The sequence below is a fragment of the Azolla caroliniana genome, unplaced genomic scaffold (assembly GCF_043228905.1).
Source record: "Azolla caroliniana isolate FFs.n. ecotype wild unplaced genomic scaffold, voAzoCaro1.0.p SCAF_20, whole genome shotgun sequence".
NCBI lineage: Eukaryota > Viridiplantae > Streptophyta > Polypodiopsida > Salviniales > Salviniaceae > Azolla > Azolla caroliniana.
In genome coordinates, this window is record NW_028230455.1 from 3074233 (window position 1) to 3146321 (window position 72089).

Below are 72089 nucleotides of genomic sequence, written 5' to 3' on the forward strand. Positions count from 1 at the left end.
TGATGAACTTCCTGCTGTTCTTCTAATGGGAGGGGGAGAAGGGATGGGTCCAGTTGAATCCACTGCACGGGCTCTTGGAGAGTCATTATATGATAAGCAATCAAGAAAGCCAATTGGGCAACTGGTAGTTATTTGTGGCAAGAACAAAAAGCTAATTAAAAAGCTTCAATCCATTCAATGGTCTATGCCAGTTCATGTAAGTGATGACACTCTCTTTCAGTTTTTCCTCATATTTCAATTGTGCTTTTTATTGGATAGCATTATTTGATTATCATTGCGGCTTTTGAACACTATATTTTTTGTAATGTAAGACTTTATTTGGTTTGTTATTTCCTGGATAATTCTCCCAAATAGTAGGTAATTCTTTTATATAGTGCTAACCTATAAAAAAAATTCTACTTGCATGAGCTTCAGGATACCAACAAGATGCTTTCATATTTGAATCATGAGGCTTAGTTCAGTTTGTTCTTTTAATAGGCTCATAAATATAGAGTGGGTTTTCTTGAACTATGTGAAATTTCTTTATGCGATCTGAGTTGTTAAACTGTACAGACGCATTTGAAAGCATGTTTAATAGAAATAGATTGACAGACTGGTTGTGGTTCTCAAGTTATCAGATTCGATCTTTGTAAATGTTCATGTATGCTGTGAAAGGACTTTATCTTACTTAGTAGTAAACAATTCCTCATGATTGAGTCTCCGGACCACAAGCTGAGAAGTGGCAGAAATTTCAACACTGTTGTTGGCATATGTATGAAACTCTATCATTCACCCCCTATCCTATCCTCATCAACTCTATGTTAGCTCTCTAGTTAGTGACCATCATCATATACCACAAATAAAGCAGGAGTCCTCTTATAAGCAAGAGTCTTGAGATGGACTAAGGATCATTGTGGGGAACTTAATGAAGCCCGAAACAGGTTGATAAGGTAATATGGATGTTGTCTGGAGGATTGTAAAAATCAGTCTAGCTATAAATCTATTTGCCCATATTTGTTACATGTCCAAAAGAGAGTAATGTGGATCTAAAATGAATGGTTAAAGAAACATATGGTATAAAGTAGAGGCAGACAACTGGCAAGTGTACACTTGTTCACCCTGAATAACGGCCATTCTAATAATGTTCCTAATCTAGGTTCCATCTTCTACAACATGGACATAACTTATAACACCCAATAATAAAAAAATGTGAATCATCTGGATAAAGTGAGGCAAGACTGTATAGGACACATGACGCGGTCTTACAATTTATATACCTTGTCTTCGGATGCTGAATTTAGCCTGGGGGAGATGCTGGACAGTGTCAATTGTTGAGAGGTTTGTCTGACTCACATGTTCCTTGATGGTCTTTGTTGCTAGGGTATCCCTCAGTTATTTGTTTTGTATGATGACACTTAAGGGGCATGATCTTGACTCTTTATTGAGGTGCAGCATGCTACACGTTTGCAATCGTGTGTGTCGAAGATATTTATCCGTCATCAGATATAGTATGTGGAAAAAGGACAATGGGCATCTCACTAAGGCTTATCATAACAAGCAATGTAATATGGACTTTTTGTTGTCTTATGTTTTTATGATTTCATTGTTCTTTCCATTAGGTGATGGGTTGTATTATTGACTCTTTTTTGAGTTTGAAGGCTTTTCCCAAATTGAATGAAAAGAAATATAGGTAGTCTCCTTGACTTTATTTCTGTATTTTGTAGATAAGGGGGTTCCAAACCAACATGGAAGAATGGATGGGAGCATGTGATTGTATCATCACCAAGGTAAGAACCTTGACAGGCTTCACCCACAGGACAATACTGTATCACATTTTGAATATTTCAATACTTATCTATAAGGTTTTGTGCTTTGCTAATCATTAAATTTGTTTTTCTATTAGATTTTGATTTTTGGTAATACTTACTTAATTCTTATCTGTAATAGGATTTTGGGCATTGTTAGCACTTAACCCATACATTGAGAAATGTTTTTGGGCATGTGCTTACTGATAAGAAAGATTTTGAGCATTGGTCATAATACTTTGTTCACTGATAAGAAAGACTTTGGGCATTGTTAATAGTTGGTTCTTACCAATAATAATATTTTGTGCATTTGTTTGATTCTTAACCACATGATTTTGGGAATTTGTCAATACTTAATTCTTGACTGAAAGATTTTGGCCATTTGTTAACATTAAATTCTTATCCACATGATTTTGGGCATTCTTCTCTCCAAATTTTGTAGGCAGGGCCAGGTACTATTGCCGAAGCAATGATTCGGGGGCTGCCTCTTCTTCTCAATAACTATATTGCAGGACAGGTACCCTTTCTTTTGCTTTCCTCGAAAATTCTATCTGATGTAGTATTTTTTTTAAAGGAAGATTTTCAAAATGCCACACATTTTTATGCATTTTTCTTTTGCCAAAATGCTACATTTATTGTGCTTTGCCGAACATGCCACACTTGTTTGCTTTCAGATCTTTTGATTGAACAGATCAGCATCACGTTGTCTGGATTAGGCCTTTGATGGTGTTGACTTTTCTGGATTTGTTAATTAAGGAAAAACAAATGTGTTGCATTTTGGCAAAAATTACAGATAGAAATGTGTGGCATTTCAGCAAAAAAATACAGGTATGGAAATAGGTGTTGTGAACTTGAATCTGAAGGAATAACATTGGAAACAGGAAGTGGGTAATGTTCCATATGTGGTGAACAATGGAGCCGGGAAGTTTTGTAAAGACCCAAATAAGATAGCTCAAATTGTGGCGGAGTGGTTTGGTCCAAAGGCAGGGGAGCTCCAAGAGATGGCACAAAATGCTCTAAAGTTAGCGAAACCTGATGCCGTGTTTAAGATAGTCCACGACTTGAATGAGCTAGTAAGGCAAAAAGAAAAAGTTATCGAACCTTCTTTAGCCTTCTCATCAACATCACTGTCACCATCATCATCATGATGAACAAATCATAGGCACAAAGAAATGAATCATAAAATCCTTGTGAAACCCATCACAAAATCATCATAAAATCTATAATAAAACCGCCATTAACCCAGCATAAACTCCATAAAGTCATCATAAACCCCATCATAAACCCTTTCATAATCTAAATTATAAACCAAACCCCGTCACAACCCATCCTAAAACTTATCGTTAATTGGTCTTTCTCTTTGTTAAAAGTAGAGGCAGATTTTTTTCATATATTTGGAGAGGATCTTTCATTTTTTACATTCTTTCTCCAAAATTTTGTTTTTTGTAAAGTAGTAGGATGATTATTAACTCATTTTTGCATTCATTTTTTCCTTTTTTCTATGTTTCTTTGTCTCTTTAGAAATGAGAGGCCTCTCAATTTTTAACTAGACTTTAACTTTATGAAAGCAAGTTTCTCTCATTGCAGTTTTATCTTAACTCAAAATCAAAATTTAACCTCCAAAATCTCTAATAATATTTCCGTAACTGAGTGTATTATATGTGACTGTCTCTCCCATTTTTCCTTTCATAATCTGCAAAAATATGTAAAATACCCGTAAAGGTTTTGGATATTTACTTGACCACATTTGAGTTTACAAAACCAACCAGAACATGTACATTCAATAAAATGATGAGGATACCCTTGAAGCTTTTGAATCTTACTTGTTCACCCTTTGATATCACAAAACTTAAGTATTATAGATGGGTATTCTGGTACTCAATTCAAGGGTATAGGGGGAATTCCAAGGTTAAGGATTGGGGGTGTTCTTGGGTGTTCTTATTACTGCCTGTATCTTATATATAAATACCGAGGAATAAGATATATTCAATTTGGTATTCAGTGGGTACCCACCATTGCACATGCCTTCAAATTTGTTCATATTCACAATGGATCCAACATTCATAATAACATAATTTGTAATGAAAATGGTAGAGAACGTAGTGAACATCCTGATTGTATTGATTCGCTAGATTTCCCAACATTTGGTTAAATGGCTGCCAAGAGTACATAATCACTTGTCTTAATTGTTTTAGACTCATGATGTAGCCTAGACAATTGAATGATATATCAGACACATTCTTCTTAAAAAATGCATGTGTTTACCAATTCAAATCCTTTGCATATGATCTTTACTAGTTTATATTCTATATGCAAAAACAATTGTGCAACATTAACATGAATGTATATATATATATGCATATTTTGGAGGAGCACAATTATACTTTCAGCTAGCATTTTCAAACATATAGAAGAATATAGAGAAGAGTGAAGTTGTTGGGGAAATTCCAAACATAAGAAGTATATATTCCAGAAATCATTAAAAGGTGTATGCAAGAATGGAATGCAGAAATGAAGACCAATATTGAAAGATTCAATAAGCCCTACGGAGCCTGATCATAGTATGAACCATATGTACCATATATGCATTCGCATTCGTGAATGTTTCAGTCATTCGAGTATGGTAAACACCCTCGAAGAATGGTAAATACCATGCTTTTGTATTAACTATTTATTATGAGGTAATAAACCTAAAAAAAGGAAAAAAACAAAAATAAACCTGAGAAAAAGGGGGGGGGACAAAAAAAAACACAAGAATGTTTGAATAACATTCGCATTCGTTTTCCAATGTAGGAAAATGAATGTTATGCTAGACGAACACGAATTTTACGTACTATGAGCCTAATCTCACTCAAATATGAAACATTGTGTTTTGTGTGGGTAGATTGATTAATCTACTTTAGATTGACACTACATATTGAAGATCTCATAGAATGTCCTTGAAGATCGAGGAGAATAGATGCATGATGAAGTCTTATGGAAAATCAATTTGACAACTTCTCACTCATGGTAGATATCCTTCAAGAAGATAAGGATCCAAGTTTAAGGGAGGAGGCAATGAAGGTTTTGAGATGGAGAAAGTCTATAGATCTTGAGCTTGGAAGTAATTTGAATAACAAGCCTTGGGACTTAGTTAATACCCTACATAAAATTATTTATTGAGCAACCAACATGGATGAACCACTCCAACAAGCATAGTGGATGACGTTAGTGGATGTCACTTGAGGGTGACACACATTGTATATGCCCTAGACATGGTTGGTAAGGAAAAGCTAGAGGGAGTATCTTGTTGAGATTTTGTGTGCAAAAACATTATCATTTTATATATTCGTAGGGTGTATTGAAAGGATACAATTTGTTAAGTAATAGAGGAGCAAACACCAAATGACCAAGAACATGGAAGGTGAGCATATGCATCTAGGAAAGGAATTCAAAATGCATAGTAAGTGATGACTCATGGGACTACAATATCGTAAATTTTTTTTTTTAAACATTTTTGGAATTGTAGATGATATCCATGGGATGATGGGTTAAGACTAAGTGATGTAGCTCAAGGTATTGATGTTATATTTTTGGTTGAAACTTGGGAGCATGAAGTTGCAAAATGTGTATCTAAGATAAAAGGTTACCTTTTCAAAAATCAATATGGCCTCGCTTCAAAGGGAATATTGGGCTTCTAATGTGTTTACCATGAAAGTTTAGATAATTATATAAATTATGTAAATATAGTCATTATAAAAGATAGTTTTGGATAGATCTCAATTTAAGGAAAGCAAAGCTCTATATAGCCCCATGTTGCATTCCTCATAAAGAGTCAAAATACTATAGTATATTTGGGCTAGAATGTTATAATCCTCTCACAAATTTATGCACGATGTACTCTTTTTTTAGAAGATTGGTAAAGTGTAATGGGAGATTTTAATGCTAGAGTCAAAGACATCAGAAGACAATGTAATACATAGATATGTGTGTATTATGAGACTTAAAGGATTGTATCATGTCATATTAGGAGGAATCTTTTTTTACCAAAATGGGAGGATGTTTATACATATGCTTGATTACTACATAAACTTTATTATCTTAAATGGCATAAATGTTTTCCCTTTGAAATTTGTACTCGCATGTTTACTGACCTCATATGGAGGAAGTGTGGTAGATTACATGTTAATGAAGGCGTGTGATCTATCCATGGTGAATGCATTTAAATTTACCATCTATCTCTTAACTTAGACCATAAATCATTATGCATGGACCTTATATCCTCACATTAAATCAACAAATATAATGGAGCGAATGAGGAAATGAGATACATAATTCAACCTTGTCACAAAAACACTAAGATTTATGCAAAAGAAGTTGAGAACAATTTGTCAAATCTCTCTCTATACAACGATGTCAAAGATATTTGGTAACATTTGAAAGATGTCACCTTTAAGGTAATATAATCTTAGTGTTTTTGTAACAAGGTTGAATTATGTGGAGGACATGATAAAATATCTAGTTTCAAATGTAATTCATGGTTTGAGGAGAAATGCAAGATGTATCTCAAACTATTCACGTTTGCAAAGGGAGAAAGTGAAAGGACCTCGAAATGGCACCAATATAGAAAGGTACCAAGGAGAAAGAAAAGACAATACTTCCAAATCCATTAAAGGAAAATGAAGATCTTGTTTAAGCTCAAGTCAAAACTATGAATGAATGAGCTTGAGGGTAAGAAGGAAGGTATCAAAGGTGAATTTACAAATGATGAGTTGCTAGAATTTGTACAAAGGCTATATGTGAATGAGGGAGTGGCTCTTATGGTTGAGAACATTGAAACACCTCATTATACATGCATTAATATTAAGGAGGTTAATAAGGTGAGTAAATGATGGTTAATGGCAACGTATTGATGTAACTCCCATTACAAGGGAGCTTTAAAAATATACAAGACAATATAATCCTCATTAGATAATGACTATAATAGATTAGATCATGCTAATATATTAATGCAATGGTGGAACTTGGAAATTTCATAAGAGTATTGAGTTCTTTTTGCTTGATTATGTGAAAAAGTTAGATGCCAACTAAAAACCAACAATGGATTCTCAAAATGCTTTTTTAAGTAACATGGAGGTTACGCAAGGACATCCACTATCATTTACAGTCTTTGGTTTATGCATCAATAATATGGAAGAAATGGCGAGCGCCGAGTAGTGTTGCAAGTGAAGACAGAGAAGATGCTTCTAATTAATTTGTGCGACAATAAAGATATTGTTTTTATATTTCATTTGTCAATGATGGTATAAACTCATTGATACATCATACCTATATGTAAGGGAGAATATGTAAAATTTGTGCAAAGTTTTAAGTTTTATTGGTATTGATGTACCCACCACAAATAAATAGAGTGTATGCTTTGAGTCTAGGCATCAAGTTGGTTCGAAAAGTCATTATATGTTACAAAATCAATGCAACCAAAGTGATACTCGTGAATGGGAAATAAAACTAATGTTATATGATTCCATTGTAAGTGGGAGAGATGCTAAAAGGACAAATTTTGAATATTAACATTGCAAACATCAACCTTGAATGTTGGGTTCAATATATGGCAAGAATGTTGACCAACAACATTACAAACATGAGAATTAACTCTCATAAAGCCCTCACACACGCATTCACACAAGCTAGGTGTTGAAGTTGTATTATGGCATAAAAATGTGTCAAATATGAAGGCACGGGTTTTTCACAACAATTAAGCCTAAGAAAATGTATGTGAACATGTGATTTTGTCCTTTTCATACGAAGATCTTGAAGTCAAACTCAAGAAAAGCCACAATCCAAAGAGATATAGTACCTACTAAGCATGTTTTATTGACCAAATATAATAACACTTGTGCTCTTAGCTCTATATAGAAACAAAAAAGACATGCCATAGGTAGAATCCACATTTCTTGATTTCATATATCATTCACGATTATTTTTTTATTACAAAAGAATAATTACATTTTGTTAGGTTGAGTAGCAACTAACAAATTTGATAAGGAAATCTAGCTTAGTGTTGCTTGATTGGATGAAAACTGCGCTAATTGCAAAAGAGGAAGCATATGTGCCCTAATTCCTAGGATAATTGGTTTCCCAACTATCCTACTTGTAACCCATTAAAATTAGCTTTAGAATGGATTTATAAAATAGAGATAATAATACAAGACAAATCAAAGTCGAGATAGAACATAGGCAAATGAAGAGGCATTAACAATTAATACTACACCAACATAACAACTCTTAACCACGTTATTAACAACAATGCAAGAGAAGCATAACTCTACTTAGTTTGCTGCTTATTGAGTTGCTAATAGATCTAAGTGGTGGGAACAAAAGAATTTGAGAGTGCTTTTCTATTCATCCCCTTCTTTTATATGGTAGTTGGAGAGGAATGGCTATCAAGAATACGTTGTTTGCTTTTATCTCATTAAAGCTCGCCAAGTATATCAAGTATTTGCTTAAATCTCTACTAATTACAAGACCACCTTATTTCACTAAATCTAGTAATGATATTGTAATTTGTTCATTGCCCCCTTCAATAATTATAGGTGATAGGCTTCTTTGCTCATCAATAGTTAGGATTTAGATACCATCACAAACACGTTGATACCTATATAAAGGGTGTCAAAGTGGTAGACGTGATTCATGACGAAGAATGTTGATTCCTAACATTTTGCGGAGATTGTGAGCTTAACAAGTAATCCATATGTTTTTCCATAAATGGTGCAATATGCTTAAGTTGTTTTGCATGATAAGCACAATTAGGATCCTTGAAGTGAGTGGAGGATGAGTTCTTGTGATGTGTTTGAATGTATTATTTAAAACAAGTCTTACCCAAGAACAAAACAAATCATGATGGGAAGACATGGTATGAATTTAACATGACCCCTTCTTACGTTACCCATTAAGTAAAGGTTGAAATTTTGGTAGTAATCAACGAACTTGATATTTCATGTAATAATAAACATCATATATTTTGGCATTTGGTGTTGGCCAGTTAGGACAACCCATGTATGAAAAAGCCAAGGATGGTTACGAGTCGGGTTGAAGATAGGTGGGGCCGGACAAGGAGCTAGAAAAGAAACGTTTGTAACATAATTAGTGGAAGTAGTAGCGATTCACGTCTAGACATCACCGCCCATGCTCCCTATAAAAAGGACATGGAAAGATGTAAAAATGAATTGGTTGTATTAGTGTATTAAGTTCACGTCTCATAAGAGGATATCTGTGTTACTTATACTTTTAATCTGTGTTGAGCATTTGTAGTCTGTTTTCTGTGTGTTGCACAACACCATTCGGTTGTAGCCGACTTGACTCCCAATCTCCACAGTCACCACTGTTGAGAAGCAAGCTCAACATGGTATGCGATGCTTATTGGGAAATAAGCTATAGTAGCTATTTAGCTACTAGTGAACAAAAAGGTAAAACAGCTATTTAGCTAGTGACAGCTAATTAGCTAGTGAACAGCTATTTAGCGACTGACAGCTAATTAGCTACTGGCAGCTAATTAGCTGCATGTGTGATAACTTATGACTTAGGTAAAAGTAAGTGAGAGTGAATAGGAAGTAAGTAGTAAGGAAAAAACAGAGAATAGTGAGTAGAGAACTCTGAGAGAGTGAGAGACCAGAAGACTGACGAGAGCAAGTTGAGCTCTACATGTAATAGAAGAAAACCATTTTGCTACTACAGAGGTAAGTCCCCTTTCCTTTCTCTGTCTGTTTAGAGCACGCTAACGATCCAGCACACTACGATCCGCCGCGCATACAAAAGAAGAGCCCGAGTGCCTTCTTCACGTTTTCTTAACATGGTATCAGAGCAGAGTAGCTCGTAAGGAAGAGTATAACAGTGCCTTAATCTGAGAAAGTTATTTCTCTGGTTGCTGATCAGAAATCAGAAAGTTACTTGTTGAAGTAACTAAAGCAAAACCCTGGTTTTTTGGAAGAAAAAAAAATGGCTGCAGAGAATGTAGGCCAAATGGTCACAGAGAAATTAGATAAAAACAATTTCCCGGCGTGGAAATTCAGAATGACAAACTTTCTGATGGGGAAAGGATACGGGGATTACATTGAAGGAGACCTAGAAGAGGCTCCAAAGATCCCAGAAGAGAATGCAACAGCTGCACATATTAAGGCATTTAAAGATTGGAATCAAGGGGCAAGGAAAGTAATGCATTGGCTATCACTCAACATCTCAGATTCAATGCTTGGGCATATACAAGATGCTATGCTCCCAAAAGAAGCTTGGGACAACTTGGTAAAACTGTTTGCTGTGAACACAAAGGCTAGAAAGCTCCATTTAAAGACTGAGCTAAATACCTTGGAGAAAGGTAAGATGTCAATAAATGAATATGCCCTAAAAATCAAGAGTATATGTGAATCACTTGCTTCTATCAATGTGAAGATAGAAGATGATGACAAAGTGGAAATATGCTTAAGAGGCTTAGGACCTCAATACAAGAGTTTTAAAACTTCTATGCTCACAAGGGATAGTATCCCAAGTTTTTCAGATCTGGTCTCAATGCTTGTGGTAGAGGAAAGGAATCAGATGGATGATGCAAATAAAGGAAACTCAGAGAACGAGGGGCAAGCCCTCTATAATAATGCAGGAAGAGGCCATGGAAGATTTGGCTCAGGAAGAACCAATAATAATGGCTTTCAAGGAAGAGGACAACAAGCTCATAGAGGAGGAAACAACAACAGAGGCAGGGGGAGCAACCGAGGTAGAGGTAAGCAAACTTATGTAAATGATGATGGCTGCTGGTATTGTGGTAAACCAGGCCATACACAGGCTGAATGTTACAAGAAACAAAATGATGAGAAAAGAGGAAAAGGACAACAGAGTAACTATGCCTCTACTAGTGAAGATTGTGAAAAGGAAGGTGGTTTTGTAGTGCAACATGAGATAGCAGCAGTGGCTGAAAGCTCACAGAAATGTAATGAAGAGTTTACGTGGTATGTAGACTCGGGGGCATCTAACCATATGACTGGACATGCAAATTGGTTTGAGAGTTTAAGAGAACCAGAGGTTCCTGGTTATGTACAAACAGGTGATGACACAACTCACCAAATAAAACATGTTGGAGATATCCCATTGTGGGAAGAAAGAGGAAAAACCAAGTATATGTTGAATGTGATGCATGTTCCAAACTTTGCTAAGAATCTGATTTCTGTTGGACAGATTGTAGAGCAAGGTATGCAAGTGAAGTTTAAGCAAAGTGGATGCTATATAGAAAAGAATGGGAAGCTCATTGCAAAAGGGAAGAGACAAGGAAGAATGTTTATCTTGGATGTAGAAATGCCCAAACAGATTTCAGCCATGTTTGCAAATGGAACAAGTGTAATCTCAGATGTGGAAATGTGGCATAAAAGGATTGGCCATATAAGTATGCAAACATTAAAGAATATGTTGAGAAAAGATGCAGTGGCTGGACTGCCAAACTTGAAAAAGTGTGAAATGGGAAAAGTATGTGAAGCATGTCAATATGGTAAGCAAAACAGGTTGCCATTCCCTCATGAGAGACATGTAAGCAAAAATCTGTTGGATTTGGTACATACAGATGTATGGGGACCAACAAAGAATGCATCTATTGGTGGATGCAGATTTTATGTTACATTTATTGATGATTGTTCACGGAAGACATGGGTGTACTTCATGAAGGAGAAAAGTGAAGTATTTGACTGCTTTCGTAAGTTTAAATGCATGGTAGAAAAGCAGGCTGGTACAAGGATAAAATGTTTGAGATCTGATGGAGGAGGAGAGTATTTCTCCAATGAATTTTCTGATTTTTTGTGTAATCAGGGAATAAGAAGACAGTTCACATGCCGATATACTCCACAGCAAAATGGAGTTGCTGAGAGGAAAAACAGAACTTTGGTGAACATAGCAAGGGCAATGATGACTGAGAAGAACATGCCATTATACTATTGGGCAGAAGCTGTAAATACAGCAAATTACATTTTAAATAGATGTATTACATCAGGAGTACATGAGGCAACTCCTGAAGAGCGTTTTTATGGCAGGAAGCCTAGCTTACAACACTTGAAAGTATTTGGATGCCTTGCATATGTACATGTGCCTGCAGAAGTGATGGAAATAATCGAACTTTCCAACTTCACCTCTCGGCCACAACCAAGGAAAAACACACGAATCGTTGTTGCAGAAAATGGGGAATGTAGTGAACACACGATTTAACGTGGAAAACCCTGTACGGGAAAAACCACGGGAGTACAAGACTCCAAACCAAAACTATGCACAGAGAAGTATACAATGGCGAGCTGCAAGGCGACGACCTTGAGCTCGATGTCCTCGCCACAGGCGGCGGAAATACACAGAGGCGTCGACCTCTTCCTCTCTCACGCTCTATCTCTCTCTCACGGCTGCTCTCTCTTCACTCCTCTTGAGTGGAAAAACAGAAAAATGAGTAGCAACAGACAAACAGTTTGCCCTAAGTCATATTTATACATATATGACTTTGGGGCTATTTACAACTATAGCCTCAGGGGCCCATAGCAAACATATTCACGGATATGTCCTTGCATCCGGATCGCTCTCCGGGTACATTCGTCATCCGGCTCCGAAGCCGGGGTCTTCATCATCCGGTACCGAAACCGAAACCGGGCTCGTCGGCATTCATCTCCGACATCCGACCATTCCATCCGAAGGGACCGTAATCCCAACAAACTCCCCCTTCACTTCGGCATGGGATGTCTTTCCAATCCGATCCTCTTCCGGCATGCTTCCAGCTTGTCGGGTGTGAGCACCTTGGTCAGCATATCCGACCCGTTCTCGTCCGTGTGGATCTTTGTCAGCACGAACTCCTTGTCTTCTATCCTTTCCCGGATCCAGTGATATCTTCGCTGGATGTGCTTCGTCCGGGAGTGATAGGCCGCGTTCTTCGCAAGGTGGATTGCACTCTGACTGTCGCAGTAGAGTCGGTACTCCTCCTGCCGGATACCGAGCTCTCTAATGAAGTCCTTCATCCATATTATTTCCTTGCCGGCTTCAACAGCTGCCATGTACTCCGCCTCCGTGGTTGACAACGCAACCGTCTTCTGCAGCCTCGACTGCCACGAAACGGCTCCCCCTGCATACGTCATCACATACCCTGATGTGGACCGGCTGGTATCTGCGTCAGCCGACATATCCGAATCGGTGAAGCCGTCGAGTTCGGGCTTACCGGATCCGAATCGGAGGCACACGTTTGCCGTGCCCTTCAGGTATCGGAGTATCCACTTGGCCGCGTTCCAATGCTCTTTGCCGGGATTGCTCATGTACCGGCTCACCACTCCGACTGCATATCCGATGTCCGGTCGGGTACACACCATTGCGTACATCAAGCTCCCGACGGCAGAGGCATATGGTACTTTCATCATGTCCTCCTTCTCAGCCTTTGTCTTGGGACTTTGCTTGCTGGACAGCTTGCAGTTTGCCGGGAGGGTCGATCCGACCGGTCTTGCTTCCGACATGTTGAACCGGTGAAGCACCTTCGTCACGTACTTCTCCTGTGACAGCCACAACTGCTTCTTCTTCCGGTCCCGGATGATGTGCATCCCTAGTATTTGCCTCGCCGGACCCAGGTCCTTCATTGAGAAGGTTCGGTGAAGAGCCTTCTTCAGCATCCGTATCTTGACCTGGTCCCGTCCGACGATCAACATGTCGTCCACGTACAGGAGGAGTCTCCTCCTTCGAACTTCTTCACAAACACGCAGTGGTCGGACTGCGTTTTGAGGTACTCTTCGTCGGTCATGAAGGAGTCGAACTTCCGGTACCATTGCCGGGGAGCCTGCTTCAGTCCGTAAAGGCTCTTCTTCAACCGGCATACCAGGTGCTCCTTCCCTTTCTTCTCGAATCCTTCCGGTTGCTGCATGTAGATCTCTTCATTGAGGTCACCGTGAAGGAATGCCGTCTTCACGTCCATCTGTTCTACCTCGAGGTCCATGCTTGCCGCTATGCTCAGCACCGTCCGGATGGAGGTCATCTTCACTACCGGGGCAAATATCTCGTCGAAGTCAACGCCCTTCTTTTGCTGAAACCCCTTCACCACGATCCTGGCTTTGTATCTCAGGGGTTTTCCGGCATCTCCCGGTTTCAGCTTGAACACCCACTTGTTTCGAAGTGCCCGCTTTCCTTTCGGCAACTCCACAAGTTCATATGTGTGGTTCTCATGCAGGGAATCCATCTCGTCCTGCATGGCACTCAACCACCTGCGGCTCTGGGTGTCATGTTTTGCTTCTTCAAAGCTCTCCGGCTCCCCCTCGTCGGTTAGCAGCACGTGCTCTGGTTCCGGAAATCTCCGGGGGGCCCTTCTCTCTCTTAGAGGATATCTCCGTTCCGGAGCTTCGGTAACCGGTTCTTCTGATTCTTCTTCATCCGAATCCATTTCGGGGTCGGGGCCGGTTCCGGTATCATTTTCATCTTCTTCGGCCGGTTCTGTTTCTTCACCGTCTTCGGCCGGATCCTCGAGTGCTAACCGGTCCCTTGCCGGTCGGGACTGCTCCTCGTAGAGTTGATCCTCACCTGTCGACTTGGAGCTCTTCATCTTCTTCTCCGACTCCCAGTCGGCGAGTGTCTTGTCCTCCATGAAGATGATGTCTCAACTCCTGAATATCTTCTTGTCGACCGGGTCCCATACTCGGTAGCCGAACTCGTCGTCGCCGTAACCGAGGAATATGCATGGCCGGGTCTTTGGATCTAGCTTTCCTCTCCGGTCCTTTGCCACATGCACGTATGCGAGACACCCGAACACCTTCAGATGCCGGTAGGACACTTCCTTACCGGTCCACACTTTCTGCGGCGTGTCTCCGTCCAAAGGTACTGAGGGTGATCTGTTTATCACGTATGTCGCCGTCGACATTGCCTCAGCCCAAAACCCCTTGTGTAATTTCGCATGCGCCAGCATACTCCGGACCCTCTCCATTATGGTCCGGTTCATCCTCTCGGCCAGCCCGTTTAGTTCCGGCGTCTTCGGCACAGTAAACTCGAGCCGGATTCCCTTCGAGCGACAGTACTCCTGGAACTGCCCCCGGTATTCCCCTCCGTTATCCGCTCGTATCGCTTTCAGCTTCTTGCCGGATTCCCTTTCCACTCTCGCGTGGAGTTCTTTGAAGACGCACAACACTTGGTCCTTTGTCTTCAGCGGTGCCGTCCACAGCTTCCGGCTGTGATCATCAATGAATGTTACGAAGTACTGGGCTCCGCCATGTGACTTCGTTTCTACCTGACACACATCAGTGTGCACCAACTCCAATGGTGCGCTACGTCTCGTCGGTGGCCTTGAGTGGAAGGAGGTTCGGTTCTGCTTACCGGCCAGGCAATCGGTGCACTTCTCCAGGTGCACATGCTTCACTGGAATAAGGTTGTCTTCTGCAAGCCTCTTCATCCCCTTCTCACTCATGTGGCACAGTCTTTTGTGCCACAGCTCACCGGCAGTGTCGGCTGCCACATTCAGCTCTTCCGGACATAACCAGGCATTCATCAGGTACAGCGTGTTGTCTTTCCGGGCCCGAGCCACTATCAGGCTCCCCTTGCTGAACTTCATTACGCCGTTCCGGATGCTACCTGTGTAGCCTTCATTGTCTAGCCTCCCGGCCGAAATCAGGTTCAATCGAACTTCCGGAACGTGTCGGACATCCTTCAGCAGCATTTTGCATCCGGTCGGGGTTGTCAACCACACGTCTCCTATGCCGGCAATCCGGCACGTACCTTCATTTCCCATTCGAACACAGCCATGCTCACCGGCTGTGTAGGATGAGAAGTATCTTCTCTCCGGGGTCAGGTGGAACGATGCTCCGGAATCGACCACCCAGGTCGTCTCATCGCCGACAATGTTTAGTTCACCTTCTTCGGTGATGAGCATGATTTCTTCCTCACTTGCCGCGAGTGTCGTTGTTCCTTTCCGGTCCTGCCCTCGCCGATCCGAACCTCTCCGGTCCGTGGCTCCCCGGTATGCACCGTTTCTCTCCGGTGACTTCTTCGAATCGGTGTCGTCGGCTCCGTTGTCTTTTCGGTAATGCCGACAATTCTTTCGGAAGTGCCCCGGCTTCCCACAGTGGAAGCATGTGGGCCTTCCTCTTGACTGCGACCGGGTCCCCGACTTCTCCCGTCTTTGCGGACTCTGGTTCCATTGTCTTCCCCGATCCGATTCGGTAAGCAGCGCCTTCGAGTCGGAGGCCGGTTCTTTATCTCTCCGACGCGCTTCTTCGTTCAAAATACTTGTCTTTACCGTTTGTAAGGACAAGTTATCTTCGGTGCAGGAGGTGCTGAGAGTCACCACCAAGTTCTCCCAGCTTTCCGGCAATGTACACATCAGGATGATGGCTTGCATTGCATCCTCCAACGGGAACTTGATCGCCGCAAGCTGATTCACGAATCCCATGAACGTGCTTACGTGTTCCACCATACTCTCGCCGTCCCGGTACTTGAGATTCACTATCTTCCTCATCAGGGAGGTCCGGTTCAACGCATTCTTCCTCTCATAGAGGCCTGACAGCTTCCGCCACATCTCATATGCGTTGGTGTCGTTCGCCACATGTTGTAGAACGCTCACGTCGACGTATTGCCGAATGGTTGCAACAGCTTTCCGGTTCAGAAGCCTCCATTCCGACTCAAGTACCCCCTTCGGTATTTCCGACCTGTCAATCGGTTCGTACAGGTCCCGAACAATCAGAAGATCCTCCATCTTGATCTTCCAGTCGGCGTAATTCTGCGCATTCAGCACCATCATCCCCGGCTGCCCGCTGCCGCCGCCTTCCATTTTCTGCAGCAGCCCGCTCTGATACCAAATTGATGGAAATACAGAAAAATGAGTAGCAACAGACAAACAGTTTGCCCTAAGTCATATTTATACATATATGACTTTGGGGCTATTTACAACTATAGCCTCAGGGGCCCATAGCAAACATATTCACGGATATGTCCCTGCATCCGGATCGCTCTCCGGGTACATTCGTCATCCGGCTCCGAAGCCGGGGTCTTCATCATCCGGTACCGAAACCGAAACCGGGCTCGTCGGCATTCATCTCCGACATCCGACCATTCCATCCGAAGGGACCGTAAAGAAGTAAGTTGGATCCAAAAGCAGAAAAATGTATCTTTGTTGGATATTCAGAAGAACAAAAAGGGTACAGATGTTATAACCCTGTGACTAAAAAGATTGTGACAAGTCGAGATGTGATATTTGATGAGTTGGCTAGTTGGTACAGCCCAAAACAGAATCTAGAGACTGATGAAGACTGTCAAAATGAAGACAAAGATAGATCAGAAAATGTAGAAGACTGTCACAGAGATGGAGACAAGGTTGGACAGCAAAGTCCAACATCAACAGAATGTTCTAGACCATCAAAAAGCTCAGATGGTAAATCTAATTCAAATTCATGGAGTGGAAAAACTGGACAGAAAAAATCTGATGACAAAAAAGGAAAACAGAAAATGCCAGAGTATGAAATCTCGGATGACCTATCAAAAAACATGGAAGATGAAGATTCAGATATGTCTTTGGATGATTTCCTTGGAATACAGGAAATGAAAATCCCTGGTATGGAAAAGGCAATAAAGAATGCAAATCAGAAACTGAGAAGATCAGATAGAGAGAAAAAGACTGTGGAAAGATTTGGGTATGATACATACATGGCTATGCATTATGCATACATGTCTAAGGTGGTACAGATCCCTGACCCAAACAGCTTCGAAGAAGCAAAATCTGAGAAGAAATGGATGGATGCAATGCAAGAAGAGATTGATGCATTGGCTGAGAACAAAACGTGGGATTTAGTGAAGTTACCAAAAGAGAAAAATGTGGTAGGCTGCAAATGGGTCTACAAGACAAAGCATGACTCCAATGGGAATGTAAGTAGACATAAAGCAAGATTGGTTGCAAAAGGATATGCTCAGATGCAAGGGATTGATTATGATGAGACTTTTGCACCGGTTGCAAAGATGGCAACCTTGAGAACACTACTTGCTGTAGGAGCAGCCAGAAAATGGATTTTGCATCACATGGATGTAAAAAATGCTTTTTTACATGGTAACTTGGAAGAAGAAGTGTATATGAGTCAACCACCAGGTTTTGAAGATAAGAAACAACCTGATTATGTATGTAAGCTGAAAAAAGCTCTCTATGGACTGAAACAGGCACCAAGAGCATGGCACAGAGAACTTTCAGATTCTCTGAAAAATCTTGGTTTCAAAATGTCAAAAGCTGATCCTTCTTTGTATGTAAAAAGTGAAAATGATTGCATTGTTATTATTCTGATTTATGTAGATGATTTGATTATTGGAGGAGATTCCGTGGATGAAATAAGGAAGTTGAAAAAAAATCTGGAAATGCAGTTTCATATGAAAGATTTGGGAGATCTGAGATATTTTCTTGGTATTGAAATCATCAGATCTGAAAGTGGTATATGTATGTTGCAAAAACAGTATGCAACAACTATGTTGAAAAAGTATGGTATGCTTGGATGCAAACCTATTGCTGTACCACTTGATAAAAACTGCAAGTTGAGGGCTGATTTGGGAGCCAAGATAGAAGATGTAAACATGTACAGGTCTATGGTGGGCAGCCTTATTTATTTGACCATAACAAGACCTGATTTGAGTTATGCAGTTGGATTAGTCAGCCAGTTTATGCAACAGCCAACAAAGCCACATTTGGACTGCATCAGAAGGATTCTGAGGTATGTAAAAGCTACTCAGAACTATGGATTGTTTTACAGGGCTGATTTGGACATAAATCTGGAAGGATATACAGATGCTGATTGGGCTGGAAGCCAAACAGATAGAAGATCCACAATTGGATATATCTTTACATTGGGAAGTGCAGGTATTTCATGGAGTAGCAAGAAACAGGCTACTGTTGCATTGTCTAGTACTGAAGCTGAGTACAGAGGAGCTGCCATAGCCACTTGTGAAGAGGTATGGATTAGAAGATTGCTTGCTGATCTGGGAGTATATATAGATGGTGCTGTCACAATCTGGTGTGACAATATGAGCAGCATTCAGCTTGCAAAGAACCCAGTGTTCCATGCAAGAACAAAGCACATTGAGGTGCATTATCACTTTGTTAGAGAAAAAGTGATGGAAGGTGAAGTTGATCTGGTGTATGTGAATACAAATCAGCAGGTTGCTGATATCCTTACGAAGGGATTGAGTGTGGAAAAACATACACAGTTTCGGAACATGATGGGAGTTGTAGACATTGATATGATGGCTGAAAAGCATCATGAAAAAGAAGTTGTAGATAACCCCAAGAAAGGATAAGTTGAGCTTGAGGGGGAGTGTTGAGAAGCAAGCTCAACATGGTATGCGATGCTTATTGGGAAATAAGCTATAGTAGCGATTTAGCTACTAGTGAACAAAAAGGTAAAACAGCTATTTAGCTAGTGACAGCTAATTAGCTAGTGAACAGCTATTTAGCGACTGACAGCTAATTAGCTACTGGCAGCTAATTAGCTGCATGTGTGATAACTTATGACTTAGGTAAAAGTAAGTGAGAGTGAATAGGAAGTAAGTAGTAAGGAAAAAACAGAGAATAGTGAGTAGAGAACTCTGAGAGAGTGAGAGACCAGAAGACTGACGAGAGCAAGTTGAGCTCTACATGTAATAGAAGAAAACCATTTTGCTACTACAGAGGTAAGTCCCCTTTCCTTTCTCTGTCTGTTTAGAGCACGCTAACGATCCAGCACACTACGATCCGCCGCGCATACAAAAGAAGAGCCCGAGTGCCTTCTTCACGTTTTCTTAACAACCACAACCTGATTCATCTGCACCTGTCCACACTCCATCTCCCTACCACAAGACCTTGAGTTGGATACCAACGGAACGAGTATCTGACACCGTGTTACTCTAAGCCGGGTTAAAAATACCACCATTATTGATGAGATAGTACCACCATTGTTTTGGCATTTATGAGCAATCATAAAGAAACAAAATGTTGAAACTAACCATGAGTTATATATATGTTTTTTATCCAAAAAAAAACTCCTTCTATTAGTTATAAAATTTACAGATGAGAATGTTATATACAAATCCCAGTAGGGACATGATAGTTCCATCTTATGTGGAGGCCCACTAACTCAAGAAATGGAGAGGATGACCATTGTTGGATGAAGGCTAATCGTTGTCTTTCAACTCCATCGGACCTGTCGTATTGGCTCTTTAGAGTGGCAACAACTTCACTCTATATCTCTTACAATAATATTGCTTGACACACATTTTGATTGGAAAAGACTTGTCTACACCGTTGTTTCCAAAGAATCCAAAGAATTATTGGCTGACCAATTCCAACACAAATTGAGCTTTGGCATTAATATAATTTGAGTGGATATTGTCGATGGTAGAAAACAAGATGTCTTGTGCTTTTATTACCAATGTCATCCCCTCTTCCTGGTGTTCGTACTTGTCAACCGGGGCCTGCCATGATAATCAACATACATGTGCCTTTCTCTTGGCATAATTGCAATAGGCGGCCAACCCCCCACCATATTCGATGGGTCTCAGGGCAATCCCACATAGCATGTTGGATTGATTCTGTTGCATTTAATTAGGAGAGCTAAGGATCCCATGTTGCCACGCTCCAACCGATAGTGACCTATGTATTAATAGTCGTTGGAACATGGTAATCCGCCTAGTGTGTTGTTGTTTCCATATTTTTTTGCCAAAACTTGGTAATAATTGTATGGGGAATATGATATGTGTGTCGTATCTTTGCAACAACCAATTCCCAGGCGGTTTGAGCGGCTAGAATGTGGCGACCCAATCTAGTCGTGAATTGGAAGAAAGGGATGACTTTGCTTCCTGGACCCGCATAAGGATCCCACTGTGTCCATTGCAATGGGTCATATGTTTTTGATTGTTTGGTTCATATATTAAAACAATATAATCTAGTGAGTTCTTAGCATATAATCTACCAAGCATTTACCAGTTTTTACTAAGATTCAACCCACACCCACTTAGACAATGAGTATTGTTTGTGCATCTCAAGAAAAATACCTTCATGTGATACCATTTTGTAGTTAAGCAACATTTCACTTCATCGAAGACAAAGACAAAAAACCTAGAAACACAATACATACTATATCACTAATAAGCATAGATTTGTACGATATCAATTTGTTTAATTAACTTCGAATGGAGATAAAGAGAAGGCGTAATTGCTAATCATGGTATGTGACAAGTCAATGCACTATTCCTAGACACACAATAAATTTTGAGAGAGAGAAGATTGCCTATTTATTGCCAGTATTTAGTAGTGAATATGTTATTGTTTAGAATCCCAACAGGCGAAGGTTTGCACCTAGGGATTGTGAGCACATCCCTTTGTCAATGAGAGGTCAATATGTATGATACGCTATACCGAAGTGAATGTGATGCTCGATCAACGAGGTTGTTTGACAAAGAGGACCACGAATTAACGTGTTCAAGCACCCCAACATGTTCAAATTTGTAAAGGTCTCAGATTCTAGCGAATTGTGTAGGCAATACATACGAGGGCGAATGTTATGCTCATTAGGGTAAGTTTGTTAGGGCAAACTCATGCACCCAATGACCACCTACATTTCCAAGGTGTCATAATCCCTAGTGAAATGAGCGCAAGTAATTAGTGTGAGTGATTAGTGAATTAGTGCAAGTGATTAATTATGCTCCGTCAGGGTAAAGGTTGTTGGGCATGGGCCGCAAACTCACTCGTCCAACTAACCACCTACATTTCCAAGGTGTCATAATCCCTAGTGAAATGAGTGCAAGTAATTAGCGGAAGTAATAAGTGAGTTAGTGTAAGTAATTAGTGAATTATTAGTGAGAGTGATTAATTATGCTCTATCAAGGTAAGAGATTGTTGGACACAGACTGAAGACTCGCGCGCCCAACTGCCACGTACAATTCCAAGGTGTTATAATCCCTAGTGAATGATGAGTGCAAGTAATTAGTGAGTTAGTGTAAGTAATTAGTGAGTGATTAGTGGGGCTGATTAGTGTTAGCAGCAATTAGTGAATGGAGGCCATCTTCTTCTTCTTCTTCTTCTTCTTTTGATCACTCATTCTCTGCATACATTTTCGGTTTTTGTTCTGCGGCCTTTCCATTCCTTGGGATCGTGAGAGACGCCATGAGGAGGAGGATGCTCCTCCCTCTTCCTCGAACATGCTTCTCTGCTCTCTCCTCTCGAAGCTTCGCGAGCTTTGGTGAACCCCCACGCGGGGCCCCGCGTAGAGTCGTCGTCACAGGTAAACCTACATATCATGCATTCTTCTGTGCAAAAAGCCAAAAACATTTAGCCAGAGAGAAAGAACGAAAGAAATATGAACGTATTTTAAGAGGCCGAAATGGCCTTTAAGAGGCCGAAACAAGAGATTACATCTTAAGTGTTTTCCCGTCTTTGAGAATAAAAAATCAAAATAAAATAGATATTATTACTCCACGTAAATGTTCATAGTTTGGGGGCTTCCGGGGGATGTCATATAGTACCTATGCATATTCATGGCATACCTGAGGTAAGTTCAATTGTGCGTGTGTAAGAGATAAATAGATATATAGATTTTATTATCATTTTCGGAGGTCAAATATGACATATGAGACCAAAAACATAAATTTTAAATGTCTACCGATGTGCCTCATCATAAGAAGATAGATTGTTTTTGTCATCTTAAGAGGTCAAATATGACATATGAGACCAAAACATATTTTTTAAATGTCTACAATTGATGTGCCTCATCATAACAAGATAGCTTTTTTTTTTCTGTATTTTTCTTTATAGGGTTGGGTATGGTTACTCCTCTAGGAAATGGAGTGAAGCTCTCTTGGGAAAGATTACTCGCTAAGCACTCGGGAATAAGAAGTCTGAAAATAGAGGATCTCAAAGTTCATGGTTTACCACAGTCAGAGGATGCTTTGTTAGATTTGCTTTCTCAAATGCCTTCCCGAGTAGTTGGTGCAGTTCCTTATGGATCTTCAGCTGGAGAATTTGATTCACAACAGTGGCTCAAAGGGAAGGTTAGATCTAGCTAGAAATAAAGAATAATTTCAATAATGTTATGATTCATGAAGTGAAGATGACATAAACATGAGATGGAAATAATTGACGTGTAAGACCACAGAAAAGTAGTTCCAGATTCACTGTCCAGGCTGTTCTAGCATGCCTTGTCCTAGAAATGGAGAAGCCCTGGATTTTCGCCCCAATTATCAAAAACTGAAGAAGAATGACAATGGAAAAGCAGGTGAAAGGTCACCAGAAAACTGGTGATCAACTAACTGTAAGCCTTTATAGCATGATTTATGCAATGTTTTGCCCGAAATCAAGGTTTAATTTAAGTAATGGTTCCAAGGCAGGTTTGATTTAGCAATAGATAAAGAAATAGTTGGAAGCATTCATTCAATACTATATTTGTTAGAGAAAAGCTTGTGAAAGTTTGATTTGGAAATACTTCCAACACAAGGTTTGATTTAGCTGTAAGAAGTAGTTGTAAGAAATCAATTCAATACTGTTATGCATTCAGAAAACAGAAGAGGACTGGTATGAATATAAGGCGATCATGATGGAAAGCATTTGTGAAATTACCAGTATAGTAGATGGAACGAATTCACTCCCCAACCATAGACCTTTGTAGCATGGTCTGCACCAGAAACACAGTTTGCATGGGTTAAATCGGCAATAGACAAAGACAACAGATATAAGCCTTTATTCAGTACAATTCATCACAATCATGATGACCTTGCTTGGAATAGCTTGGAATCCAGAATGAATGAATTCAGAAGTATCTGGAATACAACTTATAATATAGAATTTCTAAAAAGCTCTAGTTCATGAAGTTTCTAAAAAGCTCTAGAATATGATAACCTTGCTTGGAATATCTTGGAATCCAGAACGAATGAATGAATCCAGAAATATCAAGAATATAACTTATTATGTAGAATTTCTAAAAAGCTCTAGTTCATGAAGTATCTAAAGAGTTCTAGACTAATGTCAGTAATGGTTGTCATGTTATGTCACTATTTTTTACATCATCACTATGTCATCATGAAAACATTCTACAAGATTGTAGAACTTCTTAGATCATCGACTTTGAGGAAGCTTTTCATTTCCCTATTCAACTCTCAATCTTGTCTTGTATAGAGTTTCCTCTGTCAAGTTCTGTACTGAGGTATTGTATATCAAGCATTTATAATCGGTATCTTAGATTATTTATATCATAAACTTAAGTTCATTGTCAGTTTAGCTTTGTGCATCTGATACTTCTGTTACTTCTGTGCTTGACTCATTATGTTTGGCCAGATTCTGTGCCATCAATACGGTATGTTCTACGGTGTGTCCTGGAAAAAATTCAAAAACTGCAGCCTATTTTAACTCGTCTTTAAGCTGAGTGACCAAGCATTCTTAATCTTGCATTACATGATCTATGAAGACAAATTCAAGATCTCCATGAGGATAATGGCAATGAAGTCTAGGCATCAACATCCATACACAAACACAACAAACTAAGCCCGAGAACTTGGATGTTACCTGTAACAAGTGAAGATATTCATCCCTCTCATTGGCACACTAGTATGTTACAAAATTCTTTTCTCGAGGCAAATTTCTAAACGAGGTATGGTTTTAGGGTAGTTATCCAGTAATTCTCCATCACATTTGGGGAGGTGATAGAAATTTAGGACGTTAAACGGGGTTCCTGTAACATGTGAAGATATTCTTCCATTTCATACCACTTGTTTCCACCCTCATGTAATCACTCTATACCATTTCTTGAGGTGAACTTTCCGTGGAGCATGGTTTTGGGACAGTTACCTGAGATTTCTCCATCACATTTGCGGAAGGTGATAGAGCATTTATAAGGAATACTTAGTTTTTGAAAGCTACATTTAAGTTCACATCTTACTTAATATTAATGCTGCAGAATTGTTAGATCTAATACATGACCTAATCTGGCATGAGATCATGTATGCCAACTTTCAGTACTCTGAATAAGCTGATTTTTAGATTTTAATATTTACTTGTTTGAAAGGCAACAAGAAAAGCAACAGAAGGCACACATACGACAGCATCAACCTCCAATTTTAAGATGCAATCTCCTTTTCAATCTGATAGGCTGTTTTGGCATCTTAAATGATTTTCACTCTTTCTATAAGTGAAGAACTTGGAAATCATGACCTCTAATCCTTTAGAAGTGTGGGGAAATAGTTTGTGTGGCAAATTGGAGAAAATGCTCTTTTTATCAACCTGAAGTGTAAGTTTTCAAGGTGTCTGGATGGTATCTTCATGATTTCAAAGAAAATTCAGATCATTCTAGATAACCAAAACTATTAGGATGTTCCCTGACATTGTTTCCTTCGATTCTCAGATGTCAACTGGATCAGTGTCAAAGGTTATTTCAAGGGAATGGCACTGTGAAACATTGCAGCCCTGTTAGTAGTCTATGTGAACTGATGAACCAAAACGTATGAATATTTATATATAATAATGAAGGCATGCATAATAGACGTATCATTAGAAACCACCAATATCTTCTTATCTTGAAAATCAGAAATAAAATCAGGAAAAAATTGAGAAAACATTCCAATTGGCCCATTTGTTGACAACTGAAGCATTTCCACTGTATCAGTTTTACACATTTAAGTTTTTTCATAGTCTTCTTGCTCCAAGGTTGTCCCTTATGTTGGGATTAAAGGCCCTTTATGTTTCTCTAACTAAACTAGAAAAACGAGTTTATATTATTTAACATTTTCTAATTTTTGTTAAAGTTATAGTCTCGTTTTCAGAACTGTACTACAACTTCTAAAAGAATATTTTGTAATTTGAATGGAATCCTTAGACAAGATTCCACTGAGGATCAAATAGGTATTTATGAGGCCATGACTTAGTTGTTCCATCAGCATTTAAAACTCTTCTTCTAAGACCATATTCTATGTATCTTGGATAGCACATATGTGTGTGTGTGTGTGCGTGCACTCCAACCTTGTATATTTTCTAAGTGGTAGGCTTTTGTTTTGCAGAATTGCTGGTACTTCTTTAAACTCTCCTATGTGTTAAACCCCATAATTCTTTTTAGTTTCTATATCTCTGCCTTTAGATATTTCAGAAGACTATCATTCTATCTTCTACATCCTTACACCTTATACTGGCCTGAAAGGAATGTAAACGTTTTCTGGGCCTCTATCCTGTTTGATAAGTTTCACAAGGTTGCTGATTGTCGGTTTTAAACTGTAAGTAGAGAGATCACAACTTCTCTAACATTCTTGTCTAGAATAAATTATTGTACCATTTTAATTTTTATTTCAAAACCGTTTTGCATACTTTCTTCATTTGTTTTACTATGCAAATACAGTGGTTAAGCAAGTGCTCAGTCAGTGGTCACAACACCTTTGTTATTTCAAATTACACTGCATATTCTCTTTTTTTATTGTGCAATAACTGTGATTAAGCAAGTGCTTAGTACTGATCATAGCTTCCAAGTTTTCTGTGTCTCTTAACGGTTTGGTAATTTTGTTGTCCCGTTTTACTGAAACTATAAGAAGAGAGGTCATGCCCTCTCCAATATACTTCTTTGCATAATGTTTTGTTTTCCCGCATGCCTCATTTTTATTTCTCTATTTTACAGGAGTCAAGATCTGTATCACCATTCATAGCATATGCATTATGTGCTGCTGAAGAAGCACTTTCAGATGCAAATTGGCACCCCGAAGATTCTGAAGGACTTGAAGGAACTGTAAGAAAGAGTGGTATTTGCTTATCACATGCAAATTTGTGGTTATATTCACATTACCATTCCTTTTGTCATGCTCTTTTCAACTTTACATCCAACTGTCATTTGTCTTTTATGTAATGAAAAATGTTAGGTACATGTGCCCTTTTTGCATATATTGTCAGTCCGAATGTTGCTGCAAAGCAGTAAATTGTGTCACCTGTCACTTTGTGGTTATGGTGTTGTACCCATCCCTATGCTCCAATGTTTTATTCATTTTTGCATGTGGATAGAATTGGCATTTATCTTTTATCATGAAGTATGATGCATATGTTATACTTAGTCAGAATCTTCGTGTAGAGCTCAAACTTGTTTTGCATCATAACAGGGGGTATCCATAGGTGGTGGGATAGGTTGCATAAGTGAGATAATGGAAGCTGCAGGACTTGTTCTGCAACAGGTTAATTATCATTGTGATTCGTTACCATGTAGCATGTCAAATGCCTGCAACCATTTTTTTTACTCTTCGTCCGTGGACTTTGTGACTGAAGAAAATTAGGCGGTTAAGCCCGTTCTTTGTTCCCCGCATTCTAATTAACATGGCAGCAGGACATACGAGCATGAAATATGGGTTTCAGGTGGGTGTATACTTGCTCTTTTCATGAAATGAATTTCCTTTCTGAAGCCATGATTATGACATATATTTGTCTCTCCCTTTATGGAAGGTAGGGTCCAAACCATGCTGTTGTCACTGCGTGTGCAACTGGTGCACATTCGATTGGAGATGCTTATCGAATGATTAGCTTCGGTGATGCAGATGTCATGGTTTCAGGTGGCACAGAGTGCAGCATTGATGCACTGTCGATTGCAGGGTTTTCTCGGTAAGGTCTCCTCAGTAAATATGCATCTAGAAATTTGAAGAACAGTTTTCACCGCATAAAATGTCATTTTATTACTTTGATTGAATTTATAGCCCACTAACAAGCATGCACATACTCGCACTAAAAAATCAAGAAAACTTGCGAGCCTTGATTGTCATGCTGACAATTATCATGATCTACCTCTCTTGCACATTTGCATCTTCACACCCATGCTGATGCTCATAAATCTAAGTGAACTTGTGAGCCTCAATTGTGATACTGAGAATGATAATGATCTACCTCTCAATATTTTTTCATGACTGGAGGTTTGGTCCTCTCCTGAAAAACTACATTGCAATCTATTCATTAATCTCTCTATCCACCTGCATTTGGGACTCCCAAAAAGGTAAAGTTGGAGAAATATCCCAAAATGGGTTTCAGATTGTTACCATATAAAAGCCTCAATTGTGATACTGAGAATGAGAATGATTATGATCTACCTCTCGATATTTTTTTCATGGCTGGAGTTTGGCCTCTCCTAAAACATTATATTGCAATCTATTCATTCTAGATAAGAGAACTGCATGATGATGTATGGCCTATGAAACCTTACACATGATTATTTGGAATTGTAACTGCTCTCTACCGACGAATGTCGGGTATTTTGAAGATACCTTCAAAAACAAAGATATTGCTAGGCTTACACAGCCCCACCAATGCATGTCTAGCAACCTCCCTGATGTACAAGGATGTAGATGGGAGTTAGTATGCCATCCCCAACTTTGGACTCTAGGAAGCATTAGAGGTTCGGGAGGAGTGGCTGTGTTGTACAAAAAGGAGCTACACGACAGAGTGTGTGTTGTGCATAAGGATGTAGATGCATGTTATATGTGGATACAAATCAAAAGAAGGGATCTTAGGGAACTATATATTGCAATTTGTTACTTTCCACCTGCATACTCAAGTTTTGCACCTCCTCGTGAATCACCATAGCTACCATTATATGATGATATCATATGATTTGCTACTATGGGGAACATAATACTATTAGGAGACCACAACGCATGAACTAAGGATGAACAAACAACTATGTTTGACACTAACGAGGCTGTTTATGGAGATATTATAGCAGAAGAGGTTGGTCTAAAGTGACAAGTGCAAGATATAAGTGGAGTAACTGAATATGGCAAACACTTTCTAGCCTTGGGAAGTGCACATGGATTTGTGATATATAATGGATTGTCGCAATGGCTTGAAACAGATGCTTTGACATGTTGGAACCAAAACGAGGTGCAAGCACAATCGACTACCTAATGGGTTCTCCATTTCTTATACCTGAAATAAGAGAGTTCACTATACCTGGTAGACCTATTGGCTTGACAACAGATCATGCATATCTACACTTTGAGGTGAAACATGGATGCGCAAGGGATGTATATGTAAGGAGAGTGTGATGGCTAAGTACCAATTTACTTGAGAGACAATTGATGTGTATAGTTGTGGCTGACTACAAGACACACTTTTTACACACATCGGATGATGGATTCATCATCAGGCCATCTTATATGAACATACATCTATCCTATCCGTTGCGCAATGTGATAGGGCAGCTGTGAACTTCATCACATCAGTTAGAGATTGAGCTAGGTAGATATACACAAATATCTCTAGAAGAATGAATGTATTACATCCAGGATCCCTTTGCTTACGTTCCTCTCCTTTGGGAACGGTTTTCGGTGCTGTTTGCCAAATTGGCAAGCTTCGCACACGCATGCAATCTCCTTTTCGGTGAAGGTCAGGAGTTCGGTGATGACTCCTTTCGACGGCATTCCTTTAAGCTTTTGGAGATTGATGTGGCCAATCCTTTTGTGCCACTGCTCGGCGTTGTCTTTATGACCCTTGGCATACATTGTCGATTTCATCTCATGTGAATCGAGGATGAACATCCGACCTTCTCTTTGACCGCGGGCAATGAGTCGGCCTTCTTTTTCGATAAAGCACCCTCCGTTGTTGAAGCAAACTTGCATGCCTTGTTCCACAATCTGGCCAACCGAGACCAGGTTCATCGTTATTGTTGGAACATGCAAGACGTTCTTGATGTAGGTTTGGTTGTCTTCTTCCCCAAATGGGACATTGCCGACATCTTGAATAGGGTGAATTGTGTCATCCCCAGTTTTCACATAGCCGGGTCGTTCGGGCTTTCGTAGATCTCGGAACCAATCCTCATGTGACGTCATGTGTTTGGATGCGCCTGAGTTGACAAACCATACATCTTCCGAGTTGGAGGTGTTGGACGGGTTGGAGGCTGTCATAGAGTTCACTCTGTGCCTCATCACAAACATTCCGCCACGATCGTCGTAGTCGGAGTTTGAGGCGTATCTGGTGAGTTGTCAACTTGTGGAGGCCGACTCACTCTTCTTTTTGCGACACACTGCCTCATAGTGGCCAAACTTGCCACAATATCCGTACTCGGCGGAGTTATTCTGTCGGCTCAGTTTGGCATGATAGCTCCCCCTTCTACCTGACGCTCCGCCTCGCTCGCTCGTAACGTCTCGTCGGTACTTGAAGTTTTGTTCCTGAGGTTGCTTTTTTTTGTACTGACCTTGGCCTGGTTGGCCCCTTCTTCCATGGCCTTGTCTTCTTCTGTCATCCGAGTTTGTGTAAAGCATCTGTCCGTTAGATGCGTTAGATGTGTTAGATGCGTTGCCTCTCGTTCAGACGTGGTTTTCTTCCACCAGTAACACGATTGGAGATTGAAGGAGGGAGACTTCTCCCTTGCGAGGACGGCCAACCGAATGGCGCTGAAAAATGGTGCTAAGCCAACGAGGCATATCTGCACCATTTCGTCGTCGTCAATGTTGACATTGGTCGACACAAGGGAGTCGCACAACTTCTTGATCTTCAAGGTGTAGCTGCCGATGGACATGTTGCTCTGTTGAATATTGTTCAACTCTTGGCGGAGCTGAAGCTTTCTTGCGGTTGTGTTTGCTGCGAATATCTTCTTGAGGTTCCACCACGCCTCTTTTGGTGTTTTGACCTCTTGGATGTAGCCAAGCATGTGATCATGGACGCATGATGCAAGGCAATACAACACCTGACTCACTGCTTGCTCCCAAACTAGATGGTTGGCATGTGTGGGGTTGGGTTGATTTTCGTTTGCTCCTTCGACATAACTCCAATAGCCTTGGCCGACAAGGTATTGGTGCATCTTGTACTCCCAAGATGTGAAGTTGTTTCCTTCAAGTTTCTCTGTAGGAAGAGCGCTTCCCATCTAAGTGTTCATGTCGAACTTCTTCTTCTCTTGATTCAAAATGTGTAGGTCGTTGCTACAACAATCAACCGGTTCTCTGTGAACACGGGATTCGACACAACACACGCGAAGGCTATGGGCTTGGATCAAGCTACCAATCACTTTGATACCATGTAAAGAATCGGTAATGATTCTGTACAGCGGAAGAGATATGTGTGTGTGAAAGAGAGAACGACACAAGAAAATACAGAAAAACAAAAAACTGTATTAATACTAGCAAGAATGAGCCAACAGTTACAAAGAGAAGGAGAAGGTGCTTACGTAGTCACCTTCTCTCTAAGTTCTCTCACTGAAACTACCCCTTGAGAAAGGAGTCGAGCCATAACTACTTAAAGAATATGTGGCATAGGATATTAACTTCTATGACACACTAGTTACTATACAAGGAGGTGGGGTGTTCACACACTTGAGTCTCCTAGAGTGTGTTCCCACACACGGGAAGTTGAGATTGATTCTCAATAGGTGTGAACATACTTAGAATAGTATGAACCTAGTTAAGTAACTGTTAGGTGTGAATATAGTTACAATAGTGTGAACCCTATTAAGTGACCGTTGGGTTTCCACCTACCTGTAGATACTTGTTATATAAACCATTCTACATCTTTGTAATAAGTGCTCGTTTATTCTAATCTACTGATATTTCCTCAAGTCTTCTAAGTGATCTCGCTGTGTGAGAGTTTGTCAAAGATCCCTGCATTTTCTACAACCCACACAAAATGATCTCCAATAGATATAGAATATTTTAACTGAATCCAACTTGGACTGCGGACTTGTTGATTAAGCCATTCAAGGTGATGTGACTTGTATTGTGAAAAGTAGTGCTATTAATTGAATTATGCAGGGCCAAAGCATTAAGTACAAGGTTCAATAATGAGCCAGAGAAGGCATCAAGGCCATTTGATACCAATCGGGATGGTTTTGTGTAAGTAGAAAAAAGAAAAATAAATGTTAATCGAGCACCATTTCTTTACTAAAGGGTCACGAAGCTATTGTGATTTCGTTTTTCACAGGATAGGTGAAGGTGCTGGCATCATGATTTTAGAAGTGAGTTTAATTTATGCAAGTTGCATTTGCTGTTTCTATAATCAGATCTTGTATCATCCAATCTTCAGCATGGCACACCATTAGAGATGTGTGTTGAACTTCTAATGTACTGCCAGACCAACATCCTGATGAAATTAAATTTCCTACAATTATGTTTATTTAACCAAAATTTTCATACGTTGAGAAATCACCTTTACCAATGCAGAAAGTACTTTCAAACTATTGTATGCAAGGAATAAGCTGCGTAGTTTCTAAATATGGGCAGGCATATTTGGTAGACAATGTATATTGTGGTGTATAGGAGAGCAACCTTCTTTTAATGACGTAAAAAGTATCCTAAAGAACAAAAAAACTCATTTTTGTCCTGATCAAACTCTCACAACTGTGTATTTGTGGTATTTTAGGAGCTTGAACATGCAAGGAAAAGAAACGCAACGATTTATGCTGAAATTCGAGGTTATGGCATGTCAAGTAAGCATTTCTGTGGTTGTGTCATGCATGTGTATTCTTGCTGTTTTAATCTGCCAATATTAAGTCTTTTTTATCATCCTAAATTTGATCTTTTCTATGTCATTAAATATATTTTTATAGAGAATTAATCAGTGTAAAAATATTTGTGAGATGATAGACAACATTGCAAATGGCCAGTGGCTATATCTCCTATCAATTATTGGCATTTTCTTGTGTTTATGGTCGATAATTTGCATCAAACAAAATCATGGATACGTAATGTCTCTTGCTGCTTCGTTCATAAACCCGTAATACCTCTTTCTATATCTTGGAGGTTGGAGTCAAATGAAAGTTCAATTCTTCATGCATACATCGTCAAATTTTAATGGGATGTGGCTCCTTGAACTTGTATCTACTTGGAGTGAAAAATGATATAGATGAAGGTGTGATATCATATGTTGCAGTGCATGCGCAATGAACTTGACTTAATCTATTTACGATGATAAATTTCTTTTAATTGTCTCTTTTTCCAGTGTAATTGGTTCATCTTGTCTATTTTTATGTATCCTAGGACATTAGTTCTATGTGCAGTAACATTTGAATGTTACAGTCTCTATATAGCTCGTTTGCATATTTCGTTGTTCTTCACTGTTGGGTACAACTGGATCCCTCTCTCATATTTTAAGATTTAATATCTAGTTTTGTCTCATAGGCCATTTTGGCCTCTGAAAAGACATCAACAGATTACCATGGACCACAACTGCAGCACCCTTGTCATCGACAGATAAAGGCCATTATCTGCCACCATTGCAGGTGCTTCCCTTGCTTCAGAGACCTCTCCATTCTGGATCGACCTATGTTAGAGATCTTTCGAAGACAAAAGTTACAATATATCTAACTTTAGAATCTCACATGTGTCGAAAACCAGATTCCCTCGTCTATTTTTATCTTATTTACTTTTATATTTACTGAGCAATACTTATTTTATTTTGATTTGTTCTCAAAAGGGAGACAACACTTAAGATGTAATATTTTGTTTGGTCTTATAGGCCATTTTGGCCTCTTAAAAGATGTTAATATATCTTTCTTTCTTTCTCATATCATCCCAATGTTCCGTTTTGGACATCATGTGTAATTTTCAGGTGATGCACATCATATAACACAACCTCCTGAGAGTGGCCGTGGAGCGATCTTAGCAATGCAGAGAGCTTTATTTCAGGTTAGTGAATCCAATGGTCTTGTCAGGTTACCATCCTTTGCACGATTTAGGTTTTCCACATGGTATTTAATTCTTTTAATGAAGACCTAGGTAAAAACCTATGTTATTTTTTGTCAAACATGATACCCTAAAATACCAACAAAGTTGGAAACACCAGTAAAAACAATTTTTAACTATAGAAATTCATACTTAAAAAGTAAATCAATCTATTAATAATAATGTTGTAGTTACTGACCATTGGTTGGTTAACCTTGGATCATATTTCTACAGAGTGGGAGTCTGCCAAAGTTATTGCTATGAATAACATTGCTAATTGCTAGGAGTAAACAATGTTTTACTACACTTGAAGGAGATCTTGGTTGTGTTCAATGGATAAGAGTATAGCTTTCAGAGCTCTTCCATTGAGAACTCCTTTCTTGCATTGCATCTAAGTCAGATTCGTGAGCTTGCCCTCCTTCAATGCCCTCACTTGTTAGTACTGTGGTTTTTATTTCTAATTTGTGTTTTTCGCATGTTATATATAGGCAGGTTTGCGCTTAGAAGATGTGGATTATGTCAATGCCCATGCTACATCTACAGTCATAGGTAGTCCTAGTATATTGTATTTCATTTTCTTTATCTATTATGCAACCTAACCTTAAATAGAGTTAGAGAATTCTGCAGTGCTGTCACATGTGGTCTATATTTTGATAGGACAACTTGTGCATTAAGTAATGCTGCTAAGAAAGTGAAATTGCTCTTTGATAATATTAGTCTTTGAAGCTGGCTGCATCTTTACATGGAAAGCATTATAAATTGCATGGGCTTGTTGTGATGATGATTATAACCTTTCCCTAGGATAGTAATGAAACTATGTTTATTAACTTCAGCATCACTTGGATTTAGTTGAACCTTGGCAATGAAGAGATGATGTGGACTTGGTTGAACCTTCGCAAATGTGATGCAGGTGATACAGTGGAAGCAAAGGCGATCAAAACACTTTTTGGAGAGCATGCAGCATCTGGCAATCTAGCAATATCTTCCACAAAAGTAAGACATGAGGTTAAGTTAGAAGTTCAACATTACTCTAAATATAAGAGAATTTAAAAAATATCCCCCATAAAGGATAATCTACACGAGGTTAAAGTCAGAGAAGGTCAACATTCCGCTAAATATAAGAGAACTTAATAATCAACATTGCTTTGAATATGAGAGGTAATCATCATTGCTCTGGATGTAATTCTCATGTTGACTTTTCAGGGAGCTACCGGCCATTTATTAGGAGCAGCTGGAGCTGTTGAAGCAATCTTCTCTGTATTGGCTCTATATCATGTATGTACAATATGAAGTAGAGAATTTTCATGTTTTGCTTTGGAAAAACACCCAAAATGCCACGGAACCCCTTGGATATTTATCAGAATAAATGGAAGTTTTCAAATTCACCAAAAATACCTGTTTTGAGTACATAGTTCTCTTTATTTGGGGTATTCTTGTAAAATTTGGATACTTACCAGTATTTTGATAAACATCCAAATAAATTTGGAAACTTCCCAAGTAATTTTGGTGTTTTGCCCTATTTCCCCTGTTGCTTTTTGTAACAAATTCGTGAAGCACGTGTTTTACTAATTTGACAGGGTGTTGCACCTCCAACGATGAATCTAGAAATACCAGACCCAGTATTTGATGAGCATTTCATGCCGTTGGCTTCTACATTAAAGAAACCAATGCGTGTGGTGCTCTCAAACTCTTTTGGTTTTGGTGGAACAAATGCATGCCTTGCTTTTACCAGCCTCACCTAAGGGTATGTTAGTGCTCCTAACAAATGTGAGAGGCTTAGAAGATGTAGTTACATCCCTAACACTTCTTTTGGTTTCGGTGGAACCAATACAATCCTTGCTTTTACCAGCCCCATCTAAGAGGAGAAAAAGAGGGATATCTCTCCTAACTAATCAAAAAGTTTAGAAGATGTAGGTAGAAGAGAAAGAGTCTTTAGATCAGTGCAAACTTTTTAGAGGCTTTAATTTTCACAAGAAATGTTTCTAATCAAGGTTTAATTTTCATCTCCGTCAGGTATATAGGTAGATACCAAATATTTTTTAGGATAGATATCCTCACAATCATCCAAACTAGTCAATGAATATATGTGATTGTAATCCATTATCCTTGATATTGACTATTGGATTCCAGAATGTAATGTAATACCATATAACATGTTGCCAATTATTCTTGCGTATTTGAATTATGACCTCAGCATTGCTGTGCCCTTGTCAGTAAGATTCCATCATATTTAAAATCTGTGTATAATGGCATAAATGCCATCGTCTGCATGTTGATATGCATGTAGAGAATAGTTCGTAGGCATTTATTTTGAGAATGTGATGTAAAACAAAAATGTGTCATTGATATCTTGCATGAAATGGACGCATAAATTGAATCCATCCTAACGTAGTCATGAGGTTGTTCCATTGGAGAAGGGTGTGTGAACTTTGTATCATCATAAAGCACCAAATAAAAATATCCCAATGTTTGTGCATGTTGTACGGTCGTCAATATTGGAAACTGAAATTTGTGGCATTTAATGTGAGAATGTGATGTAAACATGTCATTGATGTCTGTGCAGGAAATAGAAGTATAAATAGAATCCATCCTAATATGTCATATGGTTGACCTCCATTGGAGAAGGGTGTAAACTTTTGGTGTCATGGTTGAGCAACTAATAAAAATATTTCGATATTTGTGATAGTTGTATGGCATGATATCATCAATAATAGAAACTCAAGTTTTTAGCATTTTAAATTTCTATATTGCAATGCTCCTATATGATGTGTTGGGACAGATAAATCTTGTTACTTGACAACACGTACACCATGAAACGAGAACAATAGATCTTCGTTGCTACAATTTGCACCACTTATATGTTCTCGTTGCAATATATACTTGGTTTTGCAACACTCAACATATCCTATACTCCACTTTCATCTGCTTTCTCACAGTAAGTATTCCAGCATATGCATATTGAGACTACTCCAGACTAATGAGTGTCAAATTTCACAAATTTATTGGAAATTGGAATTGACTTGGTTTTTAATTCAGAATTTTGTTGAATTTAAGTTAGCATGGAGCTATTACAGAACGCAACAAATGGATATCATTTTCTCATATTTTCCCTTCATGTGAGTAGTGCTAGCTTGATGTGCCTTTGCTAGATCCATGGTCCTGGTTTTGAATTCTTTTGTAGTTGAACTCAGTATTCAAATAAGAGCAGTTGCAGCTTATGCAGGCATTTTCACGGGAATTATGAGGTGATGGTACCAACTCTAGGGAGGCTATCACTATGGGTTTTATGATCTTAATTCAACTTGAGGCATCCATTGTGAGGTATATTGATTGACGGGCTTCTCAATTGATGATGGTTGCTATTATAAACTCTGAACTTTGATTACGCAACTGAACTTAATGTGAGAGAGATCCCTTTATTTACTTGTAAGGAACTAATTCAATGGTTTGATCATGGGTGAGAGGAGATCGATGTACTTCCAAATCTGGATTATTGTCATCATCATCATTATCAGAAACATGAGAGATGGAGAGTTCAGGGGGGAGCAGTTGGGGAGCAGAGGGGAGGGTGTCAGGGACTAAGAAAAGGAAAAGAAGTGGAACAAGGCGGAGAAGGGTTCGGATGAGTGCAGCAAGCCAAAGGTTGGAGAAGTTGTCACGCTTCACTCCGAGGCTATGTTGCAACAAAGCTCCACCCCACATTGAGGTCATCAGCCCCAGATTATCTACTGCCATAAGAAGCGCAAAGAATGTACCCTCTATACCTGCCGGACATAACTTTGCACACAACACCAGTTGTGGTATCCACTTTAACCTCCCCACTGTCTGTATCATGATCTCATCAAAGAGAAAGAATATTGAATCAGGCATATGGAGCCACTGATTCCATCTCAGTACTAGGATTAAATCAACAGTTCCTCCCACAAACACAAGCACTTGTGCCCATAGCATGATTCTCCTGAACGGGTAATTCTTTAATCCATTTTGATAAGCTATTGTACCTAGGAAACCTCCCAATGATCCCAAAGCAAATGACATGCCGACAAACTCCTATGATCACAAAATACCAATTCCATCAATAGAAAGTTGTGTTTTGTTTATCAAGATTTTGTTATGTGATAATCATCTACCCTCGAGTTAACAGAATAACTTGAACAACCTAAGATAAATTGTACTCATAATGTAAATCTTAAATCTTTCTAGCATGAAAGAAGTAATTGTGACATTCATGTTTCCATTATCTTGTGTAGTGGTTACGTGACCTAGTATTCACTCAATACAATATCTTTCAAGGAAAAACAATGAAAGGATGGTTGTGAACCATACTAACTACAAATGTATGATTTTATATGCCTATATATAGAAATATATATTTCTGCTTATTACCTCAGAGAACCCTAACCCTCGCTCTTTGTCCGTATACCAATAGAACTTCCCTTCAGCAATGGATGGTGAAGAAGCCCATGAAATGAACATGTACAAGACTGGTTTCCAAACTTGAGGACAACTTATTGTCTTGAAAATGCTTCTACATGTTCTTTCAATCTTCTTGAACACCTGTCAAAAAGATTTTTTCATCGAAAATGCATTAATCATACTCAACTTCCCACCTTTACCATTTCGTTTCTCAATACCCAAATATTTCTCATATGACTATTGCTTCACAAATCAAGATTTTCTTCTGAATTCTTTTATCATTAAGATTAATCTCATAAACTTCAGCTTGGGATAGTATTCATGGAAAATATTCACTGAAGCATCATTATTATCTTCAACAATTTCAGCAAAGAAAATAAAAAATAAACTACAGCCTCCTATATGTGTTGACCACATTGATATGCATGAATACTAAAATAAGCAACAGTATTTCTTTCTTTATAAGTACAGAATGTACAATAAAAGCCTCATCTGTCATTTTCTAACATAATAACAACATATTGTGATTTTCTAATAATAATAAAAACAGGCAGCATTTGTTTTTCAAGTACACAAATGGTGCTAATAAAATAAAATAAAAAGAGATTTTAGAGATGAGAGCAATACCTGTGAGACTTTGAATGATGTAATATGATCTTTTGTCTCTAGTAATGTGAAACTCAGTAAAAGAAAGAGTGCTCCATTTATAGATAATAGTCCCAATGCATTCTGGAAAAAGATATGCAAATTACAAGTTAACAATTCAGAAAACCCACCCTAAATTTAACTTAATACATGTAGAAATTGAAGCATCTAAATGAATCAGTGTTGTAAATTGATGCACTGAATTGTGTTGAAACACGGAATGCTAGTGACAATTATTCCTGGAAGGCTTTTTAAAAACAGTGATCGAGCAGGAAGAATGTGTTTTGAGAACAATTGAAGTATGAACAAAGAGAAGGAAATAATTTCTACACTGCTCGCACCAATCTTGAACCACCATCAAATATAAATATGTTATCATTTTCCTCCACAGTAACTTCTAATGATAAGATGGGATATTCAGTTTATCAGCGGTAAACTGAAACTTGGTTGCATATAGTGTGATAAAGACCATGTCCTTTGCCCGGCTATGCCAAAAGCTTGGCATAGTTCTGATGGAAGGGCCTTGTGCACACAACACAAAAGGAACTCTACTGGTCTCTTTATACGGAGGGAGATATGTCTTCACATCCGGCACCTTGAGTGGGTCTCTATGCAGAAAAAGAAGACATCACCCTGCATTGAAGACTTCTGGTTCAGCATCTGAGAAGAATCACAGGAAGCACAGTCGGAGGGATCTTCAATAAGCTTAGCTTTACTCTTTACAATCATTTCCCTAGAATTCTTCTTCGCTGCCTTGAGGAATTTAGGAACCATTTATGGCAGGTGCAGAGGTGGAGAGTAACAATAGATGTGGCGCCTTGTGTTGATCAACTATCCACCATACCTTAGTCATAGGCTACATGTTGAATGGATGGTGATGGATCATTCATCCCTCTAGAATCGGCGCTAAAACTATGAGCAATTTGATCCAATGCTTTAACATTCATAGAAAGCATTGGGAAAAGAAGTAAAATGAAATGGAACGTGAAGAGCAGAAGCCAAATTGAAATCGATATCCAAATACTATGCCTGTCATTTTCCGAAGGATACAAACTTTTCTACTCAAATGAATTTGAAGCTCATTCATGGAACATGAAATACTTCAACCAACAAAATACCAAGTTCATGGGTGTGGCAACATTTTAAATAGAACCAGAAAGAAAAGAAAAGAAAGATATATTAATGTCTTTAAGAGGCCAAGCTGGCCTGTACGACCAAACAAGAGATTAGATCTTGAGTGTTGTCTCGTCTTTGAGAACAGCAAATCAAAATAAATAAATGTTACTAAGTAAGATAAGAAGAGACTAAAGAATCTTGTTATCGTACATGTAAGGTCCTCAAGCCAGATGTGTTGTAATTTATGTCTTCGAAAGACCTCTAGCATAGGTCTATCCCGAATGGAGAGGTCTCTGAAGCAAGAAAAGCACCTGCGATGGTGGGAGATAATGGCCTTTATTTGTCGATGACGGGAAATAACATCTGCAAAGAGACCCGCATGAGGGACAGTGGCAGAATTAACAAGCCTATATTATGGGCAGTTGAACTACATTTAGCATAGTAGAAACCTTTGACAAGAAAAACAACCTTTGGCCCAAGCATCCATCTGCCTTCTGTAAGAAGGTGATCTGTAAAGTAAAGCCTGATGGCAAGTTATTGAGAGTCCTTCAATGATTCTGAAACATGCCATCGTTCAATAAAATTTTACGAATGAAAGAAGAAGGCTAACATCACCAATCAAACAATCACATAGTTGGAACAGATTCAGCTGCTGGGTTGACAAAGTGAAACTTAAGGATGCAGTTTTATTTTCCTGTTCAGGCAAGGTCTGATCATCAGAGCAGAATCATGACATGCAAAACTCTGAAGCCTGGAAGGTGAAAGCCGAGGGGACCAATCACAGAACGCACCATTGGGACTAGAAAGGATGTGCTCATCAACCTGTTTCAAGAACCAGGTAGTTGTGGCAATTCAATAGAGTTGCTACCCCTACAATTAATCTGCACTTACGAAGTGCAGATTTGGGGCCCAGTTTAGACCATCATTGAAGAACTGGAGGTATCTATTAAACGCCACATCAGTAAACGTATTGATATTCTGTGTGGGATCATTTCCTTGCCAGTCCATATTCCTGGTTGGAGATCAATAGAGCATGATTTGGACTGAAGTGTTTTTAGCCCACAATATTATCAGGACTGAGATGATTACACCACTAATGGTCATAGAGGCTTTAATCAGGTTGGTGTCATACATATAGGAGCTTCCCTGATATAGATATGTCAGGTTAGCTTTAGATTCCTCGAGTCAGCTGGTGAATGAGGGCACTACATATTGATATGTCCAAATGGCATTGTGGTTGACTTTCATAGTTTAACAGACAAGATCACACTCAGCAAAAGAATAGAACATGAATCAAACATATGCAGGAGAGAGAAGTAAGAAAATAGCTTTCTATCAAGATCACATTCCTCAAATCACAGGGGATAAATTTGCATGCCCTAAATATAAGGATATCCTTCTTTCTCATGGATTGAGGTGCATCATTGGACAGATTGATACCTCATCACATGCTGTTGCATAGTTTACTGATGTGAACTGATATCATTAGATTGAATATGAAAGAATATGGATCATCCCTAAAATGTCTCTTGGCCAAAAGATGGCGTACTTTTTACACATCACAGGATGGATTTATCTTCTTATATGGACACACATCTATCTCTACATTGTGTGATGGGCAGCTCAGGACTTCTTCACATCAGTTGGAGAATGAGATAGGCAAATGGAAGAACAGATATGCAAATTGTGCAATCAAAGGTAGAATTGGAGGGACGCTATTTTTCCATTGTGCAGTTTTTTATGAAATAATAGGTAGATATCACTGCCTCTTCAAGCAAGGCTTTGGCCCACTATGCAAGGTAATTGAAAACAAAGAATAATCGTGCTTGGCACTGATCTTGGTAGAACTCAAGAGACACATAGAGCAGTTGTTGAACGTCAACAATGCAACCACAACAGTTCATCAACAAAGAACTAACACAACTTTCATTAACTCCATCACTCCTCAAGCTACAAGTCAATCCAGGGCTACAGTAGTAGGATCTTGATCACAACACTTGAAAGGGGTTGCAATCGACTGGTCAATAGAAATTTTTCATGACCCTTGGCCACATCCATCTAAACCATGATCCCATCACCCTTGCTATTGGCAGATAATGCCATTATCACTCAATACAAAAGTGCTTTTAAGACTATTTGTTTGGATCTGCCCATACTGGAGATCTTTTGACGGCAAAAGTTTCAGTCCATCTAAGTTCAAGACATTAAATGCTTAGATAATGCTTAGCCAAGTAGTTCTATTGATTTAATTGTATTTATTTTTGCTTTCCTTAAAGATGAGACAACATTTTAAGATGTAATCTCTCATTTGATCTCATAGGCCATTTTGGCCTCATAATATATCTTTTTTTCTCTCTTTCTCTGAATCCAATAACTCAGTCCGAATCTCTACCTGTAGGCAAGTAGTTCACATCATAGAATCAGTCAGAAATTTGAGAGAACCCATGAGCTTGGCCCTATACCATAGATCGTACCCATGGATGTTAATAATGTATGTATCTATCTCTCCCTCTTTTGCCCTGTCTCATCTAAAGTGGATGCAAACCTGAGGTTGAAGGAGGCATAAATCAGAGCAGAAAAATCTAAAACTGCAGGGACAGGTTTAAACCTAAAAAAACGATGAAATGGCTCTTAAAAGGTGGAAAACATAAAAATTAATGTGACCTATGTAAACCCTGAAATGCATGGCGAAACCCTAAACCTACACTGGAAATGAAAGGGTGATCTGCTGAAACTCTAAAAACAGATCAAAACCCAGGTGAAGGCTCTATCTTGTTTTTAACTCCCAGTTATGATTATGCTAGCTTACGTTGATGAGGTGCACAATGACTAATTGCAGAAAGATACAAATTATATATTAAAGTCTTTTATGAAAGAAAAATGCCTATGAGACTGAATGAGAGATTGCATCCTAAAATGCTGTTTCATCTTGGAGAACAACAAACTAAAATAAATTCAAATAATTAATAAACTGGGTATTTACATTAGGTAAGCAGTGAACATTGTGCGCTGAGAAAGACTGAAATTTATGCCTTTGAAAGATTCCCAACTGCTAAAGGTAATAGATGTTTCTGTTAGCTAAGCATTACGGTGGTGATCTTAGATGTGCACTATGAGGAGAAACCAGCAAATGACCCCATTGATGAACTTAAAGAGATAGATTGTTTTCAACTCTCAATATGACTATCTTAGCTTTAGTGCCTACCTTAGGCCCCATGATGCGCACAATGAATCCACTTGTAGAGAAACCAAAAAATGAACCCACTGTTGAACTTATGGAGCAGAGTGTCTGAAAATCTGTTGCGAGTCCTGGTTTCTCCCGGCTTTGCTTCGCAATTTCAGCATCTATAGTCACATCCGCTATTGTGATGCCCAATGTATATAGCAATAACAACATAACTGCGAGGCCATTTTGTAATTTGGCTTCCAGAAGGAGCATAATAAGTGAAAAGAAGGAAAGGAGTCCTGCATTGGTAGTACAACAATTAGATGAATGTTATATTTCGTTTAAAACAATGGCTCTTACAAATGAGAATAAAGCAAGTAATTGACACAAAGCAAAGAACAAAGAAATGATGACATACTGTGAAAATACTGGTTGAAAACAAATGAAAGAACAAGAAAGCATGACAATGCTTCATTAGTGAGAACAAAGAAATCAGCATCATATGAAAGCATTGCCATTATACACCATATTCCTTGCTGACGGAAATTAAAAGCTAACAGGAGATTGAGGCAAAACATATTTATGAGGCTTCCAATGATCACATCGTTGTTTCTTCTATATATAAATATTTATGGAAGCAAAAGGAGAGGTTTTATCCCATTTCATCTTCATAGCAGAGAGACTTTAGACATCCCCACCAATTCGATCTACACTACAATATTCCTTATTGACTCACGAGCTTATGGTATTATCATTCTGAAAGTTTAATTTAATGAACACGACAGTCCAGTCATAAGGCTATTGCTTTGCAGTCAATGAGACTGATGTTGCATTCATTATGCATATTTATCGTAGTTTAAGAACAATGCACAGTCTAAAAAAGTATAGTTACACAAATTCACATTCCACAACTGTATGATTAGTATCGTCATATAAAATAGTGTTTCCACATGAACAACTTAACAATGCAATCCAAGTAAATTGTTAAAGAAAGATAGAGGGGAATGCAAGCAACATAAATATATTAATAAGACAAGATAGAAGCTCATTGGCTCCCAATTTGGGTGCGTTCACTTTTGAGTTTTACAATCTAAGGGATGTGCACATGTAGAGGCATATGAAGGCTAAATCCTACCACAGCATTCCTATGTTTTCAAGTGCAAGATGATTCATAATGTGGATGAGATAAATTCAGTGCCACTCAATTCCTTAGCAAGGTAGATTATGCAATAATGGGATCTAATTTTCATAGTCTTGACCAAGATCTCACGAGGTAAATGGGATCTAGTTCAGCATTCTCACCAAGTTCTAATTGGGTGAATGAGATCTAATTTTGCTAATTCCACAAATTCCTAATTATAAAAATATGCTAAAAAGAGAAGGTAAATTATACTACAAAGGTGAGATCTACTTTCAGTCTCAAACTACGTATTCACAATTTCTAAAGTAGGGATCTAATTTCACAGTCACACCAAGTTGGAACAATGTAAAATTGCATTAAGAAGTGGAATCTAATTTCAAAATCTCACCAAGTTCTAACTAGATAAATTTGCCATCTAGTTCTTCAATCTCACCAAGCTCTAACTAAGCACACTATTGCTAAAAAGTGGGATCCAACATCAAAGAAACACAATAATGGAGATACCTATGGATGAATAGACACCCTTTAAACCAAAAGAAAAAAACCAACCAAAGCAATGTTGCATACATAAACATACATTTAGCAAAATAAAGAATGCAACTTTTTTAGCAATATTTACGACCTCATTTAGAAATGCAAATTGTTTTCGCAATGTTTTGATAGAAATTAACACAAACAAAGATTTTCAGCTACACACATAGAATTTTTTTTGTTGATGCACAAATACATACATACATACATATACACATGATTACAACACCTGAGAAGAGAAAGTAAGGGCGCCTATGGTATCCAGAGATTGGTACAAGATCGGTGAGAAGACCCCATACAGGCTTCCAGTCCCAAACACTACTGATGATACTACTATACATTTGTGCCGTAGAAGGCTGAACAAGCTGTGTATCTTTCCAAAAATAGTTTCCTGAAATTCTATAAAGGGCCCCTCCAAATCCTTGGCTCACACCATATGTCACCATAACACCAAACACAAAGCTCGAATCGACCTCTTTCGCTAGATTCTCAATCCACCCTATGGGTGCCCAAATTTTGCTTTTTGCTTTCTGCATTCTGCTTTTTCTGTCCTTCCCCTGTTTTCTTCTGCCTTCTGCTTTCCCCTGTTTCCTGCTTTCCTCTCCTTCTCCTTCCCCGAGAGAATCTTCTCTTTCTTCCTCCGCATCATCACCATCTTCTTCTTCGTTTACAAACCTGCTTTCATCTGTTTGTTTCCTGCTTCCTGCTTTTCTGCCCTGCTTTCCAGTTTCCCCTTCTTTTTTCACCACAAGCCCTACAGTCTCATCATTGCCATCATCATCATCATCTTCTTCAACAGGATCCTTTACTTGAACTTCTACAAATTCATTCAGATTTGAGCCACTTTTCTTCAATGAATTGTGGTCCAGATCAGTGATTGATGATGTGCCCATCATGTTCTAGATTCAGCTTCGATCTTACAGGAAGACAAAGACCACATAGATCTATATATACACATATGTGATAGCTTTAGAAACATCTATTGCATAAGACTCTCCATGGCATCATAGGTACATAATAATACATGACATAGAGATGAAGCAGATCTACCTTCTACTTCTACTTCTTCTTCTTCTTTCTTCTTTCTTCTTTCTTCTGCTCTTCAATGTTTCTGGAATGATTTTTTGTCTTACCTATTTTTACAAGAGACTTGGTCCATAGATTCCTATGTCTCTTGGACCCTGTCCATCGTTACTTGCTCGAAGTATATCCTATCTGGCCGATGCGTTTTACACCAGACCCTATCAATCGTCACCTCACCTGCTCAAGGTCTATGCTATTTGACCGACACCTCTGCACCCAGACCTCATCTATCAGAAGCCCCAGTCCCAATAAATCATCACCTGCTCGAACTCTATCCTATCTAGCCGCCGCCTCTACACGCAAACAAGTTCGAGATTTTGAGTGGTTGGCTATTGCACGCTTTGCCCTAAACAAGTTCGAGATTTTGATTCGGCCATGCTTTCCACACATCTTCAATAGAACCCGATCCTTGCACGAATTTCTCTCACAACCACAATGTGCACTTTCGATTGCAACATTCATTGGGAAAGTTCTTGAACATCAAGAGTCGCTACTCACAAATGTATTACGTGAAATGTAATATTTTTGGTCTCATTAGTCATATTTGACCTCCAAAAATACTAGAATCTATCTATCTCCAAAAGACACATATAAAAACAAAATTCTATGCTCTGGGTAGATGCAAGATATGGACAAAATCATGACCCATCGCTAGATTCCTCTGTGAATGAGGCCTTTTAGCAACATTAATGTATCGTGACGTGGGAAAAATGCTTGGAAGCTCATGCTTCACACATAATAGTACATACGTTGTACATAATTACAAAATTGTGTTATTCGCCAAACAAGGAAATTCCACACACAATACAAAGTTAGAGCCCATCTTGCTGTGTCTTGCCATTAGGACCATTGCTTCCCTATGCCTTAGCTCTCACTTGTGACAATGTGAGACAAGGCGTTGGGGCACAAGTGATGAGAGTAATCAAATATCCTCACTTTGCCCTAAACAAGTTCGGGAGTCCAAGTACCACACTTACATAAAATGCTGCTCTACCTCTGATCACATGTAACTATGCTTTCAACACATCTTCGACCAAACCGAATCCTTGCATGAATTTCTCTCATAGTCACGATGCTTACTCTTGATTGCGACATTCATTTATAAAGTTGTTGAACATCAAGAGTCACTAATCACTTTCACATGTACTACGTGAAAAAGCATATTATTTGATCTCATAGGTCATTTTTGGCCTTCAAAAACAATAATAAAGTCTATCTATCTTTGCTTTCTCCACCTTATGTATCCATCCAGATGCCTTTTGCCACCATCGTTAATGCAAAAAGTCAAATTCTTCATGAGTCTCGAATTGCCTTTTTCTATACCTTATTACCAATGCCTTGTGTCTTTTCTTTAGCCCAATTAATTGAGTATTTTTTGAAAGCAACAATGCATTGCATGGATTCGCTTCATCAAATCACATCTAGGCATGTATTTGTTGTCAAATCATTTGGTCACATAAGCCCCAATATGATGCATGTGGCACCTCACTTGCTTCATGATGCATCACTAGATTCCTTGGTAAATGAGGCCTTTTCTACAACATCAATGTATCATGACATGGGACAAATGTGGAGACTCACGCTTCACACATTATGTTACACATGTTGCACCTAACGACAAAGCCATATTCTTCACGGAACGAGAAACCATACACATCGATACATGTTAGAGCCCATGACATTGTTTGCCCTTCAAACAATTGCCTTTATGCGACTTTGCTCACATGTATTGTGATGTGAGACGGGGCGTTGGTGCACAAGTGATGAGAGTGGTCGACTATGCATGATTTGCCCTAAACAAGTTTGAGAGTTTGATTATCACACTTTGATACATTGCATTGCCTTTGATCAGATTCGACCATGCTTTCCACACTTCTTCGACCAAGCCCAATCCTTGCACGAATTTCTCTCACAACCACAATGTGCACTCTCGATTGCAACATTCATTGGTAAAGTTCTAGAACATCGAGAGTCACTACTCACTTTCACATTTATCACATGAAATGTAATGTTTTTGGTCTCATAGGCCATATTTGACCTCTGAAGATGATAATAGAATCTATCTATCTATCTCTTTCACAAGAAAGAGTGGATTCATTGCACTGATCATTCATATAAAAACATTAAACTTGGTGTACATATGGTGGTAAAAACCATGGCTAACATTGCTTGCTATAAAATGTAGAGCTCCTATGACTAAGCCCCATTTACTTTGGTAAGACAATAAACATTGATTTTGAAGGAAAAGAATACCGGGTCAAATGAGCAAGAAATTTAATTTTCCTCTATTTGTAAGTGGTATATACATAGGTATAGCGCCTTCAAGAGCCAAAGTGTAATACATATATAATCGTTTTCCATTCATGGAAGAAAAACTACATAAATACCACCTACTACATGATGATCATTTTTTTGCCATTAAAAGAAACTAAATAGAAAAAACACCACCATCCATAACTAGTATTATTTCTCTCTCACACACACAAGCAAAAAGATCCAAATGACGCATAAAAGCAAAAATTTCTGTTCAAGTTGGATGCAAGATATGGAAAAATGGTTTGGTAGATGGGATGCAATACACTTGCTTCATGATGCATCACTAGATTCCTTTATGAATGAGGTCTTTTTGCAACCCCATTGTATCATGAAATGGGACAAATGTGGACCCTCACACTTCACATATTATATTACACATGTTGCACCTAACTACAAAACCATATTCTTCGCGGAACGAGGAAACTATACACATTGATACATGTTAGAGCCCATCTCGTTGTTTGCCATTCAAACCATTGCTTCCATCCATTGTGATGTGAGATGGGGCGTTGGGGCACAATTGATGAGAGTGGTTGACTATGCACATTGTTCCCTAAACAAGTTCGAGAGTCTGAGTATCACACTTTGATAAAATGCTCTACCTTTAATCATATTTGACCATGCTTTCCACACATCTTCAACCAAGCCCAATCCTTATTTGAATTTCTCTCACAACCACAATGTGCACTCTCAATTGCAACATTCATTGGAAAAGTTCTCGAACATCGAGAGTCGATACTCATTTTCATATGTATTACATGAAATGTAATATTTTTGGTCTCATAGGTTATATTTGACCTCGAAAGATGACAGACAATAGAATCAATGTCTCTCTCTACAAGTTTTTTTATTGTTGAGAGACAAGCTCAACATGGGCCAAATCAGTTGAATAAGCCGAAAAGCCGAATTGGTTGGTTGAGTCGGATGGAATCCGATAGGCTGTTAGGGAGCATAGATGCCTATTATAGGATAATCAGTGTCACACTCATTCATGAGCATTAAAGTACTGATAGTACTTGTGTCAACCCACTCGTTAGGGCTTGTATAAAAAGTGCTCTGTGAGCACATTGTATATATAGAGCATTGAGTCCTTTTGGTAATCGAAGTTTTGTTGTCAGCTTACTTAGTCTCTCTCTCTCTCTCTCATATTCTCTGGGTTTACCTAATTGTCTATTTTGTCTTTGTTGTCCGGCTGACCCAACTGTGTTTGTGCTTAACACTTCCACACACGTAATATTTTTACTTGGTATTAGAGCATGAGGGTTAGAAGAATCCTCTACAACCGACACGTGAACAAGCATTGAGACAAGCTTTCGTTTTTCGGAAAAGCAAAGACAGGAACATGAATAGAGGCATGGGAAGCTCACTTCCAATAGAGAAGCTCGATAGGAGCAACTACACATCGTGGTCGTACAAGATGCACCAGTACCTATTTGGGCATGAGTACTGGAGTTACGTTAAAGGAACAAATGACACACAAAGATTTTCCAGCCTAGAAACAGGCGGCAAGTAGAGTTCTGTACTGTTTTGCATCTTGTGTGAGCGATAAAATTTTGAGCTATATCCGGGACACCAAGATGCCGAATGATGCTTGGACGAACCTGATGAAGATCTTTGCAGCAAGTACGACGACCTGAAAGCTACAACTCAGACAGGAGTTGAGCAATGTCTGATAGAGAGACATGTTAGTGGCCGACTACACCTCTAAGATCAAGGAGATATGCAACTCCATTGCCTCCATCAATGTGACCATTGACGAGGACGAAATGGTGCAGGTTGGCCTCAGAGGGCTGGTGTCTAGATAAAGATAATTCTGAATGACGGTCTACATGAGAGTGAATACACCATCCTTCTTTGAGTTGCAGTTGATGCTTCTCATTGAAGAAAACCACGTGGGTGCGTCGACGAGTGCATGCATGCAGACAACAAGATGTTGTACACGGAGGCAGATTAGCCCCATAGTTGTGGAGGACGAGGTGGGTTGGCATGCAGTGGAGGCAGCCAATAGGAGCATAATCAAAGGCACAGAAGAAGTGTAGATAGTAGTTTTGGACCCTTCACGAGCAGGGGGAGTCAAGGCGGCGCCAGAAGCCGATAAGGGAAGGCCGCAATAGACTTTTGGTACTATGGTCGGAAGGGCCACAAAGAGAGAGAGTGCTTGAAGAAGCGCGCCGATTTGGACAGAGCCAAATCAAGCCGGGGCGATGCAGATAGGCGTCAAAGATCACACTATGCCGAAGGTTCAGGGCAAGCCAGGATGGACCCAACCTTCATAATGAAACACAAGGCCAATTCGATGGCGGTGAGCACCTCGAAGCCAAACGAGTTGTGGTACGTGTAATCCAGAGCATTGAACCATATGAAGAACCACATGAAGAACCACAAGGAGTGGTTCTTGACACTAGAGAAGCTGGAACAACCGGGGGTCATCGAAACTGGCGACGACACCCCTCATCCCATCGAACATATCGGAGATGTCCCTTTGAGCCATGTCGTCCAGAGAGGAATAATGGGGAATGACCTGCACGTCTCGACGATCACCAAGAACTTGGTGTCGGTCGAACATATAGTCGACCAGGGAATGCAGGTTCGATTCACTCATCATGGGTGTTTCATTGAAGAGGAAGGCAAAATCATCGCCCAAGGACGCCGGGAAGGGAGGATGTTTATCCTTGAGATGAATGACTTTGGCACAACTATGTTTGTCAAAGGGCAATAGGTTGAATCAAATATGGACCTGTGGCATAAGCGAGTTGGCCATGTCAACTTTCCAAAGCTTCAAGAGATGCAGGCGAAACAAGTGGTTTTCAGCCTGCCGAGATTCAACGGCCGGAAAGGCCAAATATGTGAAGCTTGCTAGTTAGGGAAGCAACACCGACTTTTATTTCCCAACGAGCGTAATCAAAGCCATAAAAAGATCGATTTAATCCATTCAGATGTATGGGGACCTACGCAAAACGTGAGCATCGGTGGTAGCTGTTACTTTGTAACCTATATTGATGACTACACTCAACATACCTGTGTTGTAATATGTTAGATGAAGAATATGATAAGGACCTGCAAGGTAAGATGTGTACAACAAAAAACACAGATATGCAACAACAAGAAGAAGGAAGGTAGAAAATAGACACAGATTAAGTTTCAATGGAAGTTCTCTCTTATTCTCTTCTTTGTAACTCTTTTACTCCAATATATTCTTTACAATGTTAGGTTGGAGCTTATATACTCAAGCCCTAACTAGAGAATGTGTTCATACTAAGGATACAAAGTGGAAGGAATCAACCATTTATGCCAACAAACTCCCTCGTAAAAGGGCTACTCTTTCCTATGTATACAAATCATTGGGGTTATCTCCCCCGTAAACCTAGATTACAAATCTAATATATAATTACAAGTATACATACAAGAACGTTGGCATTCAGCCAAACCAACAGAGGTAAGGTCGGTGTCTAACCTAATTCGACTAAACTTCTAGATTGTGTTGTCGGGGGCGGCAAGTCCGAGTCGGTCGGATTGACTTGTTCGGATCAATTTACCTCTAAGTCGACTCGTTTGTTTGAATCAACTCATGTCTGATTCCAACTCTCAGTCTTTAGTTGATCTGCTTCCCGCTTGTGCTGGCTCCTAAGCTCCTCTCTGGATCTTCAATTTATCTTTGGATTTGCTCGTCTGTTGGTCGTTTTCTCTCTAGTCGATATCCTCGCTCAGTGCTACATCTTCATCCTCTCGGTATTCCGACTCTTTGGATTTTGCCTTCTTGGTTCGTCCAACTGGGTCGGTCTTTGTCTTCCCTTCTGCTATTGTTTGTTTAGCTTCTTTATGCTTGGTTTCTTGTTGTAGTCCCATAGTTGTCCTTAATGTTCAGAAGTGTTGATTTGGGAGTGGCTTCGTCAGGCAATCGGCAATATTCACCTCAGTGTCGATCTTCTGGACTTCAAGCTTCTTCTTCATTACGAGCTCTTGGATATGATAAAACCACACCTCAACGTGTTTCTTCTTTGCGTGATAGAATGAATTTCTAATGAGGTGTATTGCACTCTGAGAGTTGCAATAGATGGTCAGTGCTAGATGGTCGATTTGTCTTGTCGTTGAGAAGTCGGCTGATAGTCAGTGCAACTAGATGGCTTCCTTCGTTGCCTCCGATGCTGCTATGTACTTAGCCTCTGTGGTAGATAGGGTAGTGCACTCTTGAAGCTTCGACATCCATGATATGGTGCTGCCGCCATAGGTGAAAAGATAGCTTGATGTTGACTTCCTATTATCCGTATTTCTAGCATAGTCGGAGTTAGTATAGCCTTCGACTTCGGCCGGATTGGCCGATCCGAAAGTTAGTTGTGCATCCTTGGTTCCTCTTAGATACCTAAAGATGTGCTTGATGGTGTCGTGAAGATTTTCGGCAATGGTGTGAAAATCACGTGGAAAGGAGAAAATTGAGAAGGGTTCACTTTCACGCTTCTCTCATTGTTTTGTCTCAGTGAGTTATCCCGCAAATATATGCAGATAATACGACTCTCTCTCTCTCTCTATATACTAACTTATCACACACACACACACACATATATATATATATGACTATGTATATATATGTGTGTGTGTATTCATCCAAACTTCTATTCGACTGAATCCCATTTCAACTTTTCGGTTGATTTCGGCCAATCGACTCTTGTATCGGCTTCCTGACCTATTTCGGCCAGCCGACTCTCGATTCGGCCGTTTCAGCTTTTTGGCCGACTCCCCCACAATGAGGGACAATCTTACATAGCACAATTGACTTACAACTAAGCCAAGTCGTTTCTTTAAAAGTTGTATTTTTCATTATATTCTTCACATGTAAATTCTCATACATAAGAGCTTCGATGAGTGACATGGACATCATGCATCACATGTAATGGATGAGCGCCAAGTGGCAAACATGCAAGGCATGCATTTCACGCATTAAATGAATTGTATGCATGTCTTGCACCCTGACATGCATGGGGGCATCTATAAAAGAGTGGAGGAAAAAGAATCAAGGGGGCAATTGAGGTAAGGATGAAACTTTTAATCAAAGATCTGAGTTATCCTAATGGTGATGTATCTTATCTCTTAAAACTAAAGTCAAGGGTTCAATCTCTCTCTCTCTCTCTCTCTCTCTCTTCATCCATCTATCTATCTATCTTCAATACTTTCTCTCTCACACTACTAAAAACATCGAATCCTTCCAATCCATGACCCCAGTGGTTCCGCTTCGTTTCATGAACACGCGAGGATTTCCTCAACATCTTTCTTGGTGAACCCGATGTGAAGAAGCGGTAGGAAGGATCAAGACGAGGATTGACCGATACTTGGAGATGGTATCCTCAAGCAATCAAGCGGGAGAGTTCTAAAGGATGATGGTAATCGTAGAACAAATGATGAGATATCGGGACAACGATGCAAGCGTGGAGAAGGTTGTTGACCAGCAAAGTGGGACCTTTCAACTCTTATCTTATTATGGTCCCAACCATCCGCAGGTAAAACCGGCGAGATCTTCGGCGGGAGGAAAGCCCCAGAAAGAAGTTAGAGGGCCCATACCACTTGCCTACCCTCCTAAGGCGGAACAGACACTTGGTGAATGCCAAGTAGAAAACGGGAAGGAGCCTATGCATTTGTCATGGCCGGAGTTCGAAATAGAATAACGAAAAGGCAAGCAAGTTTTACCTGACTTAACTGAAAAACTATTTTCCTCTCTGCAAACTCCAGGAGAGAGTGGACTTCAGGAAATCACAAAGTGGGTCCCCAAGGAGGAAAGGAGGAGGGAACTTGTGAGGAAGTTTCCACCCCCCTTTCGGCCTCTAGGGTTAAACAAGACCCAGATAAAGTCAAATTAGAGAGCCGTGTAATGGGCGACTATTCCACACGGTTCGGAGAGCACAACTATGATCACTTCTCCTCGGCAGAAGCTTGACTCTATCTTTGAGCGCGGTAGAATGAAGACGTGTAGAAGTCAAAGTCTCTGGGATTATTGAACAAACAAACAAAAGGGATGTAGTTTCGACGCGCGTGTAGGTTGAGGGCTTTCATCGTGCGTGCGTGCGTGCGTGCTAGGTTGTTAGCCAAGACTAGTTACTAGTTCGCCAATTTCTTTCTAGATCTCCATACTTCCGTACCGTCACAATCTTATGAAAAAAGGCGGCAGGTTGTTCATCTTTCTTAGAGCACTGCTTTGCCCCTTTGTGCTGCCACTTAAAGCCTTTATGCTTCCCTCAATTAATCGATTTGTGCCACTTTACCACCTTTCAATTCAATTTGATTCAAAAAGTCAGGTCACGTACTCTTATCTAAGCAGGCTCAACCCTTGCTTTTCGGGTCTTTGTCCACCCATACCTTGTTACATGCCTAGCCCTTACGGATGCACAGATGAATATGGGCTTACCATGTTCCATAAATGGCATCTAACCTATGCCAATTTCGGTGGACTGTGCTCTACCCCGGTGAACCCATGCGGTTTCGACGTGCCCAGAGGCCAAAGGCGAATCCGTTCATGGTCCGTCAGACTAACTAGTCGAAGATGGCCCTAGCCTTGCCTCGGTCATGCTTTACTAGGTTTATACACATTTGCTTACGCTGTCCCCTCTTTAGCTCACCCTAGCTCCCATCTTGAGGGATGTTGCCCTCCAGGCTGTAAGGCTCTGTTTCAGATTCAAAACTAGGGTTCAACTATGAGATTTGACTCTAGGTCACGCCTTCGGTTTGTGTTTTCCGCTTGAAACATAATATCACTCGTTGTACCGGAACGGATCCCTGAAAAGTTACTTAATCCGTTGTTAGCGTAAAAAATTGTAAACCCCTTGAAGGTCATAAAGGAAGAGGTATAAAATATTGAAATGAAATTTATACGTAGAAAACAAGGAGAAAAGAAACAAATCGCGTCATATATTCCAGGAACCAAAACAGTTTCCAATAAATAAGTCAGACTTGCCTCAACCTAAATCTCCGAAACTAGACCCAAAAAAGCCACTTGGGTTTGTGATTAATAAGGTCCCGACGATAACACTAAGGTTAGTAATCTGACTCGGGACTAAATTGACCAGATTAGCATAATAGTACGTTGAAACAATTTCCTAATTAATTCGGAATTAAAGAGAGAAATTTAGTAATATATCAAATGAATAATTAATATCAGCCGTTACCGTAGATTCCGTCACAAAGCAGGATTGCCATTACGTGGTTAATGAACCTACAACAATGTTAAGATCTGTCGCAAGTCAAGAAAAATTTCAATCAATCAACAAAAGAAGAATAATTTGTTTTTGATTCACAAAAATGAGAGAAGGAAAGACGCCAGGAAGAAAACGAAACCGAAGGAATAGAAATGAAGAATACAATTATGTAAAAGCAGCCTTCTGAACATTAGTAATAGTAGCCGCACCGCTAACAGAAATGGCGAAAACACCACTAAAAACCAAGAAAGCACCACGGTATTGCCCATACTTAACCAACTTTTAGTAATACTTTCATTATCATAATAAATTGCAAGGGAGATGAAAGAACAGGGTCCTCCTCAGGTTGTTCAAGAGGGTTTTAGGGTTTCCGTCGCTCGGACAAGTATGCAGCTTAAGCAACTGTGGAACGTGTCGCGTAAGCTGCCACTTAACCCAAAATTAGGTCAGTTGAAGTGAAAATAAAAGGAATTGGTCTTGTAAGAAAGGGATTTTCGCCGAAAAGTTCAAAAGAGGGAGGTCCTGTTACTATCAGAATTCACGACGTAATCCCAATGCTACATAATGGATGCTGACCCCTAAAAAACGTCGTGTCTAAATACCACCATAGAGCTATTTGTCTCTACTCACCAATGTCAGAAGGTTTGGATTGGTCCTACAACCCAGCAGGTCATGGAAGGCTTGGCTCGAGCAAGGTGAAGGAATAAACCCGAATAGAGTAGCGAAGCGGGGAGATGGAATGGAAAAAGTCGACTCAAATTAGAATAATTGCAGTTTAGTTAATACCTTACTCGTCTATTCGTTCATCCAATTTCTCCATATGACAAATATCCATTTTTTTTTGCCAATCGATTGAAAGAGTCGGCTCTGCGAAAGGTAGTTGCATTGCGGGGCTCACTCTGGAATTTGATCCTATGATTTAGAGCTATGTGGATGCCCTCCCTCCGTGTAGTCCCTCAACTTTCAGTTGTATATATCTATTTCTCTCTGTCTCTACATAGCTATGGATACACGGCTTTAGTGCTTCATTCACCCAGTCTATTCTGTCAAAACTTACTTTCTTTATAATGCAAACCAACACTAGGGGAAGGTCCGATCCCTCCCCTCTATATCAATGACATGGTTCACCTCATCGTGAGGTTACTTCCCTTTCCCATCTCTTTCTTGCTAGGAATTGACATGAAGTCAGGAGATTGCCCTGGGTATAAAGTGCCGAGGAAAGGGATTCGACGGAAGAGAAAGGGAACGAGATTGTTTAAAGCTAGAGCAACGGAATAACCATCTACTATCTCGGAAGAAAGAATTACCAACTATCACACCAAATTGCAAGTGGATGAGATCAATTGAGTGGTATCGGTTGGGGATGGAATTGCACGTGTTTATGGATTGAACAAGATTCAAGCAGGAGAAATGGTAGAATTCGCCAATGGTGTTAAAGGAATGGCTTCGAATTCTGAGAATGAGAATGTAGGAATTGTTATATCCGGTAGTGATACCGCCATTAAAGAAGGAGATATGGTCAAGCACACTGGATCTATTGTGGACGTTCTTGTAGGAAAGGCCATGCCGGGTTGTGTAGTTGATGCGTTAGGAGTACTCATTGATGGAAAAGGTGGGGCGGCCGTTAGATCATTTGCGGTCGATAGGAAAGGTAAACGAGAAGAGTGATAGGGAGTGAAGAAGAGAGAGACGCTTCCCGAACGGAAAAAAAAGTTACCACTAATGGTATAATCGGGATGGATAGGCTCTTTCAAGCAAGCTTTTCCCCCTCAAAGAACCGCACGTGCATGTTTCCTCGCATATGGCTCAAGCGGGAAAGAAGAGTAACAGGTCATTGATGGGCCCACGTAGTGCTCTGCTATCACTCCGCCGCAAGTTGCGTATTTGCTCGTTCCAATTTGCTCTCCCTAGTTGGTTTGTAATATTCTTCTCTCCTTTTCTTCTGGGGCACGCACGAAAGTCAAATTTTTTCCCTTCCCTTGTTGCAACTTCGTCGTGATTGACTCATATTCACTTAGTACCGCTCGCGGTCCCGACCACTTCTACTCCCATGTGCTCAATAGATGTGGCCCGGTAACAACGTTTCGTCATCCAGGATTCGAGTCAGCACACTGGGTCGGCAAATTGTCGCCTATCTTACCTTTGTTTGAGGGTGAGCCAAAGCTTTTCGGATCGTCTTCTGTCCACTGGACGGTATCTGATCCTACGACCAGATCTCCCGAGGGGAGCCCATTGGGTTTACCTTGTCAACATGTTGACTTTATTACAAGAAAAAGCGATCCTGTGCTATACTCCAATGATCATTTGCCGATCGGGGCACGTAACCAAACGTCATGTCCTAAATCACATCCCTACAGGGGCCTACTCAATTACACCTCATAGGTCGCTTTTACGAAGCGTCGTCGCACAATTCACTGCTGCCTGCTGTGGTTGATCAAAGAGAATAGTCTCGCTTCTCTTAGCGGGTTCTATGTTGTATTGTATATTCTCCGCTTCCATGCTTCACACCCTCCCCAAAAGAACGCATGGTGGGGTAAGAGCCTCCCGCCAGGCTGGGATGGCGATATAGCCCCTTTCTCATACTCTTATAGGAGGGCTATACACATTGTCTCATGTCCTTCAAGTCGCACTTTGGTATAAGCAGGCTCCGAAATCACATCTTTAGAATAAAATCCGGTCAAGAAAGGGAATCCAATTAAGAATAAGTTGCCTATAAGCATCATGGCATAAGTGGAGGGTAACAGAGAAGCGAGCCCTTCCATTCTACGCATATCTTGCTCATCCGACAAGGCATGAATTACTAAACCTACGCTCGAAGGGGGTAATACTTTAAAAAAAGCATAATTCGTTAAATAAAATACGCTAACTGAATAATCAAGAATGCCACGAGCAAAGATCGTATAGCCTGATTGACTACGAATTAGATAAGCTATGACCCTCTTTAAATTATTTTACAACATTCCAGTAGTTACTGTGAAGAATAACATCATAGCTCCCACAAAAGTAATAAAAATCAAAGCATTGAGTAAATAATCAAATAAGGGGGAGCGCCTCGCTATCATAAATACGCCTGCTATTACCGTAATGGCTGTGTAAATCAAAGCGAATACTGGAGTGAGACCCTCCGTTACGTCAGGTAATCGAGTATGCAATCCCATTTATGCAAATTTTCCAATAGCGTCAACAAGGGGTGAGATACGAATAACAATTGTGGCATAAAATCCCGTATTACGAGAAAGAAAATAGTGATTGGGTTCAGAGAAAACACTAGCACAAGCGAAAGTAGTAGGAGAGTCTACTACTTAAGAGGGAGTGGAACGACCAATAATCCCGAGGGCTGATCCGGAATCACCTACTCAATTGACAAGCATAGCTTTGATAGCTGCTTTATTAGCTTAAAGTCATGCGAACTGAAAATTAATCGACAAATATAAAACGGGACCTGCTCCCTCCCGTCCTGGAAGTAATTAAATGAAGTTATCTCCAATAACCAACATTAGCGTAAAAGAGGTAGAGATGGGTGAAAAACACATGAATCAGGGGCTATGCGGATCCTCGGACATATATGAAATGAGATAGAGATAAACCAAGCTACTGATGAATGCTGGGTTTTCCGCCGGCCGTTCAGACTGACACTACTAGTTCGGTAACATAAGCATTAGAGTTTTTGGTAGTATCGGCGAACTAGATAACCGTGGATTCAGGAATCTGGGGCTGGGGACTCATAGTATCTCTCTAGATCCGGCAAAAAAATCCAAACACCTTGCCGTGCACCAGTAGGTTGACTACTGAGCTTACTTTGGCAAGCAAGGTTTCTTCTTTTTTCCGCATGAAAAGCCAGGGCCGCATAGCTCTCACTAAAAAGGAAAACCTAGTAGTTTCAAAATTCGGGGCCAATCATCCCCTTCTTTGACGGCGTCCTTGAAGAGTTCAGAGGCCTCACTCGTAGTGACGACATAGACCTTAGTGGTTAATACAAAGAGGGCCAATCTAGGATTGTGCTGTTCTCTACTAAGGCGACGGACATTTCCTTAACAAATCTGTACGCCACTCCACATGCAAGCTAGACTGGGCCTCACCATGGCAGAACAACGGGTACAGACCTAACTGGTAATGCTAGGGTCTAGATCTGAGAGGGCGAGCCGTACGAGTCGAAAGGCTTCTCGCACGGCTCTGTTTCATTGTACGAAGCTGTATGACAAAAGATTGCCACGTACGGTTTGGAGGGCAACAATGACTGACCCCTATTTAAGTTTGGTTGCTTGGGTTGTTACACTTTTTGATTATGGTATGGTATTGTCGGATCCAAATGTAGGTACATTCTATTTATTTGCTATATCTTCTCCAGGGGATTATGGGATTATTACAGTGGGTCGGTCTAGTAGGGCGGTCGTTCAGTCACCTGTGGTACTAAAGCAGCCAACCCGGCCCGCCCATGTGGTCAAATTGTTTGTAGTTTGGAATGATCTGCTCTATACCGGGTGTAGGGCTCTTCGACAAAACTAGTAATAGGCTTGACTCGCGATTTGAAGGGTAGGGGAGGTTCTTGTGTAGGAGGCTAAAAGGGGATAGGGATACGTTCAAAGAAGTTCAGGAAGAAAGGAAGAGCATGCCTCTTGGGGACAAGAGATTGAACGACATCCCGATTTATTGCATTCCAGGACATCTGGGATGAGAGCCGTAGGTGATACCGGCGAAACCCAGTCAGATTTTGTTCTGGCATGTAGTCAGAGGACTCATAGTACCCGCCCCGAAAGGGGCCCCTCATGCACGCATGGGGAAGACGTTAGTTTTCAGGGAAGAGGAAAGTCTTTATTTCTTTTTCCACGTTGTTTTCTTCTAGCAGTAGGAAAGGAGTTTGGATGTCTGCCTAGCTTCGGCAAATTCTACTCAACGCAATCTGCAAACTCGAATCCCCGAAACCTGACTCAATGCGGAATAGAATTGATCGTTGTTTGAGATATTAAGTGAAGCTATACGAATCTGTACAATCCATTTCCCTTTCCATTGACCATCGAGATCCTAAGTCTCCAAGTGGGCATATCCCTAACCTTTATTCGTCAGGGCCTTCGCTTTTCAGAGAATCCTGCTCCCGTAGAGCTTGTAGCTCGACGACCCACCACAAGGGAACCCTATTGGGATACTCCAGTTTCAAGTGTATTGGATAGTTATAGCAGCCCGTAGGCGCAAGATGTACCTCGTGGGGCGGTCTCCCGAACATAGTCTTTTCATGCAGTGGCCGTTTCTTAGTCGAGTAGACCTAAGGGATTCTCTAAAGGAAAGGCTTCATGACAGGATGATAGATAAAGGTACAGTCCGATCCATACAGAGACATATGGCGTATAACGTTAGGCAAACACAACCTGAGGCTATTTAACATATGTGCTATCCCCCTCTGAGTAGTATAACCAGTCATTCCAGAGGAGCTGTTGATTTAGCCACTTCTAGTCTCTACCTATCAGGTGTTTTCTTTATTTTAGGTTTCATTAATTTGATCACCATTATCCTTAACACGCGCAAACCCGGAATGACCATGCATAGGTTATCCCTATTCGTTTGGCTCATTTCAGTAACAACATTCCTACCTTTACCACCTCCTCTCGTACCGACGGGTGCAATTACCATGTCATCAACCGATTGAAACTCTAATATCATCTCTTCTGACCCTGCTGGAGGAGGGGACCCTATCTTATACTAGCATCCTTCTCGGCTCCGCGGTTATCTAGAGGTTCATACTTTTATTCCGTCAGGACTTGGTATCATTAGTTATATAGTCTCCACTTTTCTTTTCACGCTTAGAGTATAAATAAAAAGAGTAAAATAAAGTATCACTCCAGGAAACATGAGTACAGAAAATCTTAAAAAACCATAGGTTCCCAGTTTAAAAAAAATTTCTGCCAATATTACAAATCCAGCTGTAAGTACCTCTACATGAGCTTCGGGTAACCAAATATGAATTGGTACCATAGGCACTTTTACAGAGAAAGAAGCGAAAAAGGCGAGCCATAGCAAGATTTAGCGCCATTCACTAGACTCTGTGGTTAATAATATATGCAAATCAATAGTTCCCGTTTGAAAGAAAATCAATAAGATAGCTAAGAGCATGAAGATAGATCCAAGCAAGGTATATAAGAGAAACTAATGTGCCGCTCATATTTTTCTTTATCTAGAACCCCATACCCCTATAATAATAAACATAAAGATTAACACGCTTTCGAAAAAAACATAAAAAAGTAAAATATCCAGCATGCGAGATGTTGGGAGACAGGTCCCTCCGGATGGGAAGGGAGAAGAACAGTGCTGATGAACAAACTCGGCCGAGGCCGAAACCGGATGAGGAGTACCCGGCTACGGAGAACCGGATGGTGCAGACCCGGTGAGAACCGGATGAGGAGTACCCGGCTACGGAGAACCGGATGGTGCAGACCCGGTGAGAACCGGATGAGGAGTACCCGGCTACGGAGAGCCGGATGGTGCAGACCCGGTGAGAACCGGATGAGGAGTACCCGGCTACGGAGAGCCGGATGGTGCAGACCTGGTGAGAAGTGCTCACCGGATGAAGAGACATATTCGTAAATATGTTTTCTGAGAGTCCATTGTTGAGAGAGAAGCTCAACATCGGCCGGATCGGCTGAAGAAGCCGAGGACCGGATCGGTTGGGACCGATTGGTTAGATCGATAGGAAAGATATTCCGTGAGGACTATATTTGGGAGTTAGTGTAGGAGCTCTTAATGAGCATTAAAGTATTGTCAGTACTTCGGTTAGTCCTTCCAGGACTTGTATAAAAGTGCTCTCTGAGCACGTCTTATGTACATAGAGATTGAGTATTACTGTCAAATATAGTTTTTTGTGTTTCTCTCTCTGTCTCTCCCGCGTATACCGTGTAAGCCTAAGCTCTCCATTGAACCTGAGTTTCCTTCCTCTGTTCTGTCTTCATACCTACTTCCGCACGCTACTTTCTACATGGTATTAGAGCGCGAGGGTTGAGAACCTCTCTGCAGCCGACACAGCTTGACGAAGAAGAACAAGAAGAACGATGGATAGAGGCATGGCGAGCTCGCTTCCAACAGAGAAGCTCGACAGAACCAACTACGCGTCTTGGTCCTACAAGATGCACCAGTACTTGCTCGGGCATGGCTACTGGAGTTATGTCGAAGGAGCTAATGACGCGGCACCCGAATCGACACACAGAGACTTCCCGTCGTGGGAGCAATCAGCGAGCAGGGTACTATACCGCTTCACGTCGTATGTGGGCGAACAGCTATTGAGCTATGTTTGGGATGCAAAGACGCCGAAGGGTGCGTGGGAAAATATGAAGAAGATTTTCGCCGCAAGCACCACAGCTAGGAAGCTTCAACTCCGACAGGAGTTGAGCAACCTACGACAACGCGACTTGTCGGTGGCGGACTATACCTCGAAGATCAAGGATATCGGCGACTCCCTCGCCTCCATAGAGGTAAACATCGAGGAGGGCGAGATGGTCCAGATCTGTCTCGGAGGTTTGGCGTCGAAGTTCGAAGCGTTCCGAACGGCTGTGTGTACTCGGGAGAATACGCCGTCCTTTTTCGACTTACAGTCGATGCTCCTGGTAGAGGAGAACCACGCGGGTGCGTCTACAAGCACGCACACCAACAACAGAATGCTGTATACGGAGGGATATAGGCCCCATGGACGTGGAGGACGAGGCGAGTCGGCACGCAATGGAGGCGGCCAACGAGATCAAGAAAGAAGGCACCGAAGTGATGCCGACAGCAACTCTGGACCCTCCGGAAACAGGGGGAGTCGAAGCGATGAGAACCGGCAAGGGAAGTCCATCGCGGAGTGCTGGTACTGTGGCAAGAAAGGCCACAAGGAAAGCGAGTGCTGGAAGAAGCGCGCCGATTCGGAGAGAACTGGTTCCAGGAATGGCTCCAAACATACCGACAAGGGAAATCGGCAGTGATGGCACTACGCTGAAGACTTCGGGAGAGCTGGAGAAGGGTCTGTCTTCGTGACGAAACACGAAGCAAACTCAATGAAACAGAGCACCCCGAGATCAGACGAGGTGTGGTACGTGGACTCCGGCGCGTCAAACCACATGACGAGCCATAAGGAGTGGTTCTCGTACCTTGAAAAACCGATACAACCGGGAGTAGTCGCAACAGGAGACGACACTCCGCATCCGATCGCTAATGTCGGAGAAGTTCCCCTTAGCCATGTCGGGCAGAAAGGGAAACTCAAGAACGTGCTGCACGTTCCGACAATCATGAAGAACTTGGTCTCGGTCGGACAGATCGTCGACCAAGGGATGGAGGTTTGGTTTACACACCTCGGGTGCTTCATTGAGGAAGAAGGTCGTGTCATTGCGCATGGGCGCAGAGACGGGAGGATGTTCATCCTCGATTCTCTTGACGGCGGCTCCGCAATGTTCGCAAAGGGACAAAAGACCGAGTCGGACATCGACTTGTGGCACAAGCGGATAGGCCACGTCAACTACCAGCGGCTTCAAGATCTGCAATCGAAACAGGTAGTGTTCGGATTGCCCAAGTTTAGTGGCCGAAAGGCACAAATTTGTGAAGCCTGCCAGTTCGGGAAGCAACACCGACTTCCTTTCCCCAACGAGCGAAATCGGAGCCGGAACAAGCTCGACCTTTATACACTCTGATGTATGGGGGCCGACACAAAACGTTAGTCTTGGCGGGAGCCGATATTTTGTCTCCTTCATAGACGACCACACGCGGCACACGTGGATCTACCTCATTGAGAGGAAGAGCGAAGTCTTCGACTGTTTCCGGGACCTCAAAGGGTTCGTGGAAGCTGAAACGGGACGAAAGATCAAGTGCTTGCGGTCGGATGGCAGGAAAGAGTACTTTTCCGGCCAATTCAACGATTATCTACAACAAATGGGAATTCGGCGCGAATTCAGTTGTAGATACACGCAAGAGCAGAACGGCGTGGCCGAGAGGAAGAATCGGTCGATTGTGGAAGCAGCACGGGCAATGCTGGAGGAGAAGAGCTTGCCCAAGTTCTACTGGGCCGAGGCGGTAAGGACCGCGGTATACATCCAGAACCGGATCGGAGATAAAGTGTCGGCGCACGAGCGATATTTCGGAACGAAGCCGAACTTGCGACACTTGAGGGTGTTCGGTAGCATTGCGTATGTGCATGTACCGAACGAGAAAAGGAGGAAGCTGGACGCAAAGGCTGAGAAGTGCATCTTGGTCGGTTACTCGGACGAGCAGAAGGGTTATAAGTGCTATAACCCTCACACCAAACATGCGCATGTCAGCCGCGATGTTGTGTTTGACGAGTCCGCGTCCTGGTACCTGCCCCCGACTACGAACCTTGACTCCCATTCGAGCTCTGATGATAAGGTCAGCGAGGCCGAGATGCCTCTAGATGTGCCCGAAATCGAGACCCGCGAAGAGAGTCCGATTTCACTCCGGTTAAGTGGACCAATTGGACGACTGAGTCAGTACGACCAATCCGATGAAGAGCTGGGGAGTAGTGGAGACTTGGCCGTGCATTCCCCGCGCAGGAAGCCGAGGAGACGGCTTACGCGTAAAGAGAAAGGGAAGAAGAAGGTGTCGGATTCCGGCACGGAAAGGAACGAGTCAGACCGACGCGAGTCCGACTCTGAGGGAACCGGTGACAGGTCTTTAAAGATAAAGACCGCGTCTACCGAGAAGGCCTCGACATCAGCTAATGTGAGATTACGCTGATCTACCCGCCAAAAGAACCCAGTTGTGCGGTTCGGATACAACGAGTACATGGCGCATCATTATGCGTACATGACCCGTGTAGCGGAAGTGCGTGAGCCGGAGAGCTACGCAGAAGCGGCTAAAGACGCGAATTGGCGTGCCGCGATGGAGGAAGAGATGCACGCATTGGCGGAGAACGAGACCTGGGACCTGGTTGACGCACCGAAGGGTGTGAAGCCGATCGGGTGTAGATGGGTGTACAAAGTCAAGTACAACACCGATGGCTCGGTCAACCGGTACAAGGCTCGGCTAGTGGCAAAGGGCTACGCGTAGAAACACGGCATCGACTACGATGAGACGTTTGCGCCGATCGCGAAAATGACGACCGTCCGTGTTTTGCTCGCAGTAGCTGCGGCGAAGGGGTGGCACTTACATAAGATGGATGTAAAGAATGCGTTCCTGCAAGGTGACCTTGAGGAACAGGTGTACATGGTATAGCCCCCCGGATTTCACTCCGGAACAAACTCCTCGGTAGTATGCCGACTGAAGAAGTCCCTTTACGGATTGAAGCAAGCCCCGCGTGCCTGGAACGCGAAGATCACGCAACAATTGCGTTGGATGGGCTTCGCCACGTCAAAATCAGACTCTTCCCTGTTCATCCGGAATGGTCGACTCGGACCGGTTAGTATTTTACTGTATGTTGATGACTTGGTCATCACCGACGCTGACCTAGGTGAAATCAATCGCGTGAAGTTCCAGCTTGCGGCATCGTTCGACATGAAGGATCTGGGGGACCTTCATTACTTCCTCGGGATCGAAGTGATCCGTACCCCCGAAGGCATATTGATCAGCCAACGTCATTACGTGCTGAGTATGCTCTTCAAATTTGGGATGGCCGACTGTAAGTCCGTCTCGACTCCTCTGGACAGAACCGTCAAGCTTCGTCCCGATACGGGAAAGGTATGCGACCCGACGAGGTTCCGACAAATGGTCGGAAGCCTCATATACTTGACCATCACCCGACCCGACCTCAATTATCCGGTCGGGGTGATCAGTCAGTTCATGGCGCGACCTACCGAGGAGCACCTTCAGTGTGCGCAACGCGTACTGCGGTACGTAAGTGGCACTAAGGACCGAGGACTGCTATATCGGACCGGTGCAGCCGTGCAGTTAGTCGGCTACACCGATGATGATTGGGCTGGCAGTGCCGCCGATCGCCGATCCACGTCTGGATACGCGTTCTCTCTTGGGAGTGCCGCGATAGCGTGGAGCAGTAAGAAGCAGCCGACAGTTGCACTGTCGAGCACCGAAGCTGAGTACCGAGGAGCGGCTGTTGCGACATGCGAAGCCATATGGTTGAAGCGGCTACTTAAGGACCTGCAAGAGGAGGTGTCAGATCCGATGACGATCTACTGTGACAACCTCGGCAACATCCAACTCGCGAAAAACCCCGTTTTCCACGCACGGACGAAGCACATTGAGGTGCACTACCATTTCGTTCGTGAGCGTGTCCTTTCCGGTGAAGTCGAACTTCAGTATGTTCCGACGGATCGGCAGGCTGCCGACATCTTCACCAAGCCTCTTGGTCTGGACAAGTTGCGGCAATTCTTAGGTGTGCTCGGGTTGCGTCACCTCGACGTGCCGAACTTGAGGGGGAGAACAGTCCCGAGCGACCAAGCAAGGCAACAGGAAAGGAGCGGAGACCACGACACCGAGTCGGTTAACAAGTTCGACTTCGGATCGGCTGAAGAAGCCGAGGGCGGACCCGCGGAAAAGTTCGGAAGCGGACAGAAGGGGAGCAGCCGAAGGAGAGAGCCGAAGCCAACCACGAATAGGGGAGATGACGCCATCGAGGGCGAGAAAACCGAAGACGAGTTGGAGACAGCCAACTCGGATGAGAGCGAGAACCGATCGGAGGTAGCCCTGTCGGTTCGGATGTTTGAATTCAGATACGCTGAATCAACCGACGCCAAAGTGGAAGAAAAGACAGCAGAAGAAGCGTCAACACCGCAACAACAAAAGAGCTGATGAGGGCCACATGAGCAGACAAGCCGACCAGAAGGGTCGAAGCGCGCGGAGACGAACAGGTCGAGGAGTGCAAGCGAGGCGTGAAGCTAGGAGGAACCGGAGCCGTGAGCTCGAGGATCCTGAAGAGCCTCGAGTTGAGCTTGAGGGGGAGTGTTGAGAGAGAAGCTCAACATCGTCCGGATCGGCTGAAGAAGCCGAGGACCGGATTGGTTGGGACCGATCGGTTAGATCGATAGGAAAGATATTCCGTGAGGAATATATTTGGGAGTTAGTGTAGGAGCTCTTAATGAGCATTGAAGTACTGTCAGTACTTCGGTCAGTCCTTCCAGGACTTGTATAAAAGTGCTCTCTGAGCACGTCTTATGTACATAGAGATTGAGTATTATTGTCAAATATAGTTTTTTGTGTTTCTCTCTCTGTCTCTCCCGCGTATACCGTGTAAGCCTAAGCTCTCCATTGAACCTGTGTTTCCTTCCTCTGTTCTGTCTTCATACCTACTTCCGCACGCTACTTTCTACAAACATATTAGTATAAATATGACTTAGGGCAAACTTTTATAAGTTGTTGTTGTCATTCTTGTTGGTGCAAGGAGAAAGAGAGAGCGCGTAAGAGTGTACAGAGAGAGTGAGAGAGAAAGAGGTCGTTGCCTTTGTTGTAACCGCCGCCTGTGGCGAAGATCGTGAGCACAAGGTCGTTGCCTCCGTGAACTCACTGTTGTACATTCTAGCATAGTGATAGTTTGCAGCCTGTGGGCTGCCGTGGTTTTTCCCTAGTTTGGGTTTTCCATGTAAACATCCTGTGTACTCTTCTCTTCTTCGCGTTGTGCATTCTTTCCCGTCTTCTGTGTATGATTCTAAGCTTGGTTGTGGCCGAGCGTTGTGTATACGGAGCGTTTTAGTTCCCGTCACGAGACACAACAATCGTAAAAGATTCACCAATTGAAAATGCTATTATATACTCTTTCTTAAAACTTTCGATACTGGACCAACCTACTAAAATGCAAATGGAAACTGAAGACATGGTCGAGACTGCTAAAGATAGGAGAGTACCGTCTATACCTATGATGAAATTGATGTTTGAATGGGGAAGCCATCAAATAGTTTCCGCAAATTAAAATTTGGCTGTAGAATTATCGGATCATGTCCGAAAAACTGAAAAATACGAGAAAATCATCAAAAAAGCGCACAAACCAGTGATTCATATTCGTCATATTCCGAAATCGAGAAAAACCAAAGAAATAATGCTTCCCAACGGGGAGCATAAGGTGAGGTGAGACTACTGAGATGGGATTCCCAATAACATCATCTTTTAATTTAATAAGTCTGTTTGGTTTTTTCCCTTTTTCTCTCTCCTCCATATGCATGGGAGTTAAAGGTTGGTTCTTCAACAAGTCGCAGCAATGCAATGCAATGAAGGCCTTCGCTTTGTCTCGTCGACCGCAAACAAAGCGGCGATGGGCTGACTTTCCGCGTTTCCGTAAAGAAAATCGAAAGAACTCTGATTTATTCTTATTCATAGTTGGGATGTAGGGATAGATTTATTTCTTCCTCGAAGAACCGTACGAACGATTAGGACGTTGCGATTTCCAAACGCAGACACGCGGATTCAACATGAAGGGCGGGCGATTTATTCCCCGATCGAACGAACGAACGAACGAATGAACGAACGAATGAATGAATAGGGTGTCATTCGCAATGACAAGGAACGTTAGCTGGAAACGCGGTCAACTAACGGGCTCAAGTGCAATGTTTGAATTTTGGTGTGACTCTTGGTTGGAGAAGGCCACACCACAGTTGGTCTCTTCTCCATAAGCTAGACCGCCAACGTCAAGGCGAGATCACATTGGTTCAGTCCCCGCATAGCCAGTGGAAGGGTGAGGTGCATCCACTCAGATAGCATGGGGAGGTTGAATGACTGCGGCCACGTCAATCTGCTTCTTTTCTTTTCTTGTTGGGCCGCTAGCAATTGTCTAGCTTCTGTGTTTAGTTTTTTTTCTTCCGCTCTCGAACGGTTACGATGAACTGGTGCATATGGCCGGAGAACCAACCTTTGGTTCGAGATGGATTCGGCCTTCTCTTACGTCATGTTCATGGCCTTGCATTCCAATTATTAGTGCGCTTCACTTGGCTCCAGAGAGCAAGAAGGCCTGGCTAGAACAACAATCTCAGTGACAAAATTTACCTCGGCTAGAAGGTTACATAAGTGAATTTCAATCGGGCCAGCAGTAGTGTTCACATGTTCATAGATGCTCCAATGAAAAAGCATAAACATAACGAAGCCCGTCTAAAGTTTAGTTTTTTTCTTCGCTAAAAAGCAGCAACTCTCGATACACTGGTGCATATGGCTGAGAACCAACCTTTGGTTCGAGATGGATTCGGCCGAAGGGAGTGAGAACCGGCGTGTCGGCAGTAACAATCATGCTCTCATCTTTTGAATCAGTCGTTACGGGGTCAATGAGCTAGCTCGTAGCTACGAGAGAGATTTCCTAAGAACAAGGTGGTTCTGGAATACGAGATAAAGCAATGAGGACAGTGGGAACAAGACCTTTTGGTGGTGGGAACCTGAACTGTTTAAGTGTTGGTCCCGGGTTGCGAACAAAGCGGGCAACCTTTCGGGCCACCTTCGAGGCCCTAGCCAACAGGCCACCTTTGTGGTGTTGAATCTGCATTTGCCCGCGCGTAGTGTTCTTCAGATAAGTCTCATCGATTTATTGTCTCCGATCCTTCTCCCTATGATTTCGGTTAGTATACGCGAATTGATGGTGCCATAACAGTTGCTTGTGCCTCCCCTAATTGCCCACATAACGGCTTTGAAATTGGTGCGTATGCTTTTGGGTGCAGTACGACACGATTTTCTCAATTAAAACCCGTGAAACATTTTGTTGAATGTCGGTTCATATACCACTTCCAAAATCATCCTCGACGCTTCGAGAACGATCTCATTTGGGATTACGTTCAAGGGTCAAGATTCGCTCTATCCATGAGGAGGAAGGCCTCGTCCATAAGGAAATTTCTCTGTTCTTAGTTCCTCTTAGACTTAGTTAATCTAGTCCGCTGGGGTGCTATCTAACATCTAGCCTAACATAGCTGGGGTAGGGCGGTGCCATTAGACGTTACCCACCGCTATGAATGGTGGATCTCTGTCCATAGGTAAGGAATACGGCTTGTAATTTTTATGTTTTGGATTGACCTAATTTGTTCAATAGATTTAGTTAGGGTAGTTCGGCACCCATGACGTTGGTGTGCAGAGGTTCTTTAACTTGAGTTTCTCCAGCTCCCCTGAGCATGATGGCGTATGTCTTGAAGTGGATCTCTCTAGCCGGTTGGGCCTTCGGCCCAATACAACCATTCTTAGTTTGGCTTTGATAGTGCTATCTCAAGGGGTGCTGAAATAAGGATTATTGAGAGATCTCGTCGAGACCAGGTCACCGTGCATCGCTCAGGATGATGCCTCGTAACGGAAATAGAATAATCCGATGGTACACTCTGGGCATTTGTATACCAGAATTCTTATTGATAATTCATACATTTCATTGCCATTTTCAAATTGATTCTAATTTTGTTCAATTGGTAGAAAATTTAAACTGGATAAACTCTATTAATTTCCTTTGGAGTTTAGGCATTGACGGACTTTCCATGGGTCTCATTCTATCAATGGGTTTTGTTACAACTTCGGCGACTTCGGCAACTTGGCCAATAACATGCAATACAAGACTCACGTCTTACAAAGATGCCTGGACGGAACAAAACACTTGATTAATGAACAAAAGAGTGCTAACGACAAAAGCGGCGGGTGCCGAATAGCAAGCAAGCAAGTAGGGAAAGTGCAAATACACCTGGTACTTAGCCTTCGATCGCTACCAACCTCACAAGGATGTCATCAATTCGATTCCATCCTCTGATACTACAACTCGCGATGTTAATTGCCAAATGATAATTTCTAAATGTTTATCAAATATTTGTATCCCTTAAGATCCATAAACCTTTCAAATTTGATCGATCGAAACCAATTGACAAAGTTCCATGCTCGTTCCAGCACTTAAAAAACGACTCCGAAGGTTTCTGATCAATCCTGGGACACCTCTGTGCCATCTCCCAAAAAGGTCTTCAATTCTTGCTAGAATATAAAGCAATGGAACGAGATTCCAACAGCTGCTCAACCTTTGGAAGACCCTGAATAGTGTCCCCGGATCTCGATCTATCATATGGTAATGTTATTAATGTATCTCCCTACCCGAGGATATCTCCCAAAGTTTTCTGAATAATAGCTCCCCGAGTTGCTAAAAAAGGCTTCGCTACCCTAAACCCTCGTGGAGATCGAGGGTCAATTTGATGGAAGGAACATTACGAAGTTCCTTGATGCATACAAAAGGGAGATGAATCAGAGGGACATGTCTGAAGCAAGTCAAATCTCAAGTTTCAAGAGAGTTGTCGCCAACAACATCCAAAGACGGGTCATCGAGCTTCAAGAAAGGAAGACAACATGGACCGAGTTCAAGAAAGCAATATTAGTAGAGTTCGTGACCTAGGATTTGTAGAGGATGACTCGACATGTCTTGATGAAGTGGATAGAGAAGAAGAATAAGAAGATGAGCGCCTTGAGGGTGTACGACGAGTTTGACCAGATGTTTAGTCGTCTCCAAGTGCTACTTGATGAGGACAAGACTTTGTACTTCCTAAAAGCTCTGGATATGAAGGATAAACGAGAACTGGGGACTCTCCTCGAAGATGACACCCAAGCGAACAAGCTTGTGGCAGACTGGACTGCGATGAAGCGAGTGTGCAACATGCTCGCCAAGCATTGTCAATGGGTTGATGACACTGACTTCGCAAGATTGAGTGGGGAGAAATGAGACAACCAAAAGTGGCTGAGTCGCCCAAACAAAGCAACCTAGAAGAAAAGAAGATTGATGATAACATCATCAAAGAAGTTCGAGACGGTCACACTAGCGAACATGAATCGTTGGGGCCCGAAAGGAAAAGAACCCTTTAGATGTGTGTGGTGCGACAACATGGACCACATGAGAAGGGAGTGCGCGAACCTCCATCCAACAAAATATCGGAAGAGGGGGAATAAAGAAAGCTATGGAAGATGCTGAGGCGACTCATGTGGATGCGATGCACTATGCTGCATCGGCCGGAATAAGAGTTGGGAAAGATAAAAATGAAGCTGCTAGAACAGGAACAAAGTTTTGGTCTTCTGTTCTCGAGTGTAAGAAGAAGGGCAAAGTTACTTCAGATGATGTGGAGCTTGCGGACTGAAGTGTACAAAGTATCATTGGATGGTCAGATCTGGTAGATGACAACACCATACTAGTAGAAGTGATGTGTGAAAACCACGAGGTGTTCGTGGATGAAAATAGGAAAAGAATGGAAGGGCAAGATAGCCCATCAAAA

At 41.3% G+C, this 72089-nt stretch overlaps 3 protein-coding genes and 1 long non-coding RNA gene across 4 annotated transcripts in view; 2 read left to right on the forward strand and 2 right to left on the reverse strand.

Moving 5' to 3' along the window:
* The window catches only part of MGD1 (monogalactosyl diacylglycerol synthase 1), a 7498-nt gene extending 4133 nt beyond the window's left edge, over positions 1-3365 (forward strand). Inside the window, exons 5-8 of the mRNA XM_087335594.1 lie at positions 1-196; positions 1704-1766; positions 2227-2301; positions 2666-3365. The exon at positions 1-196 is cut by the window's left edge and continues 29 nt beyond it. Of these exons, the coding sequence (XP_087191720.1) occupies positions 1-196; positions 1704-1766; positions 2227-2301; positions 2666-2932 (601 nt within the window). The 3' untranslated portion in view covers positions 2933-3365. The remainder of the gene's footprint in view (positions 197-1703; positions 1767-2226; positions 2302-2665) is intronic.
* An 18497-nt stretch (positions 3366-21862) lies between these two features.
* Positions 21863-35530, forward strand: LOC147850807 (Beta-ketoacyl synthase). Its single transcript, XM_087335646.1, has 14 exons — positions 21863-22021; positions 22552-22787; positions 26387-26494; positions 26859-26930; positions 27022-27108; positions 27200-27351; positions 31482-31562; positions 31651-31684; positions 32089-32155; positions 33277-33353; positions 33878-33938; positions 34300-34382; positions 34593-34664; positions 34967-35530. Exons 1-14 carry the CDS (start codon positions 21904-21906, stop codon positions 35129-35131), a joined length of 1413 nt encoding a protein of 470 aa, XP_087191772.1. The 5' UTR covers positions 21863-21903; the 3' UTR covers positions 35132-35530.
* LOC147850808 (uncharacterized) lies at positions 34078-35303 on the reverse strand. The gene is made up of 2 exons (XR_015531601.1): positions 35194-35303; positions 34078-35122 (listed from the first exon to the last, which is right to left on the reverse strand). It is a non-coding gene; the product is annotated as an uncharacterized LOC147850808 (long non-coding RNA).
* An 839-nt stretch (positions 35531-36369) lies between the features above and the next one.
* LOC147850809 (putative folate-biopterin transporter 3) lies at positions 36370-45394 on the reverse strand. The gene is made up of 5 exons (XM_087335584.1): positions 44634-45394; positions 42772-43031; positions 38433-38534; positions 37776-37946; positions 36370-37439 (listed from the first exon to the last, which is right to left on the reverse strand). The coding sequence occupies exons 1-5, from the start codon at positions 45298-45300 to the stop codon at positions 36810-36812; spliced, it is 1830 nt and encodes a 609-aa protein (XP_087191710.1). The 5' UTR covers positions 45301-45394; the 3' UTR covers positions 36370-36809.
* Between the last annotated feature and the right edge of the window lie 26695 nt (positions 45395-72089).

Excerpts from the sequence above, each read along its gene's own strand:
- LOC147850807 (XM_087335646.1), top strand. The coding sequence starts at position 21,904 with ATGAGGAGGAGGATGCTCCTCCCTCTTCCTCGAACATGCTTCTCTGCT. Across the intron at positions 26,931-27,021 it reads CAGGACTTGTTCTGCAACAG|AAAATTAGGCGGTTAAGCCC; the intron begins GTTAATTATCAT and ends TTGTGACTGAAG. Across the intron at positions 27,109-27,199 it reads GCATGAAATATGGGTTTCAG|GGTCCAAACCATGCTGTTGT; the intron begins GTGGGTGTATAC and ends TATGGAAGGTAG.
- LOC147850809 (XM_087335584.1), bottom strand. The coding sequence starts at position 45,300 with ATGATGGGCACATCATCAATCACTGATCTGGACCACAATTCATTGAAG. Across the intron at positions 37,947-38,432 it reads CATCATTCAAAGTCTCACAG|GTGTTCAAGAAGATTGAAAG; the intron begins GTATTGCTCTCA and ends TCTTTTTGACAG. Across the intron at positions 37,440-37,775 it reads GAGGGTTAGGGTTCTCTGAG|GAGTTTGTCGGCATGTCATT; the intron begins GTAATAAGCAGA and ends TTGTGATCATAG.